The following is a 72,089-nucleotide window of genomic DNA, read 5'->3' on the forward strand; positions in this document are numbered from 1 at the left end:
ATCAGAAGGTCACCGAGTCAGCTTGAGGAACCCAAGTTTTCTACTATCTAGTTGACTCAGTAATGTTTTGTTCACTTGTGTTTGGCTGACCTTGCCAATATAAATATTAGAATGGTATATATGTAACGTATTATGTCATTTGAAAATGATGATGAAATGTTGTGTATCATTGTATGGTGTTGTATTGCAATATTGTGAGAAGAATAAAAGAAAATCAGCAATAGAATAGAGGAATACAACAAGATGAACATAGATGCAGAAAATTTATATCTATCACATCAGGTGATCAGTGGATAAAGGATCTTATTAGCAATCAATTGTAACCAGATTCACTGCTTCATCCTAATAGGTGAATCAGTTTGTAAATCCTTTAACAGGGTAGACTTAACAGTCTTTTGTAAATCTTCTAATAGAGTGCATACTTTATTGTATGTTTGTAAATCCTCTAACAAGGTGGATCTAGCAATCCTACTTGCTCCTAACAGGGTAGATCACCAAAAGTGATCATTGTAAGCCTTAATAGGCCAACTTTATACTGTAGTATTGAAGTTTTGTGGGCATCACCCCCACCCTAGTTTTACTTTCTAATTGGAAGGTTTCTGGGTCATCAAATCAATGTGTTCATGTGTTATGAATGTTTATCTTTTCATGCATATAGTAGATTAGATGGATGAATGATGAATATGTTATTGACTTGAAGTTTTAGAGTCACTTATTCACCCCTCCCCTCTCAGTAACCTTGTTAGTCTTGATTATTTCCAACAATTGGTATCGGATCATTGTGGTTCTCAGGATAAAGTTTGACAACTTGAGCAAAGATCAAGGACAATGGAGATATTTAGACTTGACAAATCTATTGAGAATGAAAAGCTAGATTTGGAAATGGCCATGGCTCAACTCAAAGAAGCAAAGGAGCATCTTTCTCAATCTCTAAAAAGAAGAAAAGAACTTGCAAGAAAAATGAATGATCATCAGTATGTTGAAGAAAATATTGAAGACCTTTTACCATCAAGCAGCTCAAATGAAGCTAATGAAGCAATCAAGGAACTCCTAGCAAAGAATGGTTCTCTGTAGGAAGAACTAAGAAAGCTTAAAAGAGAACAAGAAATCCAATCCATCAGGCTATGTGAAGTCCTGGAACAGAGAAACAAGGCAAATGAAGACTTAGAGGTAAGAAATAATCAATCGCTTTAGCATGAAAATCTTATAGGTCGACTATCTAATGCAAATGAAGAAATTGTGAATTTAAGATCTGAGAATGAAAGTTTGAGAAATGATTTAATCACTGAAAGACAAATCAATGCAAGCTTACAAAGTGATCTAAGATCTGAAAGAAAAATCAATGAAAGTTTGGAAAATGACTTAAATATTGAAAAGCAAGTCAATGAAAGGATGATAAAATCTCAAACAGATGTGGATCAATTGAATCAGCAAAATGAGTAGAATCTTCATAGACAAAAAGGTAAAGCAGGCCTTGGATACTATGAAGAAGGTGAATCTTCCAAACAATGTTCCCAAAGGAATCAAAGACCCACTTGCAATCACTGTGGCAAGATAGGTCATACATCTAACAGATGTTGGAGCAATGGTAAAGGGTAATTCAATGGTAAATGCTACAATTTATATCAACATGGTCACAAAGCCAATGAATGCAAAGAGAAACCAAATTTTGAAGGCAAATGTCACAAATGCAAGAAACAAGGTCACAAGGCATCTGGGTGCAGATCTAAATCATTCAATCCAACAGAACAAATTGTCAAAGCATTATTTGGTTGGGACTACAATACTTGGTGCAGATGTCACTATTGTGGAGAATATGGACACATTGGAGTAAACTTTACAAGGCATCACCTAAGGAAGAAAGATACTACCATAAGATGTTATACATGTACCGAACTTGGTCATATATCCAAGAATTGCATGAACATAGGAAGAGTTGAAGATGAAAATATGGCTAGAGTTGACAGCATTCGAAAATAGATGAGACAACAATGGATTCCTAAATCTATCGAACCAAAAAGTTCAAATGATGGCAATGTCACTCAAGAAGTGGCTGACTCCACCATTTCTAATTAAACCCATCAAGAAGGATCAAGGACTGCATCTTCAAGCTATATCCTAAGAAGTTCCAGAATGAAGGAGTGCAAATGACAAATCAGTATTTTAGATACAAGACATAGTTCACTGTGATGCATCTACCAGGCAAGGTTGGTCTTAGACTTAACCGAGCTAGGTCAGGAATATGAAAGGTTTTGTTTGTTCATCGAGTTTCAAGGTTTATCGAGTAAATCAGTGACTATCTGACAAACCCTAGGTCATCTTAGCTACCTTCGTACCTGAGCATTAATGGCAAATTTTTTATCAAAAGGGCAAAATTTGATCTCATTTTTACCATGATTTTAGAATATACAAAGCAAAAATATTTCCAAGAGCACATAAGTGAGTTCAAGCGATTTAAAGTGATTTTCCAACGAAGAATTTGTTTTACAAAATCATTCACTCACATAACAACAATGGCATCCATGAGCACCAACAGTAGCAAGGCGAAGAGGGGCTTTGAAATGCTTGTGAAGGGAGTCGAATGGAAAGCACCTAGCTTCAAGCTCATTCTTGCCATAGCTGAATCGCTCAACCCGCATGGAGCTCAATCATGAATTCCACCAAAGGTACTCCTTGTTAACAATATTTGTACTCATTTTAAGTGCAATATTCAAGAAATTGGTACATTAGAAATGGATAGTTCCCTAGTTGAGTTATGTGTGGATGGGACTCTCAAACTCGAGCACAAGCATCTGGAAACCAAAGGTTTGATCCATATCCCGCACTTTCCAAGGAACTTTCAAATGAAATGGATAAGATAGATTTTAAGCCATGTGCATAATGGTTAGTTGTGGTTAGAGAAACCCATCATGATAACGAAAAACATGATTCATAAGATCACGGGTTTAACTATGTTAAGCAAATCCAAAACCACTAAAACCCTAAGTCAGGATGAACTTCAAAAGTTAACCCTAGCTGAATGGGATGGCAGAGGACTAAAACTTAACAATGTATTAGATATAGAGCTAAGATTTGGAATTCATTTAATTGCATATAAGATGTATAGTTTCAGCAGATTGAATAGTGTGCCTTGTGAAGCTGTGGACTTAGCATATAAGGTTGTGAAGAAGAATATGGAATTCGACCTAGTAGATGTACTATTGAAACAATTCAACAAAAATATGGATAGCATAAGGATTTCAAAGAGAAACCCTTGTAAATTTGGTTCTTTGTTAACCTGTTTATTTTTCTATCTGCAAAAGTTTTTCTCTTCTAAAGGTATAGTAGTATGGAGAAAGGATGTTCCAATTTTGTATCAAATTAATGAATTCATTACAGAAATGGGCAAAATTTTTGATAAAGTAATGATATCTATTTTGAAGATTTCAAAGGGAGAATGAAAAACAGGTTTAGAATTCCCCCTAAGCTTGTTGAGGACTATAAAGATGATGTATGCTTCATGGTTGACTGTGACAAAGTGTATATACAGGCAGTCATACCCCAAGTGGCATGGGTAAAACCATTGCCTTATGAGCTGAATATTGATGAAGTAAGAAATATAATTGAGGCATTGATGAATGAGCCAGCTATTCCCAATATTCTAGCATTCGATACCTATGATGAGGCAAAAGCAAGAATTGAACTTGAAATCAAGCTACCTTAGGCAATTAACAAAGGAAAGAGGAAAATTGCTAAGTTAAAAACTAATACTGGCCCTCTTATGCTTACCGAAGGAAAAGATGAAGATGTAGAAGAAGAAGAATCTAAAAGAGAGGAATCAGAAAAGGAGGCAAAGCCTGTGAAAAAGAAAGGTAGGGTAATCATTACCAAACCTCAGGCAGTATTTTCAAGGAGAACAAGGAAAGGAAATAAGGAAAGTGAAGTTGTGTTTAACAAGCCTCCTCTCACATTTGAAGATAGGCTAAAACAACTCACGATTGGTACAGGAATCAACAACTTTAAAGCCTTAAAGTATGAATCAAGGACTCCTACTGAGCAAAAGGAAATTGAAGATCTGGTAATGGAGAAGTTGGGAACTTGGAAATTCTCCCCAGACCAATTTGTCTCCCAAATTCTTGCAATATTGTTTGATAAAATAAAGGTAAGATGGGAGATCACCGAGCAAACTGTTAGAGACATTTTTGAACAGAAATTGAGAGAACTGGTACCTAGCCTGACAGATGTAGAAATCAAAAAGGCAATGAAGGATCAGGCAGGAAGAATGAATATGAGATTCAATACATGTCTCATATTGTTAAAGAATATAGAACTAGTTGTTAAGAATGCAACTGATGTTTGGAATGATACTTATAAACTACATAAGCCAAGTGATGAACCTATTGAAATCAAGGATGATGACAGTGATGATATGGATGATGAGCAAGGTAATAATTCCATCTCCATGGATTTAACTGATGAAGATCTCCAGCAATTATTGAAGGAGAAGGAAGAAAAGAAAAGGAGGAAGAAGCAGTTGAGGTGGAGGATGACCCAGTGAAAATTGTAGCAGCAGTCATTGCATCTCTTCCTCACACTTGACCAAAATCTATTACTATAGAGACAGCTTCCACTCTTGAGATTGTGACCACTACAGCCACATCAATTTCTCAATCTTCACCAGTCACCTCCCAGCTCCAGGTATTCCCAATGCAAGTGCCAAGCACTTCATCTATCGAGCTGCAGGCAACTTCTTCAGTTACCGAATCATCCACTACAGCAGCAAGCACACAAGGTATATCAAATCCTCCTATAGTATGTACAGTAAGTTTTCTAGTTTTCTCTCTAATTATGTCAACATCAGCTACATTAGCACTAATTTTTGCACTAGTAAGTTCTCCAATTGTGAATATTTTGGTATGCACATCAATTTTGTGAGGTATATCAATTTTGGATATAGTTAGCACTTCTCTTTGTCTTCCTTTAGTTGGTCTTATTCCAGTTTTGACAGCCAGTCCAGCCTCGTCAACCATTGTCTCTATTTTCAAAGGAAAAGATGTTAGCAAAGTAGAAAAACCAAAGACTCCATTAAAATTTCTTCTTACAGGAAAGACAGTGGATGAGGATGTAGACTTGGATAAAGAAATTTTCATTCCCAAGATAGATATAGATACTGCTTCAGTTGATGAACTAAGACTACTCAGTTAGTGCATAGAACTAAAGGCAAAGCAGAAATAACTAAGGAATGAGAGAGATAGAGAGTTTAATATTATTGAAGGAGCAAAGAATATTATTACTAAGGCTATAGGCGTTGATGTTGATACTTCTCAACACATTTTGTTACAATTATAAGAGGTAGTTAATAAATTCAATGAGGATATCTTTGGTTAAGAAAAGTTGATGGAGAAGGCAGAAAAGAAGTTTTATAATAAGGTGCTTGAGCACATTTCTCAGCATATAGCAATAAAATAGGTTGAATTAACCATAGTTTTGGCCAACATTGAAAATTCTTTTAATAATGTAACATCTCTTTTTGCTAAGCTTTGTGATGTTACTGAGTGTACTAAGGAGATAAGAGAGAAATTGAATAAGATAGATGAGGATCTAAAAGTAAGTGCACAAAAGCTGAAGCTTGACCCCTGTTCAAGCTCATCTCATCACCTCAGAATCAAAATTTTGTCAGAGAAGTAGGTAGAGTTTCTTAGAGAAGAAGGAAGGATTCGGTCTACACTGTTAGATGTCCAGAACATGATTCTTCCTATCATGGACACAATGCATAAACATATTGCATACTCCAAAACATTGATCCATGACAACAATTTCTCTATTGCAGACCATGTGATTGAACTTTCTACAGAAGTTCAAGTAACTCTATACACATGCAAAATCTTTCAAGAGAATTGGGATAAGACTCTACAACTCATTCTCAAGGTACATTTTGAGTTTATCTCGCATTTTGGTGTCTCTATGTAAATACATTATTCTATTCTTTGGCATTATTGTCAAAAATGGGGAGAAAGAGATAGATCAATGTACAAAAGGGACAAAGAGATACTGTGAATAAAAGTCATATAACTCATGTAAATACCTTGTGTATATTGTATGGGGGAGTTATAAGTAAGGAAGCCATGTATATTCAGTAGAATCTGACATCAGTATGCCAGATGTTGTATATAAGTTTTGGCTCATAAGTGTTTTTGTCACTAATGCCAAAGGGGGAGATTGTTGAAATTATGATATATTTGTCATTAGTTACAAAACTTATTTGATTTTGAATGCTTACTGAGCTCATCAATTAGTCTACATTTTATACCAAGCATTCCTTTGGAAACTGAGCATATGGGCAATTCAGCAGTGTTTACCAAGTTCATAATGGTTACGGAGCAGAACAGTGTTCTCCAAGCAGTTAGTGGTCACTGAGCTTCACAGTTTTTACCAAGTTCTCAGTGTTCACTGAGTCATTAGTTGAAATTAGTGTTTACTGAGTGATCAAGGTAAACAAAGGACTTAGTGTTTGTCGAGTGATCAAGGTAAACGAAGGACTTAGTGTTTACCAAGTGATCAAGGTAAACAAAGGACAGTGTTTATCGAGTGATCAAGGTAAACGAAGGAATCAATGTAAGTGAAGAAGGTTATCAATGGATTCAATTTTAACCAAGTAACACAATATTCACTGAGTCACCAATGGTTACCGAGTTCCAAACTACTTAGAGTGATTAGTGTGGACCGTGCCTCTACTCTTACCGAATGCACGATGATGCAGTGTATTGTAGTGGATGTCAAGTATCAGAAGGTCATCGAGTCAGCTTGAGGAACCTGAGTTTTCTACTATCTAGCCAACTCAGTAATGTTTTGTTCACTTGTGTTTGGCTGACCTTGCTAGTGTAAATATTAGAATGGTATATATGTAATGTATTATGTCATTTTTAAATGATGATGAAATGTTGTGTATCATTGTATGGTGTTGTATTGCAATATTTTGAGAAGAATAAAAGTGAATCACCAACAGAACAGAAGAATATAGCAAGGTTAACATAGATGCAAAAAAGTTAGATCTATCACATTAGGTGATCAGTGCATAAAGGATATTATCAACAATCAGTTGTAACCAGATCCACTGCTTCATCCTAATTGGTGAATCAGTTTGTAAATCCTTTAACAGGGTAGACTTAACAATCTTTTGTAAATCTCCTAACAGAGTGCATACTTTACTGTATGTTTGTAAATCCTCTAACAAGGTGGATCTAGCAATCCTACTTGCTCCTAACAGGGCAGATCACCAAAAGTGATCATTGTAAGCCTTAACAGACCAACTTTATACTGTAGTATTGAAATTTTGTGGGCATCATCCCCACCCCAGTTTTACTTTCTAAATGGAAGGTTTTTGGGTCATCAAATCAATGTGTTCATGTGTTATGAATGTTAATCTTTTCATGCATATAGTAGATTAGATGGATGAATGGTGAATATGTTATTGACTTGAAGTTTTAGAGTTACTGATTCACCCCTCCCCTCTCAGTAACCTTGTTAGTCTTGATTATTTCCAACAGTAGGATTCAAACTTGTGACCAAGTTCTAATGCCAATTGTTAGAAAGGAGAGGGTTGTGGTTGTACCACAAGATGAACCTATTAATGCTTGATATAACCAATAGTCTTATAGAACCATAGGAGGTGGTTAAACCATGTTATGAATCCTGTGAGGGACACTGGCCCACTACCAACATGAGGCATAGTTTTAACCCTTCCTTAAGGGCATCCAATTTTGCAATGTTATTAGTTAAGTTGCCAAGTGGTTTTTCTCATTTGATTAGCCATTCTTCATTATCCCATGTTATGATACACCCTAATCCTAACTTTCCCAAATTACCTCTTGAGGCTCCATCAAAATTAAGTTTAAACAATTTTTTTTGGGGGGTTCCCATTTACAACATTTACATGCTTGTAGGTTAGTTTTTTGTATATAATAGAGCTAGGTTATGAGTTTGTTATAGATTTTTTTCATCTATGCATCCTAGTTCATGAAGGATCCTTCATCTTTAGGTACTTTCCTAATATTGCTATTCATGAATTCTGTGATACAAGCCTCTACTTTGTTAATAAGTGTTGGTAGTTCTAATTTTATATATTGGAATATTGTCCTCTTTCTTTCCTTCCAGATTTCCCATAATAATATTGAAGGTGTTATGTTCCATAATTTACTATATACTTTATAATTTCCTCTTGCACACTAGCTCAGTAGGTGGTTTGAAAAATATTCAAGGAAAGGGGATTGCCAATTTTGTTTTTGAGTGAGTCATTCCCAACATTTTTTTGTAAATGGATATTAATATAATAGATGTTCTACTATTTCTAAAGAATTTTTACACAAGATGCACCTAGATGGGCCTTCATATCCCATTTTAGTAAATCTATCAACCATCAAAATTCTCTTCTATAATAAAACCAATAAAAAGATTCATGATTTAGCAAGACATGCTGGATCCCAGCATAAATTAAGTGGCAGATTGGTTACTTTCCAATTTTGTGAATTGATTAGGAGGTTTTATCCATTTCTAACACTATATTTTCCATCATTTGAGAGTCCCTAGATGCATTTTTCTATCTATACTTATATGTTAGCGGTTAGTTACTTAAAAATATTTGAACCTCTTCTTTCTCTTGCAAGGTGAGATTAACATTTTCTAAAGATTTCCAATCATAAATTTCTTCACCATTATCAACTGTCCTATCTTTGTAACAACTGAGTTGTGTGCCCCATAACTAGGTTAGGGTATTCTTGATTTTATAGAAAGGTTACAACTTTCCAAAGAAGGATGGTCATCCCAAAAATCTTCCCAAAATAAGGCATTGTTGCCTTTACCTATATCCTAGGTTAGGTTGTTACCAATGAGGGGATGACTTTTTATCATAAAATTTCCTAAATTTAAACACTTGGGAAAATTATTTGTTTTGAATAATGATAGTGGATCTAATGCATTTAAATATTTGTGATATATAATTTTTGACCATTTATTCTATTTATCCTGAAATGTACTCCATATTAACTTTTCTCCTAGGGATTGGTTTTGCCAACTTAAGTTTTAATTTCTAGACCTCCTAGACTTTTTTTTATTATAGATTGTTTCCCCTTTTATTAGGGCATGTTTCTTTTTGTCCTCAGTAATGGTAATCATGATAATGGATACGTGGGAATGACCGAAAGGATCGCTCTAAGTTTTGTATGTCTACCTACTTTGGTTAACCATTTACCTTTCCAATTATTAATCTACTTGTCAACTCTATCAAGAATTGGAATCCCTAATTTAGATTTTTTATTTTTTTTTCTAGGTGGACTCCAAGATATTTACATAGGAAGTTTCCTTTCTTGTATCTCATGATTTTTTAGATCTCTTTTTCTAGTTTTGGTTTTGTGTTAGTAAAGAAGATCTCAAATTTCTCAACGTTAAGTTTTTACCCTAATGCTTCCATGTATCTTTGCAAAAGTGATTTGAATTTTCATGCCTCTTCAGTGGTACTTTTCCTAAATAGAATGGTATCATCTGCAAATTGCTGGTGGCTGATGTTTAGGATATTATTGGTCACTATTATTCCTTTAATTTTTCTTTCTATTTGTTCTTTTTCAATGTTTCTTCAAAAAGCTTTAGCCATAATAATAAAGAGAAAATGTGAGATGGGGTCTCCTTGTCTAATACCTCTTGATATATTGAAGAACCCTTCTGGTGTGCCATTTATCAGTATGGAGATCTTTGGTGGAGCTATACAATTGAATACAAGGTTTACCCATTGACAAGAAAAACTAAAGGTTTTCAGAGTTTTTCATAAAAACCTCCAATCAACCATATTGTATGCCTTTTGAATGTCTAGTTTTACCAACATACATTCTTATTTGTTGTTTTGTGTTGAGTGCATAGTTTCTTGGATAATAATTATTCCATTTAGAATTGATCTTCCTAGGATGAAACCAGTTTGTTCCTCTGATATAATTTTTGGGAGAATAAGTTTCATTCTCATTACTAGAATTTTAGATAATATTTTCTAGATGGTTTTACAAAGAGTGATTAGCCTAAAATGACCAAGTTCCTCATATTTCTCTTTTTTGGAATGAGAATAAGGAAAGTATGATTGATTTCAATTAACAACATCCCTAAGTTCCGGGTTTCCTCAATGGCTTTCCAAAATTCTTCCCCAATTATGTCCCAAAACTTTTGAAAGAAGAAGGCCTGATAACCATCTAGGCCTCGAGACTTGTCCAGGTGCATTTTAAATAAAATTGTTTTAACTTCTTCTCATGATATTGGCATATTTAACATTTTCTTATCCACTTCTGTAACCACTTTTGGGATCGAGCTAAGCATTTTTTTTGAGTTTTAATGTTGGATGAATTTGCGTTATTAAGGATTTTTGAGTAGTAGTCCATGAATACTTTTGATATTTTATTTGGATCCTCCTCTATAATTCCATGATTGTGTTTAATTTTGGTTATTCTATTTATGTTTCTATTGTTTAAAGTGTTGTTGTGAAAGAATTTTGTATTATGACCCCCCTCTTCTAGCCATGTTTCCCTTGATTTTTGTCTCTAGAATACTTCTTTTTTCCTAGGATAATGACTTGTTTTCCTAATAGTTATTTTTCTTTTAACCATTTATCATGATCAATTCCATGTTTTATAATTTCTTCCTTTAAATTTTTTTAACTCATCTTTGTTATCTAAGTTTTCTTTGCATATATTTTTCAATTGTATTTTAGTCCATTTAAGAATATATATTTTTAGCCATTTTAATTTAGATACAAAGAAAAACATTTTTGACCCTTCAAATGAACCTTCATTCCACCATCTTTATGTTTTCTATAAATTCCTTATCTAAAAACCACATTTTCACATTTGAAGGGATTTCTTGTAGGTTTCTCTATTTCAACAAATTCTAATTTGATTGGGAAATGATCAAACCCTAGATTTGGTAATATTCTAGCCTAAATGATAGCATTTAGTAAACTTAAGTCTCTTTTGATCATGAATCTATCTAGTTTTTTTGCTATATTGTAAAATATAACCCTTTTGTTATTCTGTGTAAACTTCATTGATGGTAGGTATATCCATTGGATTATTTTCCTCTACGCACTCCTTGAAATCTATTGATGTTTGAGATAGATTTTGTATTCCCCCAAATTTCTCCTCTAGGTTCAGAATGGCATTAAAATCCCCACCAATAAGGAAATTGTCTCTAGGGTAGCCCTCCATGAATTTACTTATTTCCTTCCGTTATTCTTTTTTTATCTACTGATAGAATTGGATTATATAAGTTTATGAGTATAAGTTGAGTGCTATTTCTTAAGATTTTGATTCTACCACCTATCCAATTTTTGGATTCTACAATTTTGGTGAAATCCACTTTCCTTGGGTTCTAGATAGATCCTATTCGTCTTGAGGCTCCAATTGATTAAGTAAAATTCATATTCCAATTACCAATTTCTTTTTTAATTTGATTTCTTTGACTTTATTTAGTTTAGCTTTTTCGATTAGTACAACTTCAAATTCAAATAAGGTTAAATTTTTCTTTAATAGGCACCTTTTACTAGGGGAATTAAGACCCCTAGCATTCCAGGTAGTGATCTTCATTTCTACATGGCAAGGACCTTCCCCTTCCCTATATTCAACACCTCTACAATCTTTTTCTAATTATTTGCTTGTCCTAATACATTTTTTAATTCTGTGAGAGATTGCCTCTTTTCATCTTATGTTTCCCATATTTTGGCACTTTGTTGCCTTTTGAGTTCATAGATATTCTCAATAATTAATGTTCTTTCTTGAGTTTTCTCTAATTACGGGAAATAATTCCTTATCCTTTATTTCTTGGTCTTCATCCAATTCTTTAATTAATTACTTTCCTAAATATGCTTCTATTTCTTCCTCATTTATTTGTATAACTTTAGTTTCTAGGAGGTCATTTTCTTCTCCAACCTATTCTAATTCTACTAAAACCACAAATTCTTCCCAATCATTTATGATTTTTTCATTTCCTTTACCTACTGATCTTTTTCTATTGACTTCTACTACTTGAAATAGATCTAGGATGGATTCTATTTCTATTGGGATTCTAATTTTTTCTTTGATATTTTCATCTTTGTTTTAATTCGATTCTTGATAATTGTCTTCAAATGGATATTTTCCATTTTTTTAATGTTTTCCAAAAGTTGAAGGTTCTTTTCTTGGTTCTCATCATGCTACATGTTTCCTCCTTTTTTCGTACAGAAGGGGGAAGGATATTTGAAAGTTGAAACATTTTGTTGAGGTGAATTTTTCTTTTCTTTTCCTTTGACTCCTCTTTATTAGTTATAAGTCTGGTTGTTTCTTCTAACATTGAACCTATTTATTTATTTTCTTCCATATCTTCCCTAAGTTCTTCTTGTGCATCATGTGAGGTCTTATCAACAATTTACATACTTCCCATGTAATTTATTCGGGTTTCCATTCAAATTTTTCTTGTACTTTCGAGTGTATTTCTTAAATTTGTTCTGCAATGTTCACTCTCCATCTAGCTTTCTTTATCAACTAATTTACTTGGATCCTCTATTTTGGTTTCCAAAATTTGATTATGGGTTGCTTCCAATAGGATTAATTGATCTACTATATCATTGTGAATAAGTAGGAATTCATTGGTAAGATTGGTGTATTTTAGTAGATTTTTTTTGATATCTTTGATGGATATATCATATTTTTTACATTGTTCACATTGCTTCATTCTTTCTAGCTTATTAGAGTATGAGGATTTGGATTGTGACTCTTTATTTTGGCTTCCTTCCACTATATTCTTTATCATTCTGACTCTTTCTCATTTATTGCATACATCTTCCTCTTGATTATTTTTCTCTGTTAATAATTTTGAATTCTCCTTATTTTCATGTGTATCTCCTACCTCTATTCCTTTCTTTTTGTGATTACTAATACTGCTTTGCTTGTTATCTTGTATTTCTCCTTCTATTCCTTCAATTACTTGAGTGATCCTATTGCACTACCAAGGTTGTTTTCTTGGATCGGTATTAAGGTTTGGAAGAAAATTTAGATTCCATTTAGGTGATTTCTATGGGAAATTTTTGAATGAAATTTTTTTCAGACTTCTTAGATAAGTATTTTTCTTTATGGCTAAATTCTAAAAGGAGATTATCTCAAGACTGTAAGGTTGTGATGAGAGAGATATTATTAATACATCCTTCACATTTCTCATATTGGATATTATAGATTGATCTATTAGTTATGTTTCTTGTAGATCCATTTAGTTCTCTATTCAAATTTAGTTTGATCATTAATTCAAATTTGTTATGATTATCCATATCTATCCCAATTAGGTTTCCTAGAGCTAGACCTATTTTAACCAAAACATGAGAATGCAAGATTTCTATGGGAATATCCAAAAAAGCTATCCATACTAGGAAGTCTAATTGTTGGAAGGATTATTCAGTAAGGTTGGGTTTCCATTTTATAAAATTAATAAGATACCCTTTCAGAAAACAAGGAGGAAATGACATAATTTCATCTCTAAATGCTTCATTCTCACAATGCAAATAAACTAATCTAGGAGAAATAGGAACAATAATTACCTACTCCCAATTGAATGTTTTGATCTAGTCTCCTAGATTTACCTTCCTGCCCTACCCATACTATTATAAGGTCAAGAAGGGTGTGTTATATTGGGCCACTCCAGAAGGCATATACTCCTTTACTTTGGCATTTGAACCACCTTTCTTCACTTATGGAATTTCTTATAATGCTTGTTTTCAATTGGTTTTTAGAATAGGGTTTAGATGGGGGTTGATTTGAGAAGGATTTGGGGTGGGAAGTGGTTTTTTGATGAGGAGGAATATAGGGATTAAGCTTGGTAAAAAGGGTTATAAATGTTTAGATTGATTCCTAGGGTGGGTTTAGGGGGTTAAGGGTGGTTTTCTGATTACTCTGCAGAAGATTACTTCTAGATAGTTTTTTAGGGGTTGATATATCTTTCTATATTTTGGGTTGTAACCCTAATGGAATACTTGTTCACATGGGATATGTGGTAGGTTGCCTTAGGTTGAAGTCTATGTTTTTGGGATGAAATGTTCTTTCATTGATAGATGAAGGCTTTATTAGATTTTGAATTAGGGATTTGGGAGAAAGAATTGAAGCATACCTAGTTTTAGAAAAGAATGTTTTCTACTTATTTAATGGATCTAAATCTAGAGATTTCAAATTGATGTAAGTACCTTGTATATTGGTAGGTATACAATTTTTTTGTGTCTACTTTCCTTTGTTCCTAATGATGGGCTTCTCTTGATGTCAATAAGGAAGATTTCCAACCCTTCTTTCTGATTTTTTTTGTCAATGGAATTTGTTTTTGTGTCTCTATTTTTTCCGCACTACTTGTCAATCTTTATTTGATTTTTTTAGTGTTAACTAGATATCTAAATTTTCTTGCTTTGAGTTTGTTTTGTGATAGGCTTCATATTCTTCCTCTTTCTTGGTATTCCTTGCCCTTTGGATATGTTCATTTTTTATCACATGTAATATGGCTAGGATTTTAAATTTGTTGTGGCAAGGAAGTGCATAGTTTCCATTTGTCTCCTTGTCAGATGTGTAAATAAAACATGTTATATATATATATATATATATATATATATATATATATATATATACCATGTTTAATCACAATGTAAATTTACAATGGTAAATATTCTTTTTTTACCCATTTCATATATATATATATATATATATATATATATATGTATGTATGTATGTATGTAGGTATGTATGTATGTATGTATGTATGTATATATGTATATATATATATATATGTATATATATATATATGTGTGTATATGTATATGTATATATATATATGTATATGTATATGTATATATATATATATATGTATATATATATGTATATATATATATATGTATATATATATGTATATATATATATGTATATATATATATATATATGTGTGTGTGTATATATATATATATATGTATATATATATATATGTATATATATATATATATATATATATCTGTGTGTGTGTGTGTAACATGTTTTATCATAATGCAAATTTATAGTGGTAAATATTCTTCTTTTACCCATTTCTAGGATATATATATATATATATAACATATTTTATCACAATGTAAATTTACAGTGGTAAATATTCTTTTTCTACCCATTTCTAGGAATCATGTGCAACTATTCTTAGTGGGGAGTAATAGTTTTATAAAAAAAAATTGATGAGGTGTGGGGGCCACCCCCCCAACACCCACTCTCTCCTCCTCCCAAGTGCAAGCCTTAGGTAGATAGTTGGTTCAATACAAATCTACATTTATAATTTAAATGTACTAAATTTAGGTTTTATTGAATTGAATTCAATATGCTTTAAATATAATTAGCATTTAGTTTCAGTAATTGAATTTAAAATATGATTAAATATTAATTGTTTGTAATGAATAGGTAGAGTAATTTTTATATTAATTTTTTAGTGTGCTCTAATAACTACCCAGTATTTATGAAACTATGGATTCATAGACTACGGAAATATAACTTATATCTTGGTCAAACTAAACTTGGAAAATGATATCTATTGAGAAACTTTGGAAAAAAAAACTTCAACTTTATTCAAATCAAAATTTATGAATTAATATGGAAAAACTAAGATGGTTGAAAACTACACTTGTTTAATTTCTACTATGATGTTATGTTTTATCTTATGATGGATTTAGGGGAAACCTAGTAGTTTGGCCAAATAGGAATGTTTAAGAGAGGCTAGGGAAGTAGTTGGCATTTATGATGGCTTTATGTGACATTGTTAATCATAATTATTTATTACCCAACCAATATTCTACACTCATTTATTTTCTATGATGAGACCTAGTTCTATATTTAATCTCATTTGTTGTGATTTTCATGCTATAATCTTTGAGGTTTTGATCAATTATCTATTGGTATTTTTATTTTCTATTAAAGGACTAATGAGATTATGGTAATTTTATGAGATGAATTTCTATGAGCTTAATGTAGGTTATCTATGTGTATGTTGAGAAGTGGCTTACAGTGGAGGCTAAAACCCTAATAAGGTGGCCTCTGTAACTCATTGGAAGTAGTATTAACAAGTGATAAAATTTTCATTAATAGGTTTAAAATGGATTAAAAAGATGTTAATTATGATAGCTATTCCATGCCTCAAGTGCTAGTACATGATAGGATGAGAGTAGAGAGAGTGGTTGGTTGCAAACTTGCTTCATCAATACGCCTTGTTTATGTTAGAAAGTAAAGTCCACCAAGATAACTGAGAGGGTGGGGTGAATCATTTATCCAACTATTAAAACATTTGTCAACCTTAGTAATCCTTAACCATGTGAAAAATATGATCAACAACCATAAGAAGATATACATACACAATAACACTAGATATATTAACTAGGGAAACCCTTGATCAAAGGGAAAATCCTAGTGGGTATGGTACCCACAAAATGATGTAATAATAGAAAAGCTCCTTGTAAGAGGATGGACTCTATTAGGAGCCAATGAAATACATTCAATACATATTAGTCCTTGTTAGGAGACTTTGAATCCTTTTTAGGAGATTCCAACACTGTTAAGAGTTGTGAGTGTTAGTATAAACCACATACATAAATAATAATTACATAAAAAAATGAATAATACTAGAAAATAATAGATCACATAGAAGAGAGCACAAGACACCAAGATTAACGTGGTTCACACAATCCTTGGGCTACATCCACTAAACAAAAAGTCCAATATTATTATGATCTAGCAATTACAACCCGGTTACAATCTGTAATCCTTTACAACTCAATACCACTGCAAGAAGCAATTTTTGCATCACCCACAATGAAACAATCCCTAACCCTAAGCCCTTTTATACAAGTATTTTTGTTGCTTTAGGGTTAAAATTAGTTACAACATGTTGGCCATAAAATGCCAATATAGCAGCCCCAAAAAATTTCTCAAGGGCTTCGCCCCCAAATCCCCAACAATTGTGGACTGATGACCCCGACTGTATTGGGGGTTTCCACCTCAAAACCCCTACTTATGGCCTGGCTTGACCTCAAACCTCATCAAGGAATTGTGGAGTATGTATAGTACTTCCTTGATCAGTCACCACAATATAATAGTTTGAACCTTGTTAGGAGTTGTAGAAGGTAGATGGAGTCATTGTCCAAAAATCTTCAAGGGTAAGATCACTGAACTCACTATGCAACTAATCTTTGTATTATTCTTTGCAATATAATAGAAATGAAATAACCTCAGCTCCTCTATCCTCTTGACTAGACCAAACCTCTTCTGATTTTGATAGTAGATCACCAACTTGACATCCAATAATCCCTTAGATCACTTACTTGTATTTACCAAATAATTCACATATCAAACACTTGCTTATGTGTTCATGTATCACATGTTTCATCACAAAGAAAATAACCTTCCTTTATACCATATCCTCAAAATAATTCCTTGAGTTGGCCTTGAGGATTTCCCAATTAATTATAATAGGACCTCATTAAGATATTACAAAACATTACATCTTTTTGTAATTTCAAGTCATTGTCAACTCACAATCTTTACAACTTCTCACATGCGTGACCTTTGACATTATGCACTTACTCTTGTCATCATTAAGTTGTCTAGTATCATTGTCTAACTATGCACATCACAATTCTATCCCAATTAATAGATACAAATCAAACATTAGAAACCACTTATCATGTACTCTACCAGTCTTTACAAAAACAATGCTATGTTGACATGAATGATAATCACAGTCATGAATGCAACATGTCAATCATGTAAATAGTCTCTCTAATACTTAGGATACTCCCCCAAAGGAATACCATTAGAATTCATGCTAACAATCTCCCCCTTTGGAATTGATTACAACATAGATGAAAAACATATAGGTTCTAAGAATTTGTTGTTTCTACTATTGTCTTCTTTTCAAATCCTCTTCATCAATAAAATTTGAAACTCACTGGAACACTACTCTGTCTATTCTTTCTCACTCTAAAGGTCAACATCAATTGTTCACACACTAGCTCACATGAATAACTCTCCATTCTTATCTATCTTATATGGATGGTCATCATTTTTTACACTTCTTCCCCTTTGATATCAATTACTTTCAATAGTATTTCTCCCATTGTTACAATTTCTCTCCCCCATTATGTTAGAGAGGTTATATTTTCCATCTACAATACTTCTCTCCCATACATAGGAGATGTTTTTCATGCAATCTCTCCCCCATTTACTATTGATAATTGGCTAATGAATATATGCAATTGTTGTCATTTATGGCAACACATGATGTACATACTTATAGAAAACCTCAGAAATAAAAATACTTTTAGTACTCAGAAAGTTGTCTAAGAATTAATTTGGCATACAATAGTGTATTGTTTTGTTTGTAACTTGTTGCTGATGTCATATTATGACTAGAGAAGTTAGATAGAGATAGTATACATGTTGATGATGATGTGTATAACCTCAGAAGTTAGTATGGATTGTATGAAAAAGAGATATTCACATTTTACCAATGTAACAAGATAGTGGAATTAAAGGAAAGGAATTATTTTGTTTACAAAATAATTACTTGTCGAATTAGGGCTGACATCCTAGATGTTTACTTTAAGCTGGAAAAGTGTATTATGGTCTTAGCTAACCTAGAAACAATTTGTGTAAAGGTGTGGTCTTTATGCAAAGGACATCTTGCGAGTTCAAAGTGTGATAGTGTGCTATTGTGCTATCTTGGAGAAATTGTGTTGAGCAATCATATGTGAACTTTTGTGAAAGTGATATATGCAAAGTTTGTGAAGCTATTTTGTGATCTGAGATCAAACTAAGAAATACTCTGTATCCTAGAAGTCTAATTAATTTTTTGGGCAGTGAGCTCTTCTTGTAATCGGAAGTGCATGTTTAGGTAGTGGGCTCATCTTGCATCTACTATACTACAACACTTAATAGGATTGGCACAACTCCTAATAGGGATTCAAAGTCTCCTAACAGGGATTGTCTATACTAAATTTTCTCATCAACTCCTAACAAGGTCCATCTTCTAACAAGGAACTTATATATTATTATATTATCTAGTGGGTATCATCCCCACCAAGGTTTTTGCTTGGCAAGAGTTTCCCTAGTTAACAAAATATGGTGTTATGAGTTATCTTTGTGTATAGTCACTATTACTATTCAACATTACTTTATTACATTTTTATGTATGGTTCAAAGTAATAAATAATATCCAATTGGTGATTAAAGTTTGTAGATTATTGATTCACCCCCCTCTCAGTAATTCCTATTTCTGACAATTGGTATCAAAGCACAGTTACTCAAAAGAGGCTTAATAGCTTGAGTAAGATCTCTATGGATATGGAACAATTGATGAAGAACCTTGAAGAGGAACTTGAACAAATTGATCTCCTTACTAAAGAAAGAGATAAGCTGAAGGATAGATATGAAGACTCCAAAGTATATATTGGACAATTGAAGGAAAAGATTGAACATCTCAAATCCAAGCTTGAATCTATTGAATTTGAAACTAGTGATGATGATTATTCAAAACTAAAGATAAAGTACAAGGTCTTGAAGCATGAATTGAAGATCATGAATATGAAGTTGACTTTGAGGAGTGATCCTAGAAAAATTGAAATTGATTTAAAGACTGAGAATGTAGACCTTAGAGAAAGTCTAGCAAAGAAGACATCTGAGTTTGAAACATTGAAAGAAGATCATGAAGAAGTTTAGAAATATAGTACTATTGTGAAAGGTGAATTAACTCAGTGCGAGCAACAAATTGAGAACCTTTATTCTAGAAGAGAAAAGCTTGATGATTCAATGTCAATATAGAGACCTACTTATGATAAGACTGGTCTTGGTTATCTATTTAACATGTCTGCAAAGAAACTTGAGATTAGATTAGATCTTAAAGAAAAAGATAAATCTGATGATAAGATTGAATCCAATCAATCTTTTGATAAACCTAAAGAAGTTTGACAAGACAAGTTGAAATATTGGATGAACCAAAGCAAGTGGAATCTCGTAAGGAAACTAGGTATGAATTTAGAGGTAAGTGTTTTTCATGTAATGAAATAGGTCATATGAAAAGAGATTATACAAATAATTCATTTAATTATGTTAATGATTTTTATTGTCATAATTGTCATGGTATAGATCATAAAGAAATTGATTGTAGGAAGAGAATGTCTAGAAATACCAACCCTATAGATATAAGAAGATCTAATGAAAGGACATTGATAGAAGGAAGACCTTTGAAGATAGAAGACAGATCATGTGTTATAAGTGTAACAACTTTGGACACATTTTTCAAAATTGTCATGCACCTAAAGATCAATGGAATCTTAGAAGTAGAATACCAGTATGTTAGTTATGCAAAAACTTTAGACATACAAAAAAGTATTGTAGAACAGATAGAAACTTTGGAGATAGAAGGAACAAAGGAAAAAACTTCAAAAATAGAAGGAATGATTGAAGAAACCTTGGAAATGATAGAAGGAATCATGAAAGGAACTCAGAAACTAACAAGGATAATGAGGAACAAATAAATGTAGTTAGTGAACTTCGATAAGAGCTCAATGAGGCATTTGTAAAAGGATTAGACATCTCTAAAGAAAAGCTAGAAGATGATGAGATAGGAAGATCAAAGTTAGTTATTGAGTTTTATTCAACTAAGTTGAATTAAGCTTGTTCATGTAATGCCCCACCAAGGGATCCAAAGAATCAACCTAAAGTTTCACTAAGTTTGGTAGCATTTTTTTTAAAAAAACATGAAAGTAAAACCATCCACAACATAGTAGCGAAAGAAATTAACAACATTCAAATGAAAGTAATCATAAACATACATAACAGGTTACATTCTTTAAGGATCCCTTAACATTGAATCACATCTTAATTAAATAATATTAATGATTCCATCTAATACTACATCCACATTAAATAATAATGAAAAGTCCAATGTTTATACATATTTTTGAATGCTCAATCATCCATTATACATGCCACAGAGTATGAAAGGCTTACAAGAATATACATCTATGTAAATAAAGTACATCATTCTACTAATTCTAGTCCATGATGCAATAACATAAATGAAACCACATATCAAACATGATACATCATCAAAGATATAAACATCCATCATAAAGGTTAACCATTTATCACAAACATAATTGACTAAGTGCACAGTTCCTCCCAACCATAAATAACATCATTAGACCATCGTGGGCCCTAGCCATCCCTCCATGCGTAACATTCCAAATTGTCGAAGAGATCATCAGTATTATCATAGTAGGAATGTCACTCCTAAATCATACTACATCATATGTAGAAAAGAAATCTAACATGTAAGATAAAGCTTAAGATAACATCATCTAACATGTGCAAATCATCAATGTAAGGATACGTGTCCACCATCATAATCCATGAATAAAATGAAGATAGATGCCAACAAGGAATGCATCAGCCATGGTGTCTCAGATGGATCTCAAATGATAAGAGTAGAAAAGCACTACCACCCAACCACATGAGACCTTAATGGTCCACTCCCACCGCGCTGAGGAGATAGTCTCAAGTCTCAAATAGGTTATCAATTCACAAAGCACAAATACTCTCTAAGTCTAGGAATCCTAAAAGCATACTAACTCAAAGGTTCCAACACAAATCGACATCTAATCCTAGAGGCACAACAAAGACATGTAGGAAACTTACTATGCAAGCAAGAAAGTATCATCGCACAGATCATGCTAGAGTTACCCTGGTAGTCTCCCAATGGACCCCAACCCCCTAGTGATCCCTATGCGGCCACTAGTATCCACTCATACAGATGAGGCATACTATAGAATGCAAGGTCACAACCACACATTCTCTCTACTCCCATCCTAGTTTGTACTAGCACTCGAGACATGGGCGAGAACAAACAATTATCTTTTTAGGTTCATTTAGTTAGTATTAGTTGTGAATGTTTTCACTTATTAAGACAACTTACAATGAGTTACCCTAGTAGCCTTTTAGGGCCCCAACCCCCATTGCAAGCCACTTCTCAACACTACAAGTAGATAACCTACCCTAAGCTCATGGAATCATAAATCACGAAATCACCATAGTCCTATACAAGTGACTAGAAAAATACCAAAAGAATAATCCATAATAAGAGCATCAAATATCCATGAGAAAATGAAAAGCATCCATAGATAATCATGACCACAACAATTCTCTATTGGCAACTAAAGGTATCACTGATAGTCACAATAATCATTGGTTCTCAACAAGCAACCAAAAAGTATCTCAAAGTAATACTGATCAAAGACTCCAAAATTGTCAAATCAAAACATGTCACAACATGAAATCATCAAGAAATAAATCAACACTTCAGTCCCATCATGGTGACTGGAAAGTAATCCAAGGATAACTGGTCAATGATTCAAAAATGGTTAAGTCAACTGTCTCAGATACATATAACTCAGCTTCACTCAAGAAGACTGATGAGCATCAACGAATGGTAAATACAAATACTTCATAGAGCATACCATCACATTACCATGGTTGGGTTTATAAAGATCGAGATCAAAAGACATCATCATGACATCACAATCATAACCCTTGAGCCTTTAGTAACAACCTAAGACTGGTCAACAATCTAGTCAACCCAAACCCAAAATAAGAGGCATAGAGAAAACACAATGCAAGCACATGTTTTGGTTTGCTAAAGTTACATAGTTGAGTTAAGTATGAGGTTTTTGATGTTTTTTCCAAATATATTCCAAGTGTAAAAGATTCTTTGTTACAAGTCATCCCTTTTAACTCTTTGAATTAAGCATAGAATTATCCCCCTATTATTTTAAAACAATTTCTTAAAATAATCATAAGATAATTATTTACTTATTTAAACCATTGAACTCATTTCCTTTGACTTTCAATAATATCACTCGCAATAGTTTACAATAACTAGTGTTACTAACAATTAAATAAAACCCTATTGATTCCAAGAACAACTTCCATTATTCAAATCATTAGAATAAAACTTATCAATTTTCAATTAACTAATTTGCAATTTCCCTAACACTAATATTATCGATAATCATTCAATTAACCCCATTGCTTAAATAAATTTGATTAATTTTATAATTACTTAAATAGCCACTATATTAACAACTCCATTAACATTTGAATTAATAGTTTAATAATAACTTGTTAATAACTAATAACAAGTTATATTAAATTAAATAACAAATTCTCCATTATTTTCTATCCTTTATTTAAATCCAATTAAATTTAGATTTATATTATAAAATTACTAAAAGAAATGATCTATTAATAAAATTTTATTTATAATATATATAATAATTAATATTTAAAAGTTATTAATATTTAATAATTTTAATATCAATATAAACATTAAAGTCAAAATCATATATATCAATAATAATAATAAAGTTTTAAAAAAAAAACATTTTACACATTCATAAAACTGTTGTCGCAGTACACAGGTACCTTGCGGTCGCAGGGCCTGCGACGACAATGGTTTTTATTATAACATTTTTAGAAAATGTTTTCCCCATATGTGGATTCAGGTTTTTTCAATAATAATAATAATTTTTCACTGTGAATAGTTTATCAGCAGTGTTTTAACAATTACATATGTGTGTGTGTGTGTTTGTGTGTGTGTGTGTGTGTAGACATGCAGGCTTTTATTCTATATTAAGCATTACAACATTTTTAATTATATATATATATGTATGTATGTATGTATGCAGATTTGCATATTTTTAAAAGAGAACATATACATAGTTTTAAAACAAAAAGGCTTTCCAATTCGATGAATTGAGAATTTCTCCTAAATAGTGATTGTTCTCTAAATTTACCCATTAATAAAAAGGTTTGTCCATATGCATCTAAAAACCCTAGCCCCATAATTTCATCAGATCTATGCATATGAAGATTTCTTATATGAAATTTAACTACCCATGACAAAATGCATATAATCAAGATTTGAAAATCCTCAGAAAGCATTCAGTAGACACGAAGAAGACAGGAAGTGCAAGAGGCAAAATTTCATATGCAAAATTCACAAGTGTCTACCTGGACACTGATGCTAATTCACTTCTCCTTAGAATTCGATGAACAAGCTCCTTCCTCCTCCAACATTCTCGAGTCCTCCAAACACGCTCCCTAAGCTTCTAGGAGTGCCTGAATATAAAGAACTCTTCGGAAGCACCTAGAATGTCTCTAGAAACAACTAGAAGGTGTTGACAACTAAGCACGAGTCTTTTCCAACCTTCTAGATGAGTCACAAGGTTGTAGACAGCATGTGCTTAATTTGTGCGCCAACTCCTGTGTTGTTGAGATATGTGCAATCAAGAGGTGCATTTACTCCAAGGCAAGCTTATAACTTTTATTTTAATTCTTTTATTATTTCTATTATTATTATTTATTTATTATTTTATTATTATTTATTATTATTATTAATTTTAATTTCTTTTATTTAATTCTTTTTCTCAATTAATTCTCATTAATTAATTAAAATCAAAATATCTAAAGATCATGATATTATAGTAATTTTTCCAAAATAATTAAATTATTAATTAAATCTTTTAATTTAGACTTAATTAATAGAAAATTCACCATAGACCTCCAAGATAAAATATGAAAACCCATCATAGAACAATCCATACAAAATCAGTCAAAAGGGTCAAAATCACAAATTATGTCATCTGACACATTCAGAAGGTAAAGTATCTCAAATACTTGTCCTACCTTTCTAGGACAAATGGTTTAAGGATTTAGGATTTCGACTTTAGAATTTATCTCCCCTCTCTTACCATTGAGACAGTGCGATAGGGTATGCTCATCCTGGCAATTCAGGAAAGTTGATACGGGGTACCTACAACCTCCATAAAATCCATGCATATATATATATATATATATATATAAATAGGCAATGGCAGGAAGTGGTGCATCGTGTAGATCCCAACTAGTAGGTGACTATGACTCCCTTCCTTAACCACATCAAAAATGCCATACATAAGATCAAACACGCACACCATACACATGCAAGTATGGGGTAAGTATCCATAAGAAAACACATGTGATAATAAACCATCTAACTAATCATCATCAATAACTGAAAGTAATGTAATAATCATCATGCATACATGAAATGTAGAGTCTAAGTAATCACATCATATATCAACTGAATCTGTAACATAATATCTGATCGTCTCAAAACAATACTACTAACCATCAATATATAACTAGCCCTAAAAGAGTTTGACAATGATAAAAAAATGTGACCTTGGGGTAGGCACTATAGTTCACAACAGTAGAATTTGTAACTTCACTTAGAGATTGAGGTATGGGTAGCGAAGTTGGGAAAAGGTTTATCAAGATAAGTTTAGACTATATCTAAGCTTGCTTGTAATTTGGAGCTTATCTAAACTAGTTACAAAGGAATTAAAAGTTACTATTATTACAAAGAAAGTCAATTCTTTAGTAGAAGATGAAAACTATGGTCTTACTAAGAATTTCATGGAGTGAAAATTTGTCGAGCTTTGTCATGATGAAAGGAAGCTATGGAAAACCTTGGGTAGCATCTAAAGATTGGATAGAAGATCTTGAGCAGATATTTGAGTGCAAAATGTAATTGATAGCTTTTTCATGTTTGCAAAGTATGCAATTAATGAAAATTCAAGTTGAAGGAATAAAATGGAGTACAAACTTGATTACTACTTCATTGTGATTACATCCAAAGCAGAGAGCACCTAGAAGAGACTTGTTGAGGTGATTTCAAAGAAAACTTTATCATTTATCTACATAATTTACTTGATAAAATTTCATATTTTTTAGAAGCATGGATATGTTTGTAGTTCATAATGTTGAGAATGAGGACAAACCTAAGTTGAAGATTGTTTTTGTGAAACCTATAAAAGGAAACCCTAGTTCAACATTATCCATTACTCTAAACAATGTAGTTCATTTGGAAAATGCAGGAAATTATCTTAACAAAAAGTTTGAATCTATTGGAAGTGAGTATATGAACAGGGATATAGAATTGGTCTTCAACCATGATATGACTATGAAGCCTAGATTTGAACATTTAAAGGAACTAGACTTGTTCAAATATCATTTCTACTGAGAATTGGACATAGATGATACTAAGTAGAATACATGATAGAAAACTATGGATGGAGATAGTGTAGTTGATATTTCAGTTGACCTTATTCATGAGGTAACTGGTCTTACTAAACAAGGCAGTGTACCTATAGGTGAGAAAATGGTTAAGAAGAAAGTTGAGAGCTACACAAAGGCAGTTTATAATGGAAAGTCCATGGTAATCAACACCATTAAACAAGATGATGTAAGATTCTTGAGTAGAGTCATTGCCTACTTTTTATGTGCAAGTTCAAAGATTGATGAATTGTTAGCTAGATTCATCTATGTAGCCTACAAAATATGTGTTAAGAAGGAATAAGTTAACCTTAGTGAAATACTAAGAATGCAACATCTTGAAAACCTAGAAAAGATCAAAAGGAATAAGAATGGTGTGTTTAGATTTCAGTCAGTGATTAATCATTTATTTTTTCATATGCTTAAAATATTTCCATATTTTTTAGTCACAGAGATTATGAGAAATGATAGGTGTACAATGGAGAAAATTATAGAAGTATGTAGAAGACATCAAACAGAAAAGATATTGGATAGTGAGAATTTGATTATGAAAACATTTTAGAATGAAATGAGTAAAGATTTAGAATTACACCTACAATTATAGACAAATTTAAGGAAGATATTTGTGTTATGGTTGATAAAATTTTTACTTATATTCAAGTAGTAGAACCTTGGGAGACATTTCTTGATCCCTTAGGTTATGAATTAAGTGATGATATAACAGTTGGATATATTGGCTTATTGCTGAAATTAGAGAAGGTGCAGACAGTGTTGAGAAACACTATTTGGAAGACATTTTTAAAGAAAAATCTCTTTGTGCAAGAAAATGTCATGTCCCCTTTTCAAATAATAATAAAAAAATAATCTTTGCTAAGGCAGGCAGGCCCAAGAAAGTGAAGTTTCGAAAAAAGGGGGTTAATCTTTGGAAACCGTTGGACTAATAAATGAAATTATTATTAAAATATGTTTCATTAACCTCTCTTGGATGTGAGTTACGGTTATGGCCTCTTTTAAGGGGTTTGGAGGCATTTTGGGCAGATTTCAGAACTTGATTTTTGCTCATTCTTTGTTATTCTTCAGAGGTTGCCAAACCTGTGGAGAAGGAGACCCAAGAACGGGAGTTTGCAGGTTTCCAGGGAGACCCAAGAATGGGATTTTGTAGGTTTCCAAGAAGGCTAAGGATGGGAGTTTGAAGCCATTCCATGTGCATGCTCATACAGAGTTTGCCTTTGTGTTGAACAGTGCAGATTTGTGGGTTTTCGGGTGTGTTTTTTGTATGAGTTTGGTGTTTTCAGTTGAGTATGTCATATCAGTTTGGGTTGCTTCTATATTTTAGACTTTAAGGTGTTAAAATAGAGCTGAATATATGTATTTGGACATGATTAAATTTCTGAGATAGATTATTAGTGTTTTTGTGGTGTTTCCAAGCATTTTTGTGTTAATTTCGAGAGCACGATGAGCATAGTTTTTGTCCTACATTTGAGAACTATTGCGTAAAGGATATATGGATCTAGAAATGTCATTTTGTAGGCTGTTATGCTACTGAAATTTCTGTAAAAATTTCCACTTTCAGATTTATTAATAATAGGTGAAGCTGTGAAGCTTTTGGCACAATTTCTGGCATACCCGATTTGGGGTTTCTTGAGAAATTTGGTGGATCTTTGGGATATTAGTTGTTTGATTTTAAAGATCTGATTTGAGGCTTGAAATATCATGTAAAATCAGAAAAGGGACATTTCAGTGGTATCAGAGCCATGATCTTGCCAGCCTGAGGGTTTGTAGAAGTTTTCATGTCAGTTTTGACAACTACCCAGATCTTGCATGTCAGTTTTGACAACTACCCAGATCTTGCATGTCATAATTTATGGTTGCATGTTGCTTCCAATCAGTTGGATGTCAAAATTTATGGTTGCATTATACTTCTAATCATTTGCATGTTAGTTCTTGGTGAATTTGGTGGTTGCATGTTGCTTCTAATCAGCTGCATGTCAAAATTTATGGTTGCATGCAACTAAGTGAAAGAGAAAAAAGATATTTACAGCGAGAAAAGAATAAAGAAATTTTGATCAAACCTCTAGTTGAAAGTAAAATTACAAAATCCAAGGAAGGGAAAATTATGGTTGATCCAGATGAGATGGCAAAGAAATTCTTCCATGACATCCAAAATACTCAGAAGCAAACAGTGGATAGTTTGGCAAAAACTAGAGAGGCTTTGCAAATATTGACAGAAAAACTACAAGGAGTTGCATCTATTAATGAGAAAGGGAGCACTTCAGAGGAGCCAAGAAATCTGAAATCCACACCATCTAAATCAACCAAAACTATTTTCTTGCCTACAGATGAGCCACCAGTACCAAATCCAGCCATTAATCCTATGGAAGAGGTTACAGGTAACTTGATTACATTAAGAGCTAATTACAATGGCTTAGATGATGACTTTCGTAGTTCGGTTCCTTTTAGAGAATATGTGGATATGATGAACACTTTGATGCCCAAGAAAGAGTACAGAAGGGAGCATGACATAAGTGGAAGAGAGCTCAAAAATAAAATAAGCAAGTTTATAGCACCTACTTTTGATGGAACAAATAAAATTTCAGCTAGAGCATGGCTACAAAAATTACAAACCTTCTTCACACTTAACCCCATGAAGGAGAGTGATGCTGTTCAAATTGCAAGTCTACACTTGGAAGATGCAGCCTATGATTGGTGGTATCATGGAATGACTACTCAAGGTCATGATCAGGTAACTACATTTGATGATTTTAGTCAAAGAGTGATAGATAGATTTGACCTCAAGGATGATGATTATGAGGATGTTGTTGTGCATGATGGTGAGATAATTGGTAGAGATGAGCAGACATTGAGCATTCATGACTTTTTTGAGAGAGAGTACCAGGCACAGTTAGATGTTTCATCACATGAGGTTGAGGCTAGTAGTAATTCACATGATTTATCCCGCTAGCTAAAGGTGAGTGAAGACAGTATTGTGACTACATTCTCTCATCATGACAGGTATGTGAAATTAGTTGGTATTGGTCATATTACTCAAGTGAAGATTTTGCTTGAGTTACCAGCTGATTATAGTTTATGGATATGGACTCGAGATTGTTATATTGGCATTTAAGATTCAGTTGACTGGAAATCTTTAACACTTTTTGGCAGCAGTGATTGTTTGGGTGCTATCATGGATTTGATTAGCAGATTGCACGGTGTTGTCTTTTCTTGTGCCAGAAGCTTATCCGATGTTGGTATTAGTTTTTATATACCGTTGTTGGGCTTTGTTCATATATCCAGTCGACCATACTTGCTGGAATGTGTTGATGATCTTTCATATTTGGCAATGTGTACAGATGAGTCCCAAGATCATATTGGCATTGATGACATCTAGGAGGATGCAGTGGGCAGTTTTGAAGACTTAGTTTCTTTGGGTACAGAGGAGTTGGATAGTAGTGCTACAATTTTTGATACTCCGTATGTTGATATGAGCTTTAGAGTTGATTCACAGGACATGGATGGTAATACTCTAGAGACTAGTAACTTTGAGGATACTCCTTTAGACAGTGCATCAGAGGAGGTTTGTAGGAGACAGTCAAGCCAGTGACATCATGTGTCTAATCAGTTGAGAGTTAGTGACTGAGACATTGCTATCACTTGCCAGCATTTCGATGTTGCTCGTCAGTTGTTAGCAGTTTATGGATGGAGTTCTCCTACTAGTGATGAGCAGGAAGGCAATTATCTTTCCTTGATAGAGATCCACTCTTTATGGGAGGCTATTCGGATTTTGAGACAGAATTATATGCAGTTGGTAGCTGACAAAGATTATCTTATGGAGTGGGGTAGTATAGCATATGATGCATTTTTGGCCAAGGAAGATGAGGTGAGTGAGCTTACTAAGTAGCTTGAGGTGACTTCTGAGATTCTTGAGAGTACATAGTTGGCTTTCAAGGAGTCACAGTTTCATTTGGCTAAGGTGACCGTGGAGTTAGAGCAACTACAGTCTTTACCTGATTCTATACAGTCACAAGCTATGGTGTTTGGTGATCTGAGGATGTCCATGGCCGAGATTGTCAGAGACAATGGAGATGGGGATGCATCCATCCTTGATACTAACATTGGCATATCAGGTTCATTCCCACTAGAGTCAAGTTCAGTTGAGTGGGGTTGTAGCAGATTGTTGTATGCCTGACATGGTGGTGGCCTCTAGTACTGATGGCACGGAGACTAGAGATGTATCAAAGATCATGTGTGATGTTGGTGAGTCGGCAGTTGGCATGGTTCCTGCTAGTAATACTACTCCCTTGGTGATATCTTTGGAGGTAGTAGTCAATTCCAACATGGTTAATGATCAATTGCAGTTAGTTTCATCTAGATTATAGTCTGAGCCACTGACTGAGATTGGTGAATTCTATTGGCATTACACTATGAGGTACGCTCATCAATTTACCTTTGATGACCATGTTGATGAGATGATGATACAGAGATGTACTTTGGCTCCTAGTGCTTATCATCAGTTATGGGACAGTTTGATGCCTCAAGATGAGAGTTGTGATGGGCATGACACGGTGATAGGTTCTATAGTTGATAGCTTGATAATACATGACTTAGAGCAGGAGTTTTGGAGTGATGCTTCAGCGGGTGTTGTTATTGATTCTACTCCTTTGGCTATGACATCTCCTGACTTAGCTGGTGATCAATCACAGTTGGTTGTATCACTTGTTCATGGTGAGTTGTTGACTAAGGTTGGTTTTTTTTATCAACATTATATTGCAGGGTATGTACATCAGTTAGCATTTGATCCTTGTGTTGAGGATTTGATGGCAGGCAAATTTGGTTTGGGTTCCATTTCTTGTTGTTTATCTTGTGATGGCTTTTCACCATCAAGGGTGCATGGGAGTTATGGTTATGAGATAGTGGTTGATGATCTACAGAGTTATGTTGACTGCAGGAGTTGTACAGTGTGTGGATTCTCCATACTTGGTACAATTTCATTCGAGAGCGTTCACCATTGTTGCAGAGTTGGATTGTACATTCCGTATAGGCCAGTGGAATGCGTTGATGGTATTTACTGTGTTGGTAGTTTGATTTGTCCACTTTACTTGGGTTCTGATGTTCTAAGAGTTTGTGTCTCATGGGTTTTTGACTATGGTGGTGGTGATTTTGGAGTTTGGTTGAGCTATAATTGTTAGTTTGATTATGGATTCCTCTTGGTCATATTGCAGAGGATATTGCAGGAGCCTGTGTTAATTGGTAGTAGTATAGTTCATGACTACATTTGGGATCCAGGTGGATTGATTGGTTTATTGTTCAGCCATTGCTTGAGGACAAGAAATGTTTTGGAGGGGAGGACTTGTCATGTCCCCTTTTCAAATAATAAAAAAATAATAATCTTTGCTAAGGCAAGCAGGCCCAAGAAAGTGAAGTTTCGAAAAAAGGGGGTTAATCTTTGGAAACCGTTGGACTAATAAATGAAATTATTATTAAAATATGTTTCATTAACCTCTCTTGGATGTGAGTTACGGTTATGGCCTCTTTTAAGGGGTTTGGAGGCATTTTGGGCAAATTCCAAAACTTGATTTTTGCTCATTCTTTGTTATTCTTCAGAGGCTGCCAAACCTATAGAGAAGGAGACCCAAGAACAGGAGTTTGTAGGTTTCCAGGGAGACCTAAGAACGGGATTTTTTAGGTTTCCAAGAAGGCTAAGGATGGGAATTTGAAGCCATTCCATGTGCATGCTCATACAGAGTTTGCCTTTGTGCTGAACAGTGCAGATTTGTGGGTTTTCGGGTGTGTTTTTTGTATGAGTTTAGTGTTTTCAGTTGAGTATTTCATATCAGTTTGGGTTGCTGCTGTATTTCAGACTTTAAGGTGTTAAAATAGAGCTGAATATATGTATTGGGATGTGATTAAACTTCTGAGATAGATTATTAGTGTTTTTGTGGTGTTTCCAGGTATTTTTGTGTTAATTTCGAGAGCCCGATGAGCATAGTTTTTGTCCTACATTTGAGAACTGTTGTGTAAAGGATATAAAGATCTGGAAATGTCATTTTGTAGGCTGTTATGCTGCTGAAATTTCTGTAAAAATGTCCACTTTCAGATTTATTAATAATAGGTGAAGTTGTGAAGCTTTTGGCACAATTTCTGGCATACCCGATTTGGGGTTTCTTGAGAAATTTGGTGGATCTTTGTGATATTAGTTGTTTGATCTTAAAAATCTGATTAGAGGTTGGGAATATCATATAAAATCAGAAAAGGGGCATTTTAGAAAATTCTTGATAAGCCAGACAAACGATGCCCCCTAGACCATAACAAGGGTTAATTCCAAGCTAGGAAAGGCAAGATAGAAGAGTAAAGTGGGTGGGTAATGAACGTGCAACAAGCTTGGTAGACATAGGCGCAAGGAACCTTTCTATTGTTTTTGACAAGACATCAAAGTATTTAGGAATAAGCTTTGACTAAGATGCTCATATTTTTCAAGATGTTTTATGTTTTTTAGGATTTTTTAAGCATCATATATTTTTTAAAGATTTTTTGTAGGACTTTTAGAAATGACTAATTCCCAAGCAAGATCACATTTTTTATCCCAGTGTCTAGCAAGGTGTAGGACATGATGGAGCAGAAAGACGGTGGATAAGAAAAGATGGATAGGTAAGGAATATGAAGCAAGTGAAAGTAATCCTCAAGGACTTGACTCCTCAAGAGTACCCAACCTAGGGAAAGATAGCCATATAAAGCAAGGTTTGGATAAGAAATGGAAGCACTAAGAAAGATAGCATGTAGGATAAGTAGTGGAAGCCAATGAGAAAGATAGCATGAAAGCATGCAATCCAAGAGAGTAGACATGTCAAGAGGCCTAAGCACCATATTTTTCTTTATCATGATCAAGACCAAGGGGTCAAATAGATAGGATAGCAATGGGATAGAGAAATAATAATGAATCTAGATATGAAGGCTATGAATAAATGATAAAGCACAATAGGTAAGCTAATGAACAAGATAGCCAATATGCAAGGATAGCTCAACATTGTCAAGATCAAAGAGGGATAAAAGGGGATAGATGGATGGTGGAAGAATTATGCATGATGCATATTGTTGGAATTCTTTAGAATAACTGAGATGTGGGGTGAATCAGTTCTCCAAGGTCCAGATGTACAAATAAAACTTATCATAGCTTAGTGAACCCATAAAACATTTACCGTCATGCATGCATCCATATGATTATGCAATAACTTATAAACTTGTAGTTTACTGTCAAATCAACTTGCAAAAATGTAAACATGAAACATAAATGATTCAACAACACATTTGAAACAATGATTTATGTGGAAACCCAATTTGGGAAAAACCATTAGTAACATGCTCCTCTTTCTCACTCTTTTGAAGTGATGCCCTGTGAAAGGCCAACCTTTTTAAAAGTTACAATGCACACTGTTAAATGTGACTCTATTAAAGGATTTCAATCACCCTATTAAGAGTGATCCTTGCTAGAGGACTTTTGACCATTCACTTGGAATGTCACCATATTAAAAGATTTTTAACTGATTGTTAAGGCAACCTTCAACAATAAGGATTTACCCTAAACTAATACAATTATTAGAGAGTAATAGTAAGGCTTGATCTGATATAAACTTACAACTTCATTTGTAGATTACAGATCACTATGTCAGTCCTCCATTCTACTTGGCCTTCATTCAGTGCAACTCTAATAGCTTGTTCATCCTTTAAGCATTCAAACTCTTAAGCCTTCTTGCTTAACATGCTAAAGAAGTCTTTTCTCTAGGTCACTTGATGAATCAAAACCCTTAACTCCTTCACTTCCTCAAGTTCTCACACATGACAACCTTTACTTCATGAACAGCCATCCCTATAAATAGGGAATTATGATCTTTGCCACTCATTCTCCATCATCCATTTTAGGGTTAGTATAGATTAGGTAGGATACAATGTATCTACCCTATATTCCATATCTCTTCTAGAAATTTCTCCTTTGATCCTCTTTATATTCATAGAAAAATGGTTTACCTTGAATTCTGTACCACCAGCTCATCATCCTTATCTTCCACCTAGTTCACATAATCTAAAAAAATAAACTTGTCATCTTAGATTCATTGAATCTATAATATTTAAAATAATAGAGTAGGTTGACGCTATCTTGTTTCTGATGCTTGACATATACTTTTTTACTCGACATCCTCTATGAAATCACTCGACATCGACTAAAGTTTACTGGTGCTTGGAATCAACTAAACCTTACTTGACATCAACTGTGTTGCTTGGAATCTACTATATTTTTCTTTTACTTGGCTCTAACTAATTTTCTACTCGGCTTTCACTGACTTTTCTTGGCACCCACTATTGACTTGGTCAAGCTTGGTAGACAAATTTTATGTAACTTGTTCTTCTAAACTTCCTTAGTGTAGCCAACCTTATGTAGATTATCAATGCATCATGTTATCACTATCTTCACTGATTCTTGTACTCCTTTACATAATCATAACTCAAGGTTTCCTCTAAGTGCTATTGTTACATCTTTTGATCAAATCCTCTTCATCAATCAAATAAGTGATAGTATTAAAATCTTATAAGTAGTTGTCTTACTAGCAAATAGTAGGTTTGACATCAGTGACAAACAATGATTGAAACATTATATATCAATCTCCTTCTTTAACAATCTTACTCAAGCATTTTTAATAGCCTATTGGCCAGGTTTTCATCATGCTACTTATCCAAGGTGCCACAATAAGTGGTTTCCACTAAGGCATATTTTGTTTTATTTTTTCTTTTCTATTTTTTTTGAATTTTTAGAAAGATCTCAAGCTTTTTCAATTTAGATAGTGTACCTATAGGAAAGATAAGTCATGATAAGCCAAGACCGTAGATAAGTATGCTCAAAGATGCTAATAGGGTGATGGAAGAGAGATGGTAGTAGGATAAGTATATGGAGGATAAGAGTTCATGTCTTGAAATAACTAAATGAGCATGGATAGAAAGTAAGTGTAAGCTTTAGAGGATTTTATGAGGGTAGGCGAAATATAAGGCAAAATCAACATTGATACACACCTTGAAGGGTGATGTAATGATGGAGGAATTATGGGTGAACTAGCTTGAGGTTTAGATGTATGATGTGGTAGGAGAATTTTAGAAGAAGATGGAATGGAAGCCTTTGGAAGATTTTTATGAAGGTGTTTGGAAGAATATGGAGTGGAAACCTTTGGAAGCTTGAATATCAACTTTGAAGTATTTCCAATATTAAAGTCTTTCAAAAGAGACTTGGCAATCCATATAGCTTTAGATTTTCCCATGGATTTTTTAGAGCACATTTCTTCAATAATGAGCTTAGGAACCCATATTTTCTTTGATTTAACTCTTTGGATAGTAGACCTTTGTAGTCTCTTTAATGTTTTTTCTTTCTTAGAATTCACATGTCTATTAGATGGGATATAGTGATATTCATTTTTCAATGGATTCTTATGTTTATTCTCGCTTCCAAAAGACTTGGGGTTAATGGATGAATAAGCTAGTTGATATGACTGATTTAGATGGATAGATGGGTGGAAATTCATCAACGATGAGTGTCTTTGTTGATCTTGAGGTATGATGGGAGAGCTAGGAGTGGAAAATGTACGAGATGAAGGAACATAAGGTCCCAATATCTATGGAAGGTTTGAAGGCTTTAGCTTAGATGGATAAGGACCAAGGATAGATTTAGAAGATACAAAGGGATAGTGAGTAGGGATATTAAAATCTTTAGAGTGAGAAATATGACCAAGACCATCAATAGAATCATGAGTAGATTTAATTGGAACAATTCCTTTGATAGGAGAATTTGAAGCTTGAGCACATATTTTGAAGTGGATATGGAGAAGTAGAACATGAGGGGACACTTTGATCTTGACAAGTAGCTTTGGATAGCATAGGAAGAGAAATTTTCTCATCATTTTTAGTAAGCTCAAGGGAAATAGTGGAAGTTATGGCTTCATCATACTTAGGAGGTGGATATCATATAGGACATGGAGGAGAAAAATCTTGAAAGAGATGAAAGGGTACTTGATCTTGATCTTTCTTGACATGGAGCCACTTCTAAGGACAAGGGAGAATGAAGAGTGAATGGAGTAGTGCTTGGAGTAGGCATAGTAGTGTATGAAGGTTGAGGATCATTAGGCTTAGTAGCATGGAAAAGGTTTGCAACCAAGTGAAGGTTAGCTTGAGTTTCTTTTAGAGATAGCCCTTGAGGGTACACATATTCCATATGGAAAGCACTAGGTTCTTTGTTTTATGGAGCCATGTTGGAAAGCTTTGAAGTGTTGGGAGATGCATGAGTGTTGGAAGAAGTGGAAGATATAATGGAGCCACTACTAGACATAGGTTCATCAACGCAATCTTTCCCAAGGGAATTATCTTTACCACATGAGTCACTAGAGGTTCCAAGATCAACAATCTCATCATCAATGAGATCTTGCACTTTATGTTTCAGCTCTATACAATTAGAAGTAGCATGGCCATTAGATTTATTATAAGCACAATAATCATTCAAGAAAGGATTTCCATAGGATCTAGACTTAGGCAATGAGATGAGCTTAGTGCCAAGAAGTGTTCTCAAAATGTCATCATAAGAATTTCCCAAGGGAGTAAAATTTCTCTCAAAAGTATGTCTAGAGTACTTTTTTTGTTTCCCAAGAAAATAAAAAGCTTTCATGTCTTCATCATATTGGTCAAAGATAGGCTTGTCATGAAACTTTGTTGTATGCTCCAAGGATATATCATTTTCTAGCTCTCTAAAAAGGCCTTTAGATCTAGTAGGTGAAGATAATTGATGTCTTGAAGTAGAGAATGTTGACCTAGAAGAAGAGGATGACCTTAAAGAGGGTGACTTGTGTACATATAGAGAACTAGAAAGAGAATCATCTGATGATGTTGTTTGTTCCTTGACCATTTTCTCAAATCTAGCATATGTTTTTATCATGCCCTTAGAAAGACTAGTGTAAGTAGGGTCAGGGGTCTCTTCAAGTTTATTGTATTGAGTGCATAGGGTTTGAAATTCCCTAAAGAGCTCAAGCAACTCAAGCTCATCTAGACTTGGTTTAAATGTGATAGCTCAAGATTTAGATCCCATAGTTTTAGATAGATAATCAAGCATAAAGGATACTAGAGGAAGATAAGAAGGTGACACAAGATAACTTGATGTCCAAACTAGAGAGGTAGATTATTCACTTGCCAATATAGTAAAGATAGAGTAAAGTTACTTATCAAGAAAATTGTCCAAGAAATTTACAACACTAGCGACTCAAGTCAAGAGCTAGGCAAGAAGCAAAATAGCCAAATAAATAGAGCAAGCAAGGTGACAAGTGAACAACTTTCCCAACCCAAGAGTGTAGTAAAGAAATTAAGGTAACCATTTCAGAAAAAAGATAACTAGCAAGCAAATATAGACCATAAAGATAAAAAGACCAAGAACATTAAGACCAAACAATCTCTTTAATCATGTTCAAGCACTAGAGACATAACAAATCAAAGACAAATGATGAGACTCCCCTAAGCAAGAAATACAAGAAAATGTTTAGACTTGGTTGAAAAAGTTTGAAAATAGTTGATAGCAAAGAAGTTTGATGTTTAAAGAAATTTCTTTCCAAGCAAGATATTCACACATGGAGTAGTCTTCAAAAAATCAAGCAAGGAAAAAAAAATCTTGCATGATACAAGCATATGTGAAGTCTCAAAATAAATCCCTAGAACTATCATCAGGTGTATGTTCAAAAGATTTTCAAAGGTCTAGCACATTCAAAGACATGTCAAGAACATTCTACCTAAAGGACATAGTTCATTACTCAACAACTTGGCTCACCTAAGTGCTCCTTCACCTTAGACCAAGTGGTTGCCCATAAGAGATATTATCTTTGTCATGGAAATGCCATAAGCATAACAAAGGGTACATAGATGGTGAGTGTAAAATCTTGGGGTGATCTAGGTAATCCACTAGGATTGATCCTTGCACTAAGAAGTTGAGTGGAAAAATCAAGTAGCTACTAACCTAGGGTGTTTAAAAAGGATTTTGGTTCATAGCACTCCTCTTTCTCCTAATATAGGACACCTCACCTTACAGTGAGTAACCGATCTTGCGAGCACAAGAGTACCTTACAAATTCCTCCCTAATGATCTCCTCATGGTCACACTACTAGCTTAAGATACATGGAAAAAAGGTATGGATAGTTGGAAAGAAAATTTTGATGATTGCATGAAGATACTACTAGCTTAAGGTAGAAGAACAAAGATTTTGACAACAGATGGACAATTTTTGGATAGTTTTGACATTTTAACCTTTTTCATTAATGTCAAAGGGGGAGAAATGCATAAGAGAATTGTAAATAAGGTAAAGAGAAGATAAAATTGGAAAATATGAAATCATATTGTAAGGGGGAGTATGTGTAAAATGGAAAAATTGTAATCGATGTAATGTTAATGTGTTATTTATTTTAAGCTTTTTGTTACTTAGACAATTTTCCCTATTTTGTTTCCATCAATGCAAAAGGGGGAGATTGTTGAAAATTGGCTAATGAAGATATGTAATTGTTTTCATTTATGGAAACACATGATGTACATGCTTACAAGAAACCTAAAAAATAAAGATACTTAGCTTTTGGTACTTAGAAAATTGTCTGAGTATGAATTTGGTATACAACAGTGTATTGTTTTATTTGTAACTTGTTGTGAATGTCATATTATGACTAGAAAAGTTAGATGAAGATAATATACATGTTAATGATGACATGTATAGTCTTGGAAGTTAGTAAAAATTGTACAAAAAAGAGATATTTGTGTTTTAGTAATGTAAGAAACAACATAATTAAAGGAAAGAAATTATTTTGTTTACAAAAAATTACTTGTCCAATTAGGGCCAACATCCTAGATGTTTACTCTAAGTTGAAAAAGTGTATTATGGTCTTAGCCCACCTAGCAAAAATTTGTGTAAAGGCATGGTATTTATGAAAAGAACATCTTGTGAGCTCAAAGTGTGATAGTGTGCTATTGTGCTCTCTTGGAGAAGTTGTGTTGAGCAATCATATGCAAACTTTTGTGAAAGCAATATATGTGAAGTTTGTGAAGTTATTTTGTGATCCTAGATCAAACTAGGAAAGAATCTATATTCCAAAAGTCTGATTACTTTTTTGGCTAGTGAGCTCTTCTTGTAATTGGAAGTGCATATTTGGGTAGTGGGTTCATCTTTAATCTATTGTACTACAACTCCTAATAGGGTTGGAATCTCCTAACATAGATTCAAAGTCTCCTAACAGGGACTCTCTATATTGAATTTTCTCATTGACTCCTAACAGGGTCCATCCTCTAACAAGGAACTTATATATCAATATATTATCTAGTGGGTATCATCCTCACTGGGGTTTTCCCTTGGCCAGGATTTCCCTAGTTAACAAAATATGGTGTTATGAGTTATCTTTGTGCATGGTGACTATTACTATTCAACATTACTTTATTAATTTGTTACGTATGGTTTAAAGTAATAAATAATATCTAGTTGGCGACTAAAGTTTGTAGATTATTGATTCACCCCCCTCTCAGTAATTCCTATTTCTAACATTTACATCAATGACAAAGGCTTCACTATGTCAATCATCTACTCAAAGTCTTCAAATAGCTCAAGTTTCCAAAGAAACCATTCAATACCAACTACAAAGAGTCCTTGATGACACTAATCATCTTAGATAATCTCCCATATAGGAAGCATAATCATTGATTCTAGATAAACAATAGTTCTCTATGCCACTGGACTGATCATCCTCTTCATCATTTACTCAAGAGTAGGCATGGGCATAACCCCAAGCATAGCTCTCAAATACTCACATATATCTTTAGGAAAATCTTTCATAAAGATATTTGCAATCTTCTCTTTTGTATTGACATAATCTAATTTGATCTCTTTCTCTAAAAATATTTCTCTCAAAACATGATACTTAACAGATATATGCTTAGTCTTAGAATGCAATACATGATTCATAGTCATACTCATTGTAATTGTGTTATCACAATGTATGATAATAAGTTCTGAGAATTCTATCCCAATATCCTTCAACATCTACTTCATTAACATGATCCAATTGCAATTATTTCCAACTGCTACATACTTTTCTTCTACTATACTTTGTGAAATACAATCATGTTTATTGGTTAGCCTAGAAACCAATCTTCCTACAAGGAAAAATGCTCCATTAGTGGTGCTCTTTCTCTCATCCATATTTCCTGCCCAATCTACATTAGTATATATGCACAAAGTAAAATCAATTGATCTATCATACTATAATCTAAAATTAGGTGTACTCTTCAAATATCTCAATATTCTCTTTACTAATACATAACATGATTCATTAGGATCATCTTGAAATCTTTCTACTATCCTAGCTGCATTTTCTATATCTAGTCTACTATAAGTCAGATATTGCAAACCTCCAATCATAGATCTATACTTCTTCTACTCAACTGTAGGTGTCTCATCTTTGCTAGCTAACATATGACCAGTTATGATAGGTGTACCAACAAGCTTACAACTTTCCAAGTAGGCAAATTCCTTCTTCAATTCTTCTATCCTCCTCATATCTAGATCTGTTAGTGCTAGCATGGTCTCCACTAGTTCTTGCACTTCTTGATAAAGAAGGGTGAAGAATTAATGCACCAAAAGATGTTTCCACTTTGGGAAATTCTCCTAATTTCTTTAAGCTCACTTTTGTTGCTTCCAATATTCCAAGTAAAGCCTCTCTAGTAAACTTCCCAGTACAAGGTATCACTTACTCAATCACCTATGTTGTCTTTCTGAATGGTGGTGTCAAGGTTTTCAAAACCTTTCGTACAATCTCATCTTCATCTTTATATCCTTGACATGACTTAATTCCTACAAAAATTTCTAATATTTTACTAATATAACTTCTCATGGATTAATCTTGGACAAAATTTTAGCATCTTGAAAAAAACATATCCAATTGTGTAGTCTGATTCTTTTAGCATGCTTATCACCCTCAAGAGTAGATTCTAAGGCTTTCCAAATTTCATGAGATGTCTTTAGTGATTTTATGTGACTATATTAATTTTCAAGAAGAGATAACAATAGAACTTATTTGGAAAGCATATTACACATAAATAGATCTCTTTTAGCTTCACTGCAATCCTCGAGTTTTCTCTCTTCCACAATCTTCTTTCCATTCTTTATCATTAGCCAATATCCTAGACCCATACATAGAAAATGAGTCTCCATCTTCTCTTTCCAACTTAAATAGTTAACTCCATCAAATTTAGGATTTTCTTTTCTGAAGTGACCCACCATTGATCTGCTTAAGTTGTTAAGCTTTTTCTTCAAGGACTCAAGGCTCTAAGACTAATTGTTAGAAAGCAAAGTCCACAAAGATAATTGGTGGGGGGGGGGGGGGACGGGGGTGAGAGGGTGGACTAGTTATCCAACTATTAAAATATTTTTCAACCTTATTAATCCATAACCATGTAAAAAATATGATCAACAACCATAAGAAGATATACATACAAAATAACACCATATATGTTAACTAGGGAAACCCTTGATAAGAGGGAAAACCCTGGTGGGGATGGTACCCACAAAATAATGTACTAATATAAAATTTACTTGTAAGAGGATATAATCTATTAGGAGCCAATGAAATGCATTCAGTACATATCAGTCCTTGTTAGGAGACTTTGAATCCCTATTAGGAGATTCCAAACCTATTAGGAGTTGTAGAAGGTAGATGGACCCACTGTCCAATTAGCTATAGGGTTAAGATCATCGAATTAACTACTTAATTGATTTTTGTATTATTTTTTGCAATATAATAGAAATGAAATAACCTCAACTCCTTCTCTATCTTCTTAACTAGATCAAACCTCTTCTAGTCTTTATATTGGATCATCACCTTCATATCCAATAATCCCTTGGATCACTTACTCGTATTTACCAAATACTTCACATATAACACACTTGCTTACTTTCTTATGTCTCACACATTTCATCACAAGAAAAATAACATTCCTTTATACCATATCCTCAAAATAAATCCTTGAGTCAGCCTGTGGGCTTTCCCAATTAATTATAATAGGACCTCATTAAGATATTACAAAACATTACATCTTTTCATAATTACAAGTCAATATCGGCTCACAATATTTACAACTTCTCACAAGTGCAACATCTATTCTTGCACACTTACTAACATCATCATCAAGATGTCAAGTATCATTTTCTAACTCATCACGATTAGGCTTATTACATTAAGCATACTTCAGTCTTTCTAGCTTTGATTTACCCCCCTTAGGAGGAGGTGGCCTTGATGAACTATGAGTTTTGAAATCAATCTGAGACTCTATAGAATGAGATTTCTAAGTCTTCTCCTTCATCCCTGAAGATGGTCAAGCTACCAATTTATGAGTCTATGAGCCTATGAGAGAATCCAACTAAGAGATCTTAGCTTGCTCTGTAGTCAAATGATCATAAAAAACCTCAAAGGATGACATGGAAAATCTATTACCCAGAGCATATTTTGTGGAATAGAAGGTAGAAGAAAAAATCTAAAAGTTTCCATGAAGATTAGAAAGAATTAGGTATACATAATCAGTGTCAGTCTCCATCTTTCCACAACCTTGCAATAAATATCTTTGTTTATTAAACTTCATCAAGAAGTCCTCAATGGAAGTAAAAGAATCTAGTACAAGAGAGGTAAGCTCTACCTTAATCTAAAGTTCCCTGAACTCATTCACTATACCAAACAAGCCTTCAAGCTTGGTCGACATAGCTAGAGGGGTATTGCACCCATCAAGATGAAACTATAGACTATTAGAGACCTATAAAGAAATCAATCCTATTGCCTCATCCATCTTGTTCTTTTGTTGCATGACCTTAAAAGGCCTCTGTAAAACTGGATACACTACATCTAAACAAAACCACAACCCTTTTGACCAAAGAAGCTGTGTCATCAAATCTTCCATGTGTGATAGTTATGAGGTGTCAGAAGTTAAGTTATAAACAAGAAGAGGTCTCAACCATTGTTTTAGAAGGCGTTGAATTATTTTTTAATGAAGTTCTGGTTTACATAATTAAATAATAGAAACAATATGACAAAACACCCCCCAAAATGCAAAAAATTGAACCTCATCTACTAGAAGGAATGTGTAAATGAGAGAAGAGAAACAAACTTCATATATGAATCACAAATTTACCTATTTTTTGCAGCCAAAAAATGACCAAATATTGAAAGTACCATATCCACATAATATTACTCCAAATTGATACCAGATCTAGAAAGTAGACAATAAATCATGCACTTAAAAAAAATAACACTTGAATATGTGTCCATATGAGCCCGAACAAAGCCTTTGAAGTTGCAAAAATTGAGATTTCAAAAAAAATTAGAAACGAAGATCACAAACAACCTACACCAATGTGTAGATCACAAGATTCTAGCCCAAAACAAAAAAATTACTTGGAAAAAGGATTCCATATGAAGGCGATATCACTATTTGCAAATCACCTTTGTAATTATTTTTTCTAAATCATCACCGTCACACCTCCAAAAATCAAAGACCCCCCTATTTTTATAAAAAATGCTCAAAAATGTTAGATCTGTTATGTTAAATGCTCATTCTTCTTTTTCTCAAAATACTAAATGAGCTACAATAAAATCTAGCTTTGATACCATGAAGGATTTGATCAATACAAATCCATGAAGCCCAAAGAATACCTACATGTAAAGAACTACCATAAAGAAGAAAAATATAAAAATATATGATAATTATAAATGATCTATCCTTATAGAAGAAGATCAAAACCTGAAAAGGTTAACCTAAAAGGTAAATGCTATTTAATAATTACTAATTAATTATTAAATGAGAATGCAAAAGGTGCATAAAGTGAAATCTTAAGAAGAGAGAAAATTTAATTTAATAAATTAAATTAAATTAACATTTTTCTCTAACAAAGAATAACATCAACATTCATGCTAATAGTTTGTATGAAAGGATATTGATGCCACATGGAGTCACTAGGGGGTTGGGGTCTTGACAGACTGCTAGGGTAACCTTAGAGTTGGTTCATGTGATGACACTTTTCCATATGCATTTTAGGTTTCCTATGTGTCTTATTTACTCTAGCATTAGTCATTAACTTGTGTACTTAGAACCTTTGAGATAGAATGCTTCTAGGATCTTGAGACTTAGATTCTTGTTGTGGCTTTAGATTATTATCTGATTGGGACTTGAGATTATCTACTCAACATGGTGAGTGTGAGGACCCTTAGGTTCCACAAGGTCATGATGTAGTGATTCTTTTCCATTGAGATTTGATAGTTGGACACTGATACTGGATATACCATTGATGAAGATGTTCCATTCTTCTACTTAATGATTATGTTGTATGTTCATACTTAGGTATCTTGTACTTTTATTATTGAGATCCAACATGATGATGTATATTCCTTTAGCATTTCATACCCTATGACAAGTGTAGTGGATGATTATGCACCTTATGTACTTGTATATTCTTTTATGAAATTTTGCACATGTGGTTATTCCTATGACATGGACTTATTTGAATCATTAAACTAAAACCTAAACAAACTTGTAAATGTGTTACTACATTATGGAACCTCTAAGAAATGTAACTATTATTATTTTTCTTATATATGTATGCGATATGTATTGAGTTATTACTTCCACATTATTATCACTTCTATGCTTAATGTTTAAAAAATGTTTAGAAAACTTAGCATCATTATAGGTTAATTTCTCTTAGGTTTCCTAGCAGGGTGTTACACATACATACATACATGAAATTTTGCACATGTGGTTATTCCTATGGCATGGACTTATTTTAATTATTAAACTAAAACCTAAACAAACTTAAAAATGTTATTCTCCATCATGGAACCCCTAAGAAATATAACTATTATTATTTTTCTTATATATGTATGTGATGTGTATTGAGTTATTATTTCTACATTATTATCACTTGTATGCTCAATGTTTAAAAATAATGCTTAGCAAACTTAGCATCATTATAGGTTAATTTCTCTTGGGTTCCCTAGTAGGGTGTTATACATACATACATACATATGTATGTATGTATGTATGTGTGTGTGTATATATATACAAATATGTGTATATAATTTCTCTTAGGTTTCCTAGCAGGGTGTTACATACAAATACACATACACACATATATACATACATACATATATGCATATATAATTTCTCTTGGGTTTCCTAGCAAGGTGTTACATACAAACACACACACACATATATACATACATACATATATAATTTCTCTTGGGTTCCCTAGTAGGGTGTTACACATACATGTATGTATGTATGTACATATATGTATATATTTTTGTTTGTATGTATGTGTATATATATGTATGTATATATATATATACATATACATATGCATACATACATATATAAACACATATACATACATACATACATATATATACACATACATACATACATACATACATATACATATATATACATACTTATAGATGTCTATATAATTTCTCTTGGGCTCCCTAGCAGAGTGTTACACATACATATTGGTGGAAATATAAGATAGGCAAGGTTACCAATAAAATGTTTATCTTATTTCACCAATTAATCATCCATATAATATTCTGATCTAATTGCACACACAAAAGAATGAAAGCAATAAAACATTTATAACACTTGATACAAGATGTGGTAACCTAGAAACCTTCCAAATAGAAAGTAAAATTGGGGTGAGGATGATACCCACAGGCTTTAGTACTATAGCATAAAGTTGGTTTGGTAAGGCTTACAATTGATCACTTCTGGTAATCTACCTTGTTAGGTGAAATAAGGACTACTAGGTCCACCTTGTGAAATGATTTACAAAGCATACAATGAAGTATGCACTTGGCAAAGAGATTTAGCAAAATACTTTTAAGTCTACCTTGTTAAATGATTTAACTAATACACCTATTAGGATGAATGAGTGGCTGATCTCTAATCTATAACTTTGATTTGCTGGTTGAGATTCCTTGAATTGTAATGATCACCTTGTCATGCTAGATAAAACTTTTTTGTCTCTTATATTGCTTGTAGCCTTCCTAATTCACACTTATTCTCATCATATATCTTCTCATTCCATTTCACATTTGGATATGATACAATGATTTATATATGTACCAATCCAAATCACAACTTGCTGAAGTTGGCTACAATATAAATTTCATTAGTGTTAGTAAAGAATTTTTTCCCCTTGATTTTAAACCTCAAAGAGGGAAAATTCTTGATAAACTAACAAATTGAAATTCTCAAAATGTGTAAAGAATTCTCTCCTTAGTATCATTTTAAAATACTATAAGGTGCAACAACTAATTTGAAAAGATATTCATTAATTCCTCTTTTGAGGGAAAACCTTCCCAACGAGTATTTTTTAAAAATATTGAAAAAGTTTAAACAATCAATTCTTAAAAATGAAAAGAATGTGCAGATTGAAAAACCATTTAAATTTAATAACCAAGATCATCCACATGATTAATCCCTATAGATAACAATTATTTAAAGTCCACTTTTCTATTATCCCTTTAAATTCTCTCAACCTCAACAACAAGATTTTAAATTGTAATAAGACAATTTAAGCCCTTTAACAAATGGCCAATCTCCTCGAGGACATAAATCATTATAGAACAAGCAATAATATCTATTCCAAAAAAGATTCAAAATATAAAATTCTAGAAAAATTGAATCAAAGTTTTCTTTTCAAAATGCAAATACCAAATAAAAAGTATTTCTAGTTTTGCATCCACTAAGAGAGAGTCTTTTTGAAATCAATTATTACTTATATGTACCCTTTAGGGTTGGATAACAAAATCCAAAATTACCTTGCTAGGAGTAGATAGTTATTTGTTTACTTAACCAAGACACCCGACAAAAGTAAAGAAGAGAAAATAAATGCTAGAAAGCATCCAACTATGAGATTCCAAGTGTCACAGGGCTTTGTCCATGCCAGTACCAATCCTTCTAGCTTTCTAACTTTCATACACAGTAGTAAAGGATGAGATAACTAGCTGATGTGGTAGACCAAGAAAAGAAATCCTCTATTTCTAAAATTCTTTTTCTTTCTTCAGCTATACTATCTTTCCTTCATGTATCTCTAGTTTCTTCTAGTTGAATATCAACATTGCTTTGACATGGGCGATGTTAGAAAAGTCCTATCTCACAGATGATTTTTTTTCTTGAAGTTCCAAGAATTTCTTCTATATTTTTCTAATGATATCTTTTGTGGATAAGATAGAATCACCTTCTCCTTCTACACACTATTTATAAAACCACTTCAGGTTGCCAAGAATTATATCATCTCTAACCCCAAGCTCAGATAGTGTTTCTTTGATCTCGTCTACACCTATGCAATTGCTTCATTTCTCCATTTAATATGTTCATAGCTCACGTGGAAAGTTTTGTCATCAAGACTAGCTAGAAGGCATTCAAAGAGAAACTTTTGTAGGCCATACCCATGTATTTCATCAATCCACAATACCAATTTTATCTTTCTCATATCACTCAATGTTTGATTCAACCTTCTTAGTAACAATTGAAGTTTCTTTTCAAGTATCTCTGAGGAGATTCACTTGTGTGACTATTTCATTTTGCACAGTTTGAGCACATTCTTCAAATGTCTTACCTTTAGCTTTACACTTTTGTAAATTATCTAAGAACTGTTGATTGGATGGAAACTTGGCATTGACTATGGTTGACATTTCATTGATTGGTTTTGCATTAGGATGTAGAATGCCATTAATATGTTGGGCCCTTATCAAAGTCGATTTGAGACTTAGTTTTTGCCTTCTTGACCTTAGAAGACCTTCCAAGGCATTTTCTTACCAAGTCATCCATTGGTGTGGAGAGTGGTACCATGCTTTGTTTCTTTTTAAATAAACTTACCAACCACTTTGGGGTTACAAGTTCTTTTCCAAGTGTGGCAGTGGTGCCAATTAGGGCCAGAGTACCCATTGATGCACTGCCTCCTTCTATCATCTTCTGTTGGTCTCCTACTAAGTTAGACATATTAGAAGGAATGATTTGTTTTGTTACCACATCATTTTTTGAAGAATCCAAGTCTATTATGATTCTACTCTATGCTCTATTTTGTGCAACCTTCTTGCTTCTAGTATGCAAGTGAGTATCTCTTTTAGTACTTACTACTTAAAGTTGAACCTGAAGTTAAAACAGAGTGATAGATGCTTCAACTTTGGTTTCCTTTTGACCTATAATAGAATCATCAATGTTATCATTAGAGGGCATAGTTAGCCTTTTTTAAATCTTCTATTTTTTAGCTCTAGAGTTCTTTTTGGGCTTTTCTTAGGTTAACACTTGATTCATCCTTTTAATCAACTAATTTTTGGTTCTCTTCAAAACACCTATCTTGCAAGAATACAAATCATCTTCTTCCCTCTTGTTTTGATCTAGTTCAGTGATAGGGAGACATTTGATTTGTTCAATCTATAGGGGATCAACCACCTCCTCATTATCATTTTCTTTTATCCCATTGTTGTCAAGTTGAACTTCAAATGCTTGTATTTGACTTATGGTCAATCTTGACAATAATCTTTTTCTCACTTCAAACTTATCAAAGCAATTGGCCTAGTAGTCTTCTAGGTGAGGAATGTGCATGAGAAAGGACACATGTTTATATTTTCCTTGGCAAAGCCTACATAATCAAAGTTCTCTCTAGTAAAGTAGGACTTGAGGCACAATTTGGACATTGCCAAATCTATCAACATAGCATGTTTGATATTGGAACATCTATAGTGGCCAATTTCTATAGGAAATAGGGAAACATGAGTCTTTTTAATATTTTTAGACAAATCAATGACATGAAGGAGCTACCTATAGATTTTAGAAAGGACCACATCATAAAGGCAATAGTGAGGTAGTTTAAGAGGTTCAAGGTAGTTTAAGAGGTTCACCAGTGAAATGCCCAACTCTGATATAGGTGAATCTAGAGAACTTTATACAATAACAACCATAAATCTTAATAGCTTGCATAGATTTTTCAAAGATCCTATAATTCTCTTGACCTCGGAGCTCAAAAACTAGTCTCCCTAAAAAGACATTATTAATTCTCCTAAACTCTTTTTAGGGTTCCTTTGCTTGTAGACTTCTATAATACTGGTATATGGTCATGTCTTCTATCCAAGGCTCATGTGGTAGACCTTCCCATTATTTTGATGTAGCCAGGATGTAAATCAAAATGGAGGACATGAAGAAAGGGTCAAAATTATTCAAACCTACAAGACCTATGTGCATCCCTTTGACTATCAAGTCTACCTAGTCAATGAATTTCTATCCCTCAACAATTTTTTGAATGAACAAATACATCCAGTTGTCCTAGTGAAAATTATGCTCATTTTCTTTTACTTTATTGAGTAGGAAAACTATGTCGGTGATCTCTTTAATAAAATGCTCAATAGTTAGTGGTTTGGGTAACCTTGAGCCTCTGAGTGCTAGTCTTAAAAGCCAAGTCTATGCCACAATAGAATCATAATCCTTCTTTTTATTTCCATACAAGTGTCTAGGCTCTTCAAGAGTCCATATCTCATAGGGTTCTTTATGAGGTATCCTTACAGAGGAACTAGCTATAACTCTATCAATTCTAACCAAAATTTCACCTATGACCTTTTATATATATCTAGTATGAGGATAATAATGATTCGCACACTCAATAATAAATTTTAGGCATCTTATGGCAATCAAAAAAGTGGCAGCTTCTATCAGACCACTACTAGTGAGTATATAGTATATGGGTCCAAATTGTGCATTCTTCACTCTTTCTACCAGTCAGGTTAGGTCTATATTGACTAGGAAAGTATCTTGTATCTTAGATAGAGAGCTTAACAAGTAGGGCTTCTCAAGCTTAGGGAGCTTAGGTTAGAAAAGACTCATGGCCATTTTGATAGGGGATCACAAACTTAAATGCTTAAAAAGAAAACTTTAACCAAGAAAAATAGAAGCAAGAAAGAAAAATATACAAAGGAGGCTGAAATGTGCACTCACTAGTTTTTGCTAAGTCAAGCACTCCAGTTTTATTCTTACCAGCTTGATGTTTTGGGCTCTGACATGGTAAGATAGACAATTAAACCATAAAAGGAAGAAATTTAAAGCACTGGATTTTAGAAAATCAAGGACAGATATGGAGTGTGCGAAATCATTAATATCAAAGTGTGAGTTTATTTGACAAGACTTCCCAACCATTTATTGTTAATAATCTCCATCACATTAGCATGTGAACTCATTTTAATGATGCTTGATAATCATTACTTTTTCTTTGCCAAAAATAACTAGTACTTTGACACATGCCCCTTAACTATCACATTTACTGCCTTTTACATCTCCAACACATGGAAAGGAAGTGGGGCCTCCTTTCTTTTTAGTAAAATGTGTATGCTTTACTTAACTAAATCCCTACGAGAAGAAAACAAGTGAAAATGTTAGAATGAAAAGAGGCAAATTCAAAGTTGAAGTTACACTTTCTTGCTTCAACTTCAACTTCTTCCTTGCATAGGACATATTGGACTGATGGGGAAACAGAAGGAAGGATTTTGCATTTGTGCAAAAGATACAAGCTTGAAGTGGAAATTGAAATAAAAGGGAACTAGGTTCAAGTTCAACTTTGATTTAGTAAAACTTTGGGTACCAGTATCAACAATTGGCTAGACAAATATGGGGCTAACAATCAAAATTCACAAAGTCAGCCCAACTGCTATAACTCGAGTTTTGAAGACAAAATTGGTGATGTTCTGATACTCAGCAATCACTATGAACACTTGACATTATCTAGCACTTGGTTGATGAAGAGGCTCAATCCATACTAATCACTTCCAAGTATCTTGAACTCTGTCAACACTGTGTGACTCAGTGAACACTAAGAAACTCATCATATACTAAATCACTCAGTTGACACTTCATGGCTCAGTCAACACTAGATTCATATTGCCAACACTACGATCTCGGTAAACACTAAATAACTTGGTTAATATTGTGTAACTCAATTAACACTATGGAGCTTGGTTAACACTAGAGTTTCCATCACTTGCACTGAACAACTGGGTAAACATTGCTACACTTGACATGAGCTGTACATAGGTTTTGAAGCATGGTAGAAACTAAGAAATTTGGTAGCAACTATATATTGATTTCTTGGCTTGGGAGCAACTAGAGCACTTGGTTAATACTACAAACTAAAAGATAAGCTTGGTAGCAATGTAACCAATTTGCTAAGTGTGACTCACTAATAGAAAAATTGACCTTAATGTCAATAATCTCCCCCTTTGGCATTAGTGACAAAAATAGTTATCATCCCAGAAAAAGAAAATTCAAATTTACAAGTTAAAAAATTCTTTGTCACTATTATGTGTCTACAACTTGGTAACATACTCTGTTTTTCATATTTTTCAAAATTGCTTTTGTAAAAGATTTTTTCTGCTTATCTATACATGTATTTGTATAATACTATACTACTCCCCCATACATATTTCTTTACATATACTTCTCCCTTTATATATATATATATAGACACACACACACACATTCATTTATACTTCTCCCCCTTTTTGACATAAATGCCAAAGGTGTATACTATATGTTTTTTACTAAGGAAAAAAAATTTTAATGTGGCCCTAAAACCCTTACACGTCTAAAATTAAAACATTGATAAAGTGCTTAAAGTATCAAACAAACTAAAAGAAACATTCTAAAACATTCCCCCATATGGAAACAAGATAAAAACTAGACAAAAATAGGGGAGCAGGACAAAAAACTAGGAGAGGCCCAAAAGCCAAAAGGGTTTCTTAGGTAATTTCTTTGAGTATTTCTATAGCTTGAATTTCTAGCTTAGACATTCTTCCAGCTGCCTCTTTCATATCAGATAGATCTTTATCAAGTTCCTAGATGTCCTTCTTCTTTATACTAGATCTAGTTTTCTTCTTGGAGCCATCCTCAAGAGACCTATCTTTGGATCCTTGCTTCTTTCTTTAACAATACTCCTTGCAAATTTGTCAGATATCTGATCTTTGAATAATGAGCAGAACTATAACTTAGGTCAAGTGACAACTAGTGTGCACTTACCGTCATGTCTACATCTATCTTTGATAGTTTATCTTCAATTCCTTATGTGAAGATAGATGTATCACACAACCTAACAAATAATGAAGTGACATTATTTATAGATGTCTCCAATGAAACAAGAATAGTAGACAATTCTACTTGGTTTATTGCAATTTTTTGCACCACTTGTTCCAATACCTTGTTCTCAAGTTTTCTTTTTTCTCTTTGTAACAACTTATCTTGTCCATTTAGCTCTTCATTGAATTTCTAGACAACTTCTACTAACTGGTGCAAAATAGGTTGTGCACTATCAACCTCAATACTTAGTGTATTTATAAATATGCCCTTTATATCTTCAAGCACTTGGGTTTTCTTTCTCTTCTCTTCTCTAAGCTTCTATTGCTTAGCTCTTTTTTGCAATAATTATCCTAGGGTATTCATTTGATCATGGGTGAGGGTAGATATATCCCAATTTAGAATAACTATATCCTCATCTAAATCAATTTCTTCTTCTTTACCCTTACCCTCATTTGAAACTTCAATACTCAGTTGAGACTTGTTCTCAATTGTCATTGTACTAGCTATGGAAACATGCAGAATAGAAACAATTGTAGAAACTAAGGGGCTAGCAAAAAATGTATAAATGAAAATATTAGTAGAAATGCCTTGTTGTTGTATGGTTAAACATAATGATGGAGGAACTTGTCGCTTGGTAGATGAAGTTATGGTCACTTCAGTCAATGGAATACTTAGCTAAACAAGTCCTGAGCTTGGTTGGGTGATTGGTGTTGCAATAGTAGCCACAACCAACTTAGTAGAAGATTTCTTAGAGCCAGATTACACTAAGGATTTTCTTGGAGAATGAGGAAATAAGGCCATTACTGTGGCTGCAATCTTCTTTGCATCAATTTCCTCAATGCTTTGAATCTCTAGAAGACTTCCTCTAGTAGCTTCTTGTTCTTCCTCCTCATCATCTAGATTTACATCATCTACTTCTTCATATTTTATTTCCACATATTCTTCCTCATCATCATCATCTTTGTCATCAACATGAATAGCAAAATCACTAGGTTGATGAAACTTGTAGATGTTTTCCATGTGTTTGTAGCAACCTTCACTACATATTCAATGTCTTTAAGAAGTATCATGCAAGTGTTTAATTTGAGAGTGAACCTCTGTTCATTCTCCGTCAAAGATTCTTTCAACTCCTTTTCATCAAGATTCAACATGAGTTGCATCAAAGTTTGTTCAAATATGTCTTTTGAAGTCTTCTTTGCATGCTCCCATCTAGGCTTAATTTCTTGCATAAGTTCATTAGGAATTTGCTGAGTAAGCTTACCAGGACAATACTTCTGTTTGCCCAATTTGGTCATAATGGTGTCTTCAATCTATCTTTTCTCATCTACATTCCTTGTTTTATATTTGATGAATTTTAAACATGCCATTCTAGTTCCTTTTTCCAATTCCTTTAACTTTTCTTGAAGTGTAGGTGCATGCTTCTTGAAAATAATCTTCTTAGCATCTTCTTCACCTAACTTCAATTTCTTCCTAGACTTTTGTGCTCTTCTTATGAATATAATAATGGATGAGTTAATAGTTCTAGTTATGAAAACCTTACCTTTCTTCCATATAGGCTCTTCTTCATTGTCTGCATCATCTTCTTTCACATGATCACCTTTTCCTTCTATCAACAAGAGAGTAGAACTTACTTGTCTCAGTTTTTCTATCCTCTTTCTTCCTTCGCTTATTGCTTGAGAAAGCTTAATTTCAAGTTCTATTCCTGCCTTGGCTTCTTCGTAAGTCCCAAAATAAGGTGCTTTAGGATCCACTGGCTCATTCAATAGAGTCTCAATGATATCTTTGGTGTCATCAATGTTAACCTCATACTCTAGAGGTTTAACCCATGCCACTCTAGGTTTGACTGCCTAAATATATACTTTGTCATAGTCCACCATGAAACATATATCATCCTTGTAATATTTTACAAGTTTCTTAGGTATCTTATATCCATTTTTAATCTTCTCTTTAAGTGATTCAAAGTAGTTTTCCATGATGCTATCAAAATTTTCACCCATTTCTTCGATATACTCATTGATTTCATATAAAATAGGGACATCCTTCCTCTATACTACTAAACCTTTAGAAGGGAAGAATTTTTGCACAAAGAAAAATAATCAAGTCAAGAGTGAGCCAAACTTACACAGGTTGTTCTTTGAACTTGTAATGCTTTCCATGTTCTTATTGAACTGATTTGAGAACAACTTAGCAAGGTTGAATGTCATGTTATTCTTCACCACTTTGAGAGCTAGATCAACTACATCACATGACACATTATTAAGATGAATGGAGTTGTAGATCTTATGAGCAATCACATGAATTCCAAACTTTAGTTCCATTTCTATGATTCCTCTTATCTTCATTCCTCTACCATCCCACTTGGAAAGAGTTCGCTTTTCTAGCTCAACCTAACCTAGGGTTTCGGTCACTTTGGCTTTGTTCAATGTTGGAAGACCAGTGGTTCTGTGAATCATCTTTCTTGTGATGAGAATGGGTTGGTCTAACCATAACTTCAAATTGTGAACTCAACTTAGGATAAATCTTATCCATTTTTGACTAAAAGTCCCTTGACATATGTGAAATATGCATTAAGCCCTTGGCTTGCAAATGTTGATGCTTAAGTTTTAGTATGCTATTCACACATTACTCATTCAATGCTTCATTCATCTCATGAGTGCCTAATTCTTGAATAGAACAATGATAATACAAATGAATATCATGTTGGCAATATGGTTAGTTAGATGTCTTGATGGTTTTTAGTTATACCAACATATACCTAGTATTTCATTTATGCATTCAAAGACATAAAATTGTCTAAATATTAGATAGTTTGCAGTAGAATAGTGAACATGTCTTAATAGTATGGATGTTTCATAGAGAGTTAGCTTATGCATAGTTGAGCAAAAATTTGTGACATATTTATGATGACATGTACCAGTGCACATTGTGTATGGTCAGTACAATGCAAGTTACAATAAGTTTAACTGTGCTAGTATTTAATAGCGCAAAACAAAGCATAGGAGTAAATAGAGCTATATGACTTGAGGAATTATTTTTGTTAAAAATTAATTACTAAGTTGTGTTGAGCTAAATATATGGATTTTATTTCATAAGTTATTTTATATTATGTCAAATGTGTGAAGACATGAAATCTGACAGTGCAAAGTTTTGTGAATAAGCATGATATAAGTAAAGATCTTATGCTGCACATAGAGAGTGTAAGTTACAAAGATATTGGGAAGTTGTGTGCTCATATGTGACATGAAAAATATTGTGAGAACTATATGTGAGCCTTATGTGATGAAAAACTAGATGTAAGATCAAAGAAAGTGTGAGTTATAGTAGCAAGCAAGTATTGTATGTATATCTATTTTGTAAAGGAACTGAATTGTATAATTGCATGTTAGGCAATGGGCTCTTCTTGCATACATTTTAATTGATCTACCAACTCCTAATAGGGTTGTAGCAACTCCTAATAGAAAAAGAAAAGAAAAGAAGAGAAGAAGATGAATAGAAAAGGGAAGAAGAGGATAAGAGAAATAAATAAGAATAAAAGATGAAGGAAGAAGAAGAGGTGAAGAGGAAGAAAGAAGAAGAGGTGAAGAGGAAGAAAGAAGAAGTGGAGAAGAATAAGAAATAATATGAGGATAAGAAGAAGAAAGAAGATGAAGAGAAAAAGGAGAAAGAAGAAGAGGAAAATAAAAAGAGAGAAGAAGAAGAAATGAAGAGAAAAGGAGACGAAGAAAAAAGAAAGAAAGAAGAAGATGCAAAGAAAAAGGCTAAGGATAAAAGGAGTGCAGAGGAACAAAAGATAAATATTACTATACTTTAAGTAGTACTAGTAGTAGGAACATCAACAGTAGCATCTATTCCATCTCATGATGAAGATAAGAAAGAATTATTGGGCACCTTGAGCAAGTTATTCAAGAAGAATAAGAATGTTAAGTCTTTAGAGAAGACTCTTGTTGAAGTCTTGGAGCACATGCAAAAGATAGTTTCCACAACTATAGAAAATCCAAACTTGTAGGTTAATGCAAAAGAGTTGGTGAAAACCTATGATGGGGAATTCACAACCTTGGCTGAAGTAGTGGCAGTGCAAGCACAAAATAATCATGATGCAACCATATTTAATACAGTGTGCACTAATGTGTACAATGATTTGAAGGCACTTGATGGAAACATCAAGGAACTTAGGAAATGTGTTGCTAAAGGTAAGAAGTTTTATGAATAGTGCATAGTGTCCTACACTTATCAAATTTTGATGCAAAAATCAAAGGCCATATGAGTGAGCTTCAAACACTCATCACAAGATTATAGCAACCAGAGATTAGAATTGAAGATTTTGAGAGTGAGATTGAGAAGATTCAAAATGTTGTCAGAGGAATTGAATTTGAAAAAGAAAAGGTAATTAGGAGATTCTTTTCTCTAAAAGAATATCTGACACCCAAGATTGTAGTTTTGCAGAGGCAATTAGAGGAATGCCTTTCAACAAAGAATTCCTATGACAAATTTGCCTATATTGATTTGAGCACAGTTGAAGTGGCATGCTATACACTTTGCACACTCATTAGTATAACAAATATCAAAGGTAAATATCAAAAGGACCTTAACATACTAAATATTGATTTTGTAGATTGCATATCCAAAATGACAAGTTGATCAACAATAGGCAACAAGTTTTGTGATGAAGTTTTTGACACCTTTGCCACTGATGTCAAAGGGGGAGTATTCTATTAGGAAAATTGTATAGATATAAATGTATATGTAATGGGTAGCTTATGTATGTATCAATGTAAAGGAGTGATAAGGAATGTAATGATCTATCAAAACATGAATAAAATTGTTATTTTTTGAAGGCAACTTTTTTGTGTAGTTATTTTATTTGATTTTGTTATGTATGACATCATTTTGGGACTCAGCTAATTTTATCGAATATTTCCATCAATTCCAAAGGGGGAGATTGTTGGAAATATGGCTAGTTAGATGTCTTGATGGTTGTCACTTATGGAAACATATACTCAACATTTCATTTATGCATTCAAAGACAGAAAATTGTCTTAATTATTAGATAATTTGCAATAGAGAAATGAACAAATCTTAACAATATGAACATTATGCAAAGATTTAGTTTATGTGTAGTTGAGAAAAGCTTTGTGACATCTTCATGATGATGTGTACCAATGTGCATGTATGTATAGTTAGTAGGAAGCAAGTTACAATAAGTTTAACTATGCTAGTATTTAACAATGGAAAATAGAGCATACTAGTAAACAAAGCTATACAACTTGAGGAATTATTGTGGTTATGAAATAATTATTAAGTTGTGTTGAGCTGAATATATGGATTTTATTTCATAAGTTATTTTATATTATGTCAAGCGTGTGAAGACATGAAGGCCAATAATGCAAAGTTATGAGAATATGCATGATATAAGTAAAGATCTTATGTTGCACATAAAGAGTGTAAGTTGTGTAGATATTGGGAAGTTGTGTGATTAGATGTGATTTTTGAACAATTGTGAGAACTATCTATGAGCCTTATGTGATACAAAATCTGATGTAAGATTAGAGAAAGTGCAAGTTACAACAACAAGCAAGTATTGTATGTATATCTATTATGTGAAGGAACTAAATTGTATAATTGTATGTTAGGGTAGTGGGCTCTTCTTGCATACATTGTAATTGATCTACCAACTCCTAATAGGTTTGTAGCAACTCTTAATAGGGTTGTAGAAACTCCTAATAGGGTTTAGGATTCTAACAAGGCCTAGTCCTCTAACAAGGACTCAGGACACTATATGTACTTCATAGACTCCTAACAAGGTCAATATCCTTAACCCGATCCTATTGTTTAGTGAATCATCTAGTGGGTATCATCCCTACTGGGGTTTTCCCTTGGCCAGTGTTTCCCTAGTTAACAATTAATGGTGTTATGAGTTCTTTACATGTATGATTATATTTATTGTTTAGCATTGTTGGTTTACTTTCATATGCAAGTTATAAAATAATTAACAATATTTAGTTGTAGGCAAAAGTTTGCAGAATATTGATTCACCCACCCACCCCTCCCCCCTCTCAATATTATCTATTTCTAACATATCATGTATGAGAAATACATTGGTTTGAATTTTTGATTGTGCATCAGCTGAGTCAAGTGCTTCTTCAATTGCCAGACTTATCGTCAATGTTGGAAGCTCACAATCCACTCTACAGATTAACATTTCTGATCATTTCTTAATTTTTCTACTAGAAGGTGCTATGCTCGATAGAAATTCATAGCTTGGTAGACTCACTACCACTTAGTAGAGTCACCAAAAACTCATTGTCCACACATAATACTTTAATATATTCTGACTTTTCTTGGCAAGGTCTTTGGACCCGACCTAGTTCGGTAAGGTCTTGAATTTTTGCAACCACTTGATGATCCTTGTGCATCTTGAATGTTGATATGGATCATTTATTCTTGCTAGGTGGAACTAATGAGATATTTCTATATCAAAATCTTAGTTCTAGTTATTCCCATAGGGAATCAAGTTGAAATGTGTGAGTCATCCAACTCTTGAGTGACATCTACTCCATGACTTGGGCTTGCATTCTCAATAGAATTTGGTATCCATTATTGCTTCATCTACATTTTGATATTGTTAGCCTTGGCTTTCTTTTAATCTTCAATTCTTCCTATGATGATACAGTTCTTGGCAAGATGTCCAAGTTTAGTACACATCAAACATTTTTTTGTGGTATCTCTTTTCCTCATGTGATGTTTCACACAGTTTCCTCTAATGTGCCCAAATTCACCAGAGTAGTGGCATCTACACCATGCGTTGTAGTCATATCCAAATATAGCTTTCACAATCTATTCTATTGGATTCAATTTCTTGGTTTTGCATTCAAAATATTTGTGTCCTTGTTTATTGCAACTATAACATTTTCCCTCAAACTTAGATTTCTCCTTGCATTCACTTGCTCTATGTCCAAGCTTATTGCAATTGTAACACTTTCCGTTGAATTTTTCTTTACCATTGCTCCAACATTTATTTGATCTATGACCTATCTTACAACAATTATTGCAAGTAGGCCTTTGATTCTTTTGAACTCCTTTCTTGGATGATTTACCTTATTTTGTACAACCTAATCCTAATTTTCCTTTGTGTCTATAATGATTTTTCTCATTCAGTTGATTCATGCTTTCTTGAGATTTCATCATCCTCTCATTGGTTTGTTTTTCAATGTTTAGATCATTATGTAGTCTTTCATTTTCTAATCTTAGATTCATGAGTTCTTCATTTGCACCAGTGAGTTGATCAATAAAATCTACTTACTGAAGGGATAGTTGATTGATTTAATTGTTTTTTCCTTCTATCTCTTCTATAGCTTTATTATTTTGTTCCATGACTTCACATAGTCTGACTACTTGAGTTTCCTACTCTCTTTTCAACTTCTTACTTCTTCTTGGAGAGTAAGATTTTTCTCAAGTAGATCTTTGATTACTTCATCAACTCTATCTGAATTTCTCTCTGGACAAATGTCTTCAATTCTTTCTTTAATGTAGAGATTTTCATTTGATTGTTCTGCTAGTTCCTTCCTTCTTTGTAGAGATTGAAAGAGATGCTCTTTTTCCTTTTTGAGATTTTCAATAGCAAGTTCGAAATCTAACTTATTATTCTCAATAGCCTTTTCTAGCTTGTATACCTCCATTGCCTCTAATCTTTCCTCAAGGTATCAAACTTATTTTGTGAAAACCACAAAGCTCTGATACCAACTATTGGAAATATAAGGTAGGCAAGGTTATTGAGAGGGGAGGGGTGAATTAGGAACCAATAAAGTCTTTATCTTATTTCACCAATTAGTCATCCATATGATATTCTGATCTAATTACATGCATGAAAAAATGAAAGTAGTAAAACATTCATAACACTTGGCACACGATATGGTAACCCAAAATCCTTCCAAATAGAAAGTAAAATTGGGGTGGGGATGATACCCACAAGCTTTAGTATAGTAGTATAAAGTTGGCTTGCATACAAAGATTTTCACCACCCCACCTTGCTGTGATAGATAAATCTTTGTTGTCCCTTATACTACTTGTAGCCTTCTTAATTCACACTTCTTCTCATCATATATATTCTCATTCCATTTCACATTTGGATATGATACAATGATTTACATATATACCAATCCAAATCACAACTTGCTGAAGTTGGCTATAATATAAGTTTCATCAAAATCCACAAAGTTGGCCCAACTACTATAACTCAAGTTTTGAAGACAAACTTGGTGATGTTTTGATACCCAACAACCACTATCAACACTCAGCATCATTTGGCACTCAGTTGATGAAGAGGCTCTATCCATATTGATCACTTCCAAGTAGCTTGAACTCAGTCAACATTGTGTGACTCAGTGAACACTAAGAAACTCAACATATATTGAATCACTCAGTTGACACTTCATGGCTTAGTCAACACTAGATTCATATCACTAACACTATGTGCTTGGTAGACACTGAATAACTCGGTTAATACTATGTAACTCGGTTAACACTGTGGAGCTCGGATAACACTAGAGTTTCCAATACTTGAACTGAACAACTCGGTAGACACTGCTACACTTGGCATGAACTGTACTTAGGTTTTGAAGCTCAGTAGAAACTGATAAACTTGATATGAACTATATATTGATTGCTTGGCTCAGGAGAAACTAGAGAACTTGGTTAACATAGCAAACTAAAAGATAACATCAGTAGCAATTGTAGAGTTCGGTAGCAATGTAACTAATTGACTAAGTGTGAGTCACTAATAGACAAATTGACCTTAATGTCAACAACATACATACATACATATATATATATATATGTATGAATGTATGTATGTATGTGTATGTATGTATATATATATGTGTATATGTATATATGTATATATATGTATGTATACATGCATACATACATACATACATACATACATACATACATATATACATACATATATACATACATATATATATATATACATACATAGATATATATATATATATATATATATATATCCGTGTGTGTATGTATGTATACATATATGTATATTTATATGTATATATTATACAATGTATATAATAGACCCAAAAAAAGGCATATAAATACTATACATAAATAAATGTAGCTAATACATGATAGAATAAGAAGAAATAAAATTGAAATAATTACAAAAAATAAGGAACAACTACACAATGATAAATACAAAAAGTTGCTACAAAAAAAAGAAGAAGAAGATAAATATGTGAAGACAAGACAACCCCTAACAAATTGAGAGTTGCCAAAGAAATTAAAATATGACAAGAAAACAAAAAAGAGGAAAGGGAGAAAAACCCACAAATGATTGTGTTATTAATTTCATTGTTTTATTGCTATGTTTACTTTTCAGTTTAGTCACACGTGCATGTTATAAGGTTATAAAAGATATCCATAGTTGGAAAATATTTTATCAAATATTGATTCAAAACCCCCGCGCCCCCACAATATTCTACCTTGTATCAAAAGAAATAGAAATAGTACCAAAGTTAAGACTTGAGGATACTCAAACATCCTTTTCCTTATGGAATAAGCTTTTTTCAAGATGATCATATGGTAAAAGTGAAAGATCAATGTTGGGTTAATTTCAACATTGGACCATACCAAGATGAGGTATTGTGTAATGTGGTTAACATGATTACTTGCTAAATTTTGTTGGGTAGATCTTGGCATACGATGTTGGTGCTATCAATGATTACTAAAGGAATTTTGTTTCTATTATGAAGGATGGTCAAAGATGTGCTTTTTCTTTTGAAAGAGGAAAGAATGAGAGATAATAATTTGAATATAATAAGGGCTTATGCCTTAGAATATAAAACTAATTCATATCACAAGGTTGTGGATTGACAACAAATGGTTGAAATGTTATTGAGGTTGTACAATGGTTGAAGAATCTGAAGAATGGAAATTATGTGGGAGGACATGCAATTAACCACCCCACCAACCAATAAAGGGGGAAAACTAAGATTTTGCTCCTAATATAGGTATATTTAGCACAAAGAAGAGTGTAAATTTTTGACCTAATACAAAAGGGTGAATTACTTTGACTTACTTCTCCCTCAAACCAACTTTAGATGGTTTTAAGTAAGTAGATGTTGAAATATAAAGAAATAAAAATATGTATTGAAATGGAAAATGGAAGATGATATACCTTTGAAGATACAAACCTAAAAATGGGATATCAAATGACCTTTGAAAGTGTTAAATCTTGCAAATATATATTGAAAACTATGAGATCTACAAAACCTAGAAATTATTTTAGTGTTTGGCAATGTCAACTTTTCTTAGTAGGGATGACTTTAAGCAGCACTAAATAAATATGCCCTTGATCAACAGTTCCTAATCTCAAAACAAATTTTTGATTTTTGAAGATTGGAAAAAAGGGTATCCAAATCTGTAACATTTTCTTCCTTTCAAGGTCCACAAACCTACAAAGTAAAGGGTTTTTAGTTTTTATTTTTCTTAGGAGGATTGCCTTAGTCAAACCCCAATTTAGGAATTAACCTAGACTTGAGATAGAAAATTCTAAAAAGTAGTAAAAATAGATCTTAGGAATGACCTTAGGAATGAATGTAGATGTTGAAGAGATGGATGTAAATATTGAATAGATGGGTAGGAAGATGCAATAAAGGATCTTGAATATTGAAAATTCTAGATCTTGCATTATCTCCTTCAATTTCTAGATTTCTTGAATCCTTGATGTTAAGTGTAGAGATTACTTGAATTCATTGAATACTTGAAGCATCCTTAAGAACATATGATCTTGAGATCATGCTTGATCTTCTAAGTGCATGATATGAAAAATAAGGCATATGGATGGACTTATAAAGGGCTCAGAATAAAATTTCTCCTACATGTCAATTTACCTTGAAATTAACACCCTAGATCAATCTAGACATGCGATCTAGGAAGGGAGACCAAAATGGGGCCCACAAAGGGACACATTGCATCCTTGATTATCCTAGTAGGGACACATTTAATCCCTAACTAATAAAGGATGCACTGCATCCTTTCTAATCGCGACCTAGAGCCACCAAGATTTTCTCGGGATCCCAAAACAAGTCCCAGATCCTAGAAATTAGGTGCAAATTTTGAGAAAACTTTTTTTTAGTGTGTAAAATAATTCTAAGTGATTGGATGAAGGAAAGGGGGTACTTAAGTGTTTAAATTCTATCTTGAGATTTATGCCATAAAATTAGGATCATTAAAGAGAGATCAATTAGGTCCTACCCTAATTTCACCTAAGAAAAATAAGAAGAAAAGAGGAGGAAAAATAAAAATAAGTGATGGAATCACATTAAATGGGTGTTTAATCATCATTTAATTTAGGTGCTTCCAATTTAAGATGGTACATTTATCCCTAGTGAGAGTGTGGGTCGATCCACACTCATAGTAAAGTAAAGAACAAGAAAAGAGGAGAATAATTCAATGAATTAAAATGAGCTAGAATATCACTTAGTCAAGGGTCATGAGCCCCCAAAACAAAGGGTTCCATCTCCACACCCATCCAAAAGGGTGCAAAGAGAAAGAAAAAGAAATAAAGCAAAAAGACAAACACACAACAATAAAAGGGGTTAGCACTAAAACAAACCTAGATCAACTAGTGAAAGAGACCTCAATTGAAGAAGTGTCTCACCCACTAATATAATATTTGGAAATCTATTATAGGAACATAAATGATGACATAAGAAACATAAGAGAAACATCATTAATAATATAGATTCAAGATCTATCTCTAGTATCATGAAAGAAAAAGAGAGGAGGGAGAGAAAATTGATTACCTCATCCAGTTGGGTGGCTACCATACTATAAATCAAATGAAGAACTACTTATAATAGATTTCATTGAATGGTCTAATTGGCCAATTACCTGCTAGTCGACCCACTAAAATTCCACCCATAGATCAACATCTTTTTATCACCATGTAATTTTCTTGTAAAAATGTCTTACCCATATATGAGACTTAGCATGCTATGCTTGAATGTGTTATCTATAAACAAGATTTAGCAAATTATTATGCATTACCCATATATAAGATTTAGGATATTTGTCTAGAATGTGTTATGCATAAATGAGATTTAGCAAGTTCTTATGCATTACCCATATACAAAATTTAGAATATATTCTTGTGTGTACAAAAGAGATGAAGTAATAATGCATAGATTTGAGGATAATGTAGAAAGCATACCAAGTGTCCAAGGCCAAAGTACTCTAAGCCATGCTTAGAACCCATATTTTCTACCTCCTAATTATTAGCACAAACTGTGTATAAGGAGGGTGTGTGTATGCTCCCATACTTATCATGTATATATAATAGACATGAGAAGAAAGAGAAATATAATACCTACTTCACGTAAAAAAGAGATATCCTTAAAGAAAAATGCAGACTATATTCATGGAAAAGAGTCACAACCCTTACAATCTAAGAACATATTCAATTGTGAAATTGATATATCACTTATGGAAAGAGGATCCTAAAAAGGTATATATATTAATGACAATAAATTGACCAAATAGGAGCACTTGACCATAATATCATCTCTAAAAAGAGGGGATGAAGAACAATAATGCACCTATTTAGCTCCCTTGTTTATAGGTGGAATAGGGATCCTTAGATGAAGGATGACAAAATTTAACCCAAAGCAAGGGAAAGTGTATATAATGGTTATAGATTTACTTGATAAATAAGAGGTGGTGATGAAAGACATACACCTCTTCCAAAAGAGATAATCCATAGTTAAGACACAATCCTTCATCAAGAAAGAGCAATGTCACATAATAAACAAGTTCTACTTAAGCTTAAGGAAAATAGACCCTTAGAGAAAGAGAGAGAAATAATATACAAAGTTTCTTTCCCCCCAAGTGTGAGGTAAGAAAGAAAATCTATGGTAGATTATATAACAAAATCTTGGAATTTATAAGGATGAGTTATAAGAAAAAAACTTACAGTCATGCACAAAATGAAAACACCCCATGTCCAACAAGAAGTATTATAAAATAATGCAACACCATAGAGAAAATGAAAGAAATAAATATCATATGATAATAAATTCTAAACAACATAAAATTATAGAAAATATATGACATATTAAGTAGACTATAGATGAATTTTAAATGAGAAGCATTAAAATCCAAGGAATGAAAAGATATTTTCTAGGCAAAAACACATAGTCATGCATGCAAACAATCTATAAAGAAATGAAAAAATGAGATGAAAGAATGTCATTATATTAGATAAAGAACATCCTACATACATAAGCAACATAGTAAAGAAAGGACCCAACACTCATGTAACTCAGAGAGATATAACATAGAGATAATGCATCGAAAGAAGGAAACATACTATCAAGAAACATGTGATAAAGAGAAATAACTTTCAAGAAGTACAAGGAGAAATAAACATAACTACTAAGATAGAAAATAAGGCATAGCTAACTCTTCTTCCATGGAAGATAAAATAACCCACGAATATTAAAAAAAAGATCCCTTCAAGCAAAGAAAAGGAAGAAACCTTTCCCATTAGTAAAGGAACAAGGAAATGAAACCTATTGGGAGATTCCTAATGCTCATTATGAAAGATAATGGGGAATCCACACCAATAGGAAAGAAGAAAAGCTAAGTGAAATTATGAAGAAATTATAAAACCTCACATGTATAAGGGATAATTCCTAGAGAAGAATTTTCCTTTACATAAAAATGAAAAATGATACAACCAGAAAGCATGTGAGAAACATTACAATGAAAGGAACATGAAAATTAGAAAATATCCTCTTTAAGAGGAATGCTAATTTTTAACATTTTAGAAACAACCCATTGAATATACACCTTTAAAGCTACATCTTGCCAAGTATCTAGATAATCAAGATCAAGAGTAAGTAATGGAAGATGAAGAGGAGTTCAAATAGGAGGATGCACTACTTACTTTGAAGGAGAATAGCCTATACCATGTTTATTCATCTTAAGATAAATATGAATAGGGTTTTTAATACTTTGCTCCTTATTACCAAGTCCAAAGCCTTTGTAACCATGTTTAGTAATCATGTAATATTATGCAGTATAGTTATTTTTCAAATACTCAATAGGAGGAGATTTTTCACTAGAATCTATTGACCCAACTGGTCACATTGGCATAATTAAATATAGTTGGCTTAATAATTCCAATGGTATGTGATGTTAATGAGATACCTAAGTATAAATTTAAGAAACACCCTCACATTTCACTTGAGGATGATCTGTCTAGAGATTTTTTACAAGTTTCAAGTAGGGTTTTACATGTTGAAGATATCTATCCATTGTAAATTTGAATCAATTTGCGATAACAAAATACAACATGACATGAGGCTAGTATACAACAATGATTTGACCTTCAAACAAGGGTTTGAGAACATAGAAAACTTGAATATCACTAAGAACATGTTCTTTGAGGAATTTGATTGACATGAATGGACCAAAATCATATTGAAAAAAAATTCATGAGGGTATGTTTTAGGTAGGAGAAATCCCTATCATGATTACCAATGTTTCGATTCATAAGCTTACTAGATTGGGCAATGAAGGTGGTAACCCTATGAATGAGAAAAATGTCAAGAAGCTAGTTGAAACCAACACTAAATCAAAATTATATGATAGAAATATGAAGGTTGATAAGATAAAACAAACTAATGTTAGGTTGATCAGGAAGATCATAGGATACAAGATGATCTATAGTTTAAGGATAAATTTAGTACATGTTGAATTTATACATGCGACTTATATGATGACAATAGGAAACAAAAAATTTAACATGTGTGAGATTCTTAAGTAATAATTTATTGATAATTTGGACAAAATCAAGAAAAGTAAAGCAATTGAATATCTTTTTATACATTTATTCCTTTAAGTAGTGACAAGATTTCCAAGGATGCCTTACTATGACTGGGATTCTAACATGAGTATAATGGAAGTTATTACCTAACACTTTAGGAAACAATCCTCTAATAGAATAATAGATGATATGTCAAGAATGATGAAGGAATTTCAAGCATAAATGAAACAATGATTTAGAATACCACCTACTGCAATAACCTAAAATTGTCATCTAGACTATGAGCCCCCTTTCTAGAATTTTCCCTAAATTTATCCAACTCTCATTCTTAATCAAATCTTCAAAACTTAATTAATTTGATTTTATCCTATAGTTTGACCACTATATCCTAAGTCATTATTTAATTAAAAGGAATGTGCTCCTCTTTTATTAAATAAAATACCCCACTTCCCAATTATCTTAAGTTGTGAATGTAATTGCCCAAAATTGATCACATGTTAGTCAAAAAGGGGGAAATGTAATTATTGAAAAATGGCCACCTAGACTATTAGCCCCCTTCTCAATATTTTTTTTAAATTATTAAATCATTTATCTAGTTCAAATCTTTTAAAATTGATTTATTTTGATTTTATCCTATAGTTTGACCACAACATCCTAAGTTCATATTTGATTAAAAGGTGTACGAACCCTAAAATGGTTGCCTAGACTATGGGCCCCCATTATTCAATTTATTAAAATTTCCTGAATCAATGGTTTGTAATATTTTATTAAATTAATTCAAATCAATTTCTTTGATCAAATTGTAATTAATTTAATTATTTCAATATTTCCTAAGGTTTGATCATTTTATCCTAAGTCTTATTTAATTAAAAGAAAACCTCTCTTTTAATTAAATAATTAATCCACATTTAATTAATTAAGAGAAAAACCCCTCTTTTAATTTAACTAAATATTTCCTATTTAATTAAAAGAACCTGCTCCCTTTTAATTAAATAAAATCCCACTTGAAAAAAGAAATAAAATAAATTATTTTTTCCTCTACACTTAAATGCACATATTTCTAAGTGGGATTCCATTTTATTTTCCTCCTCTTTTCTCATTGGTGGAATTTTGTTTCACATAGATCATTCTTTCTCCACCCTTGATTAAATCTTATTTCCTCTTAATCTTAATCGTCCATTCTTCTTTATAAGGGAGATCCCTCTACTCATTTTTGACATCTATGATTATGCTATTGTTATGTTGCAGGTTTGGAGAGTTATTTTTGGAGGAGTTTGATCATTAAAGATTTTTTTGGAGAACTTTTATCTTCTTGTCTTCTTCTCTCATTCATCTATGGCTTCCATCATCATATTTTGACCTTTAAATCTCTCATTTTATGTTGCACTTACATGGGCAAAAACTAGGTCAAACCGAGGGCCTCCATTACAAACCCTTGCACTCCATGAATAGAGAGCTATGAGCTACCATTTGAGACCTCATTCTTGAGCAATCTGTTGATCATAAATTGGGTTTGAAAAGTGAGTATCAACATACTTAAGCTATTTACTTAGTTCATACTAAACAAGTAATACATGTCAAACACAACATGTAATTATAGACCATGCTGAGTCATAGCAAGTGTTGAGCCACTCATGTGTCGAGTCACTCAAGTGCTAGGTAGACAGACCATGTTGAGTTATTCAAGAGCTAAGTAAATAATGGATGTTGAGTGTTATAGATGGCGAGTCAGAGTCAAAGTATAAAGATGAGTGCATGCCAAGAATTAGAGAGTTTAGATGCCAAGTGAAATAGTTTTAACATATTTATTTGTAAAGGCACAAACAACTATGTAAACCGCTTTTTAGCCAACTTAAGGATGAATTATGATATTTTGGAGATAAGGATGAATCTCTAGTTGGATTTCCTATGCAATTACATAGAGCCAATCAAAAAATGGGAAAGATTAAGTAGCAAAATGGATGAATCTCAACCATAGATTCATTCCTAACCCTAAGTCACCTAAGTCTTCTTAAGAAGGATGAAACCCTAAACTCTTTATGGGTGTGTAAAGTATTGAAGGAGAGAAGAAGAGAAGTTTGCATGTGCAAATGGAACATTCATGGTGGCTTAAGAGTTATGAAGTGAGATTGCATTGCAAAATTAGTTAGATCAAAATAGAGGATAGAGAAGTATATACAAAAAAGAGACATTTGATCAAGGAGGATCAAGAAGACAAGTGTTTAGAGGTGATCTATTATCAAGAAAGCAAGTGCTAACTGCAAGATCAAAGCTAAGACATTTTAATAGGTGATTTCATTCAAAATCTCTTAACAAAGTAGTCCTAATAGGCTATATGAAATCTTTTAACAGGATGCTTACTTAGTTTTGAGTTAAAGTCCTTTATCAAGGCACACTTCTAATTGGGTGTTGAAATCCTCTAACAAGGTGAGACCTAATAGTCTTTGTAAGCCTTTAATAGGGCAGACCTTTTACAAGGTAGATCATGTTTATGATCAAAACATTATAACCTTAATTGGATACTCTTTATTGCTATAGTAGTGAAGATTTGTGAGTTTCATCCCCACCCTAGTTTTACCTAGTCACTTGGAGGGTTTCTGGGTAATCATATCTAATGTTATATGTGTGTTTGATTGCTTATGTGTTTACATGATTTAAATTTATATGCTTTACATTTTGTTTTAGTTTATACATCGAATGCATGAGATGGATATAAGGTGACAATTTTATGGGTCCAAGTTTAAACTACTGATTCACCCCCCCCCCTCAAAAGTTTACCTTTCCTATTGTAATTCTAACAATTGGTATCAGAGCTTTGTTCTTTGAAAGAGAAGCTTTGCATCTTTGAGAAAAGATCTTGAAATGGAAGTCTAAAAGTTGGGAAAGACTATTGAGAATCAGGAGATTGAAATACATTCCATTTTACATCAACTAAATCAAGCAAGAGAACACCTAAATAATTCCTTGAAGAGAAGGAAAGAAATTTCTATTGTGGAAAATGACACACAATACAAAGAGATAGACACTACTAAGCTAGTTATAGATGGAGACTCCAATGAATTTGATGCAGTAGTTGTAGATCTAATGGAAAAGAATAGAGCCCAAGCTGAGGAAATCATAAATCTCAAGTTAGAGCAAGAATCACAAGCTATACTACTATGTGAAGTGGTTGAACAAAAAAAGAAAGCCATAGAAGACAAATCCATGATTGAAGAAGACAAAAGAATTTTGGCCAATAGACTGGAAGAGAAGTCAATAGAGCTAACCAAGATTTCCAACATGCAATTTGATACTCTAAGTCAAATGATGAATGCTAACTATGAATTGAATGTCAAGGACATTAAGATAACTACATTGAAGTTGTAGAATGAACAATTGTAGAGTGACCAAAAGAGGGAAAAGGAATTTGTTGAAAGTTTCAACAAGCCTAATGAAGTGATCAAATACTTCAAGCAACTATTGAGATCCCCTAAATTTGATAATGATACATCTGGACTAGAATATACAAGTACTGAAGAAGGAGAATCATCCAAAAGTGCTAAAGAAAGGAACAACAAAGGTAAGAACTCTAAACCTACTTGTCATAACTGTGGTAAGAAATGACATGCTACTAATGTGTGCAAGAGCAAGACCACAAGCTTGAATGTCAAGCCTAAGAGCATGACTCAATACCATAAGTGCAACAAGAAAAGTCATCAAGCACATAAATGCATAACCAAGACCATACATAAATAAAGATTTGAAGGATATTGTTACAACTCTAAGAAGTATGGACATAGAGCTTTTGAATGTAGATCCAAACCAATGTGGTCATCAAATAGACAAACAAAGGTAAGGAACAATGGCAACTCTTATAACTGGGATTATAATACAAGGTATATCTATCATTATTGTCAAGAATATGGACATGTTCTTGAGAATTGTATTAGAACACACTTTAGTGGTAACTACCAAAGGTGGTTGAGTCAAACTACATGTTTTAGCTATTTGAAGACTAGTCACATTAGTAGATATTGTCCAACTAGGTCAAAGGAACCAAGTTGTAAATTTGATAAAGGCAAAGGTAAGGCAAATGTTGAACATGTCAAAGATGAGATGAACAAGACATGGAAATAGAAAGATGATTGCAGCACATCAAATGGAGAAAGGTTCACTTCACCCTATGGGTCAGGTGATCACACCTCATCAAACTTGGCAATCAAAGGTATGTAGGACTGATATCTAAAGGTTATATCATACATCAGTTCCAAAAAGTTCTAGTATTGAAAAGATTGCATTAACATAAACAAAGATGAAAGATGTTGTTAGATATCAAAGTTAAATGTTTAAGTTTTTCATGTTGTTTCTGAGCATGAAATATTTCTTATGTGTGCCAAGTGAAATGTTAGAAGATGCCAAGCTTATAGACTGGCTAGTTGATTCTAAATTCGTAGTAGTTGTTGAGTGATAGAAATATCAATGGATTCTAAGTGAGCTTGAAATTGGTTGATGCCAAACTTATAGCTATGTACGTACTCAACATTTATTATAGGGTTTTCAAAGGGTATTTGATCAAATTTTAGCTCATTTTTCATCATTTCAAATTTGAGAAAGAGCAAGAAGAGTAGCAGTGATCTATAAATCCATCCAAGCAGTTTAAGAAAGATCTAAGCAGCGATTCTACACTAGTTCATTAGATTTCCTAAGTTATTTATCAAGAGTCAAGCTACACAATTTAAAATTTTGTAAACCCTAGTTTCTCATTATGGGATCTAGTTTGAAGAATGTAAAAGGGAAGTAAGTTTTGAATGTTTAGTTAGTAAGTAATGAGGTCAAGCAACCCATCTTCAAAGCTATTCCTAACATTGCATATA

This window comes from Cupressus sempervirens, unplaced genomic scaffold, assembly GCF_028749045.1.
Source record: "Cupressus sempervirens isolate cs-2001-9-10 unplaced genomic scaffold, ASM2874904v1 CseChr00s100002_03, whole genome shotgun sequence".
Lineage (NCBI taxonomy): Eukaryota > Viridiplantae > Streptophyta > Pinopsida > Cupressales > Cupressaceae > Cupressus > Cupressus sempervirens.